We start from the raw sequence: 72,089 nt of genomic DNA, 5'->3' as shown, positions 1-72,089 counted from the left end.
GTTACCGGTGAGTATCTCATATTGAGTCTTGTTCAAGCCCTTGCGGAGGTAGAGCCGATTGGATGCATGACACGCGGTGTTGATGGCTTTGGCCCAAAAGTTGTACGGAGACTTGAACTCCGCCATCATGGTCCTTGCCGCATCCATCAATGTCTGGTTCTTCCTTTCCGCAACACCGTTTTGTTGAGGGGTGTATGGTGCGGAATATTGATGCTTGATTCCCTCATCACTAAGAAATTCATCCAAGGTGTAGTTCTTGAACTCGGTGCCGTTGTCACTTCTTATTGTCAAGATCTTTGCATTGTGTTGACGTTGTGCTTCATTTGCAAAGTCAATGATGGTTTGTTGGGTCTCGCTCTTCCTCTTGAAGAAATAAACCCACGTGTACCTTGAGTAGTCATCCACAATCACCAAGCAGTACTTCCTACCTCCAAGACTATCGAAGGATGGAGGCCCAAAGAGATCCATGTGAAGGAGCTTCAAAGGCCTCTTTGAATAAATGATAGTCGTGGGAGGGTGAGCCTTCTCATGTAGCTTTCCTTCGATACAGGCACTGCAAGCACGATCTTTAGCAAAACTAACATTCGTTAGTCCACGGACATGGTCCCCCTTGAGGAGACTTTGCAAAGATCTCATATTGACATGGGCTAAACGGCGATGCCAAAGCCATCCCACATCAACTTTAGCCATTAGGCATGTCGCGGTCTTAGTGGGTCGCTCCGAAAAGTTAATCACATATAGACCGTTCTCGACATGCCCAACAAAGGCTACTTTAAGAGTCTTGCTCCACAAGAGGGCCACGGTATCTATATCAAAGAAAGTGGCAAAGCCCATGATTGCAAGTCGACAAACGGAAAGTAAATTGTATGCAAGGGACTCAACAAGCATGACCTTCTCGATCGTGAGATCATGAGAGATGACCACCTTGCCAAGTCCCAATACCTTAGAAGATGAGGCGTCACCCCACTCGACATTGGTGGGCATAGATGGAACCTTGTGCACGTCCACCACCAAGTCCTTGCTTCCGGTCATATGATTTGTAGCTCCGCTATCAAGCAACCATGATCCACCACCGGAAGCAAACACCTATAAGAGATCAATGCTTGGTTTTAGGTACCCATTTTGTAATGGGTCCTTTGATGTTAGTAACAAGGGTCTTAGGAATCCAAATAGACCATTCAATGTATTCATGAAGAGAACCAACAAATTTGGCATAAACATGCCCATCACTAGCACGGCATAACACATAAGAAGGATTAAAATCGCCGGCTTTGTTGGGAGGGGTGACATTGCCCTTCTTGACATTATTCTTCTTCTTCTCCTCGGGGGCACTCTCTCCCTCCCTCACAAAGGTTTGCATGAGAGGAGGAGGCCGTTTGGTCTTGTCATTCTTCTTCTTGTTCTTGGAGTCGGGGACGTACCCAACCCCTTCCTTGGCCACACCTCCCTTTTGGTTGGTCAAGAGATCGTTGAGGTTCTTCTTGCCTTGTATGCAAGTTGCAAGACCTCTCTCAAGTTGCTCCTTCAACTTAGCATTTTCCTCAACAAGATGTATATGCTCACAACACGGGTTAGTAGCATTTGCATTATCAATTAAAACCATATGAGGAAAAGTTGCTTTCTCCTTAGTTAGCTTCACTTGGAGTTGATCATGAGACTCCTTGAGACTAGCGTGAATACCCTTCAAGGCCTTGTGGGCCTTGTCAAGTATATCAAACTCCTCTTTGAGTCTAGCAAGATCAACCCCGAGTTTGGCCTTCTCAGAATTTAGCACACGAGAAACAACAAGGGCATGATCATAATCTTTCTCTAACTTAGCATGATCTACGTTGTGTGACTCCTCAAGACCCAAATGAAGACCACGCTCTTTCTCAAGAGCATTGGAGGGATCCGAAATCTCATCGGCATAGTCACGACTATGTCCTTCCATCTTAGAGATGGTGTCTTCATGAGCCTCGATCATGTCATTGGCCTCACCAAGTTGTTCCAAGAGAGCAATAAAGTGCTTCTTGGATTTTCCCTTAAGTTTGCCCATAAAGGCCTCAAACTCGTTAGCCTCCACATTAGCTCCCTCAAATTCATTAATGCTATCCGTTTGGGAAGGATGATTAATGATGGTAGTTTTGATGTTGGAGGTTACCTTGTTGGTGGATTTAGCCATGAGGCACTTGGCGGTGATGCTCTCGTTGGGTGAGTTGAAGAGAGACACCCGTGACGTTGTTGCAATGGCAACGGAGGCCATGGCTACCGACTCATCATCTTCATCATCGTCATCGTCCTCATTATACTCTTCTTGCACAACCAAGGCCTTGGGATGAGTCTTCTTGGTGAAGTTGTTCTTGTTGGGGAACGACTTGGCCTTGTCCTTTCGGATGAGTTTGCCACCATTGTCTTCCCTCTTCTCATACGGGCATTCCGCAACGAAATGACTCACGTTGTCGCAATTGTAGCAAGTCCTTACACGTTGCTTGCCCCTTGTACCACTCGAGTTGTTTTTGCTAAAGTTTGGCCTTGAGTTTTTCTTGCTCCAAAATTGCCTTGAAGCAAGTGCCATGTGTTCATGATATGCATACTTCGTATCTTCGGGGTTGCTCTCCTCTTCTTCCTCTTCTTCGTCTTCCACTATGAGCTTGGCCTTCAATGCAAGGTTAGGGTTCTTTGCCCGTTGAGAATGGAGCACCGCATTGTCGGCGGTCTTGTCCAAAATGTTCATGGCCACAAACTCATCCAACACTTCGCTCGAGGTCAAAGTGTGGAAGTCCGGTCTTTGACGAATGATGGAGGACATGGCCTTGTGATAGGGCATCATTGCCTTGAGGAATTTGCGCTTGATCCAATTGTCATCCGTGTCCTTACTCCCGTGATCTCGTAGTGAGACCGCGAGTTTGGTTACTCTCCGATAGAGCTCACGAGGTTCTTCATCTTCCTTCATTGCAAACTCATCGGCCTCATCTTGTACCACTTCATAGTTGGAGCGTTGAATGCTTGCGCTTCCCCGGTAGAGAGACACGACACAATGCCATGCATCTTTGGCCAAGGCGAAAGAACGAAGATGAGGTAGGTCTTCGGGTGGAATAGCATCTTGAATGATGAAGAGAGCATTCTCATTGAATTGATTGTCCGCGGCTTCTCGAGGAGTGAAGTTGCTTGGATCATGTGGATAGAAACCTTCTTCAATGATTCTCCAAAGGTTAGTGTTCACATGATTTAAATGACGTTTAAAGCGGTAAACCCAAGAATCAAAATCCTCATTTTTCACAATCTTAGGGGGAGGACCGGCATGATTCAAATGAGTGGAAGGAACCGGTCCACCATAAACAAGTGGTGATTCCACATGGGCAAAGATGCCGGTGCCATTCTTGCCACTAGAAGAAGGAGCCTTTTCACTACTAGCTTCCCCCTTGTCGGGGATAGCATCCGTCACCTTGTTAGCGGGATCACCCACTTTCAACGGTGCGGTGGATAGTTTAAGCCCCTCAAGAAATTTAGTAAACATACTTTCGACTTCGATCGTCATGGAGGTTTTCAATGTCTCCAAGGCCACATTGAACTCCTCACGAGAGACCGAAGTTCCCCCATCTCCCGTAGACGAGATCGGATTCACACCGGAGTGTTCCTCCACACCGTTTACGGTATCAACCATACTTTTTGGACGGTAAAGTCCTTAATAAAGAGACGAGGCTCTGATACCAATTGAAAGGATCGATATGGTTGACTAGAGGGGGGTGAATAGGCAACTAACAATTTTTTAGCTTTTCTTTAACAAGTTAAAGTTTGCATCAAAATAGGTTGTCTAGAAATGCAACTAGGTGAACAACCTATATGATGCAACGAGGATAGGTACACAAGCAAGCAAGAGATATAAAACAAGTAAGCTAGCTTAAATAAAGGCACGAGATAACCAAGAGTGGAGACGGTGGAGACGAGGATGTGTTGCCGAAGTTCCTTCCCTTTGAGAGGAAGTACGTCTCCGTTGGAGCGGTGTGGAGGCACAATGCTCCCCAAGAAGCCACTAAGGGCCACCGTATTCTCCTCACGCCCTCACACAATGCGAGATGCCGTAATTCCACTATTGGTGCCCTGTGAAGGCGGCTACCGAACCTTTACAAACAAGGATTGGGGCTCTCTCCACAACTTAATTGGAGGCTCCCAACGAAACCACGAAGCGTCACCACAATGGAATATGGCTCCGAGGTGACCTCAACCGTCTAGGGTGCTCAAACACCCAAGAGTAACAAAATCCACACAAGAAAGTATGGGGGAACCAAATATCCTTTGGTGGAAGTGTAGATCTAGGTCTCCTCCTTCAATCCCTAGCAAATCAACAAGTTTGAGTGGCTAGAGAGAGAGATCGGGCAAGAGAGCTTGAAGGGCATCAATGGTGGAGTGAGAGAGGTCAAAGGTGGGTGTGGTAGGTGGGAGAAGCTCCCTTATATAGTCACCCTCAATTTCCAACCATTACTGTGATTTTAGCACTGCAGCGGTACAACCGGTCCTCGTCCCGGTACAACCGGGACTCACGGTGTATCAGTAGAACCCTACCAAGCGGTACAACCGGACCAGGGGGCGGTAGTACCGGCTAAGAAAAATAACCGGACTAACCGCCTGGCCACCGCACAAACACCACATCAAAACAGGAGCTTGACCGGTACTTGGGCAGTGCCTGGCCGGAACAACCGTATGGCCTTGAGCTCTTGGGTGGCTAAGTCCTGAGCGGAAGAACCGCTCGGACCACCGGTGGTACCGGTCATCGTGGAACGACCGGACCAACCGGGCCACTACCGCCCAAGAACCGCATCAAACCAGAAGCGAGAGCGGTACTGGAGCGGTGCATGGACGGAACCACCGCCCCAACTGTTGCAGAGCATGGTGGCGGTACCGCCGCCCGGAGGCAGCGGTACAACCGCTCGAGCACAGCTGGTGAGCGACAAGACCCAGCGGTACAACCGCTCCAGAGAGCGGTACAACCGCTGGGCAGAAACAATGAGCATAAAAGAAAAGAGGGGAAGAGGCAAGGAAAACTCTCTCTCTCACACACACCTGAGGAAGGCAAAGAGAGGGTGAGAAAAGTGTACGTGAACTGATTCCCCCAGAGCTTCCTAATGAGGATTCCCTCTTGATAGTACGGGTACTCTACGACCAAAGAAAATAAAACCGTAGAGGACACGTCTTCGATCTTTTCCTTCGAGAGGTAATAGCAATCCGATGTAAGCCTAAGCATCGAGAACCTGAAACATAAAGCACACGTTTAGACCATCAAGAGTTGTCATCATCATCCAAAACATAAAGTCGAGAAATGCCGTTTCACAAGTGAGATATGATGATTGGGGTGAGTACTCAACACGAATACAGATCAAAGAGTGCTATAGGCTACATTTAACATTAAGATGGCTTTTCAAAATTATTTGATTAATGGACTAGTAACATAATGATACATTTAAGTTGGCTTTCCCTTTTTTTTTGCGAATATAAGATGGCTTTCCAATAGTACAGTTCTTGAATTCTTGTTTGCACTTCTAGCACACACTTGTACATGCCTCCAAATATTGGCATCGATAGTAAATTTTGATGCAACCTGTGTTGTATGGAGTGTACGTTATCCAAATAGTTCGAACTTCGAATGTTCAGTTAGCCAAGCGCTTTGGTTCTGAAGAATCCTGCATTTGATGGCAGAGTAAGACCATCATCTCTTTATGGATTGCATGAGAGTCGATGTTGCTAGTAGGTCCATCCTGTTTTCTCTTCACGCGACGATGACACCATTGTTATCATTGGAACCCAGTGCGTTTTTCTGTTTTCTGTCAAGGATCCTTTTCAGCATATTTTGAGTCTGCCACATGATCTATCCGTTTTAACTTTAATCATGATATCTTTCATCCGAAAATAAAAATAAAATGTACTACTACATGCTAGTATACCAGATTTGATTACAAGAAGGCATGAATGAATATGATAAAATAGCAGCAGACATAAGGTAGCTGCAACTGAACAATTTCAGGCTAACTGAAGAGTTTGCACATACAGCAACTTCACTACGGTTGTGAGAGTGTAGAACCCGTCGTCCCGTTGGGTTATGATGAGCATGAACCATCACGCTCATGAATCCAAAGTGTTTAATCAAGCATTGTGCTACACACATGCTTTTGCCGGTTAGTTTGTCTTGGGCCTACCGAAACAATTTGAAGCAAATGATTTGTATTCCATTCATGAGAAATTCATTACAGTACATCATAGGAGTGCATGATCTAGGACTCCCGAGATTTACATTCAGACGGTGGTACGTCTTGACTGGCTAGCTACATCTTGACACTGACAGTGCCTTCCATGACCAAAAAACTTGCAAGAAGACATCTTCAGGTCCCTAATTCCTTCGTGTATACAAGGAAACTACTGGGTACTGGCATCCGCTCCTAGAACTTCTTCAGTAGCGGAAGACTTCGCGGCCGTCTTGTCCTCACTGGGTGAGCGGCATGATCTTGACGTCGCCCACGGCGACGCGCACGGCTCGAGATGGATCGTCGGGAGGGTAGTTGCCGTTGTACAGCACATCGATGTAGCCATCCTCTGCGTCGGAGACGGCGACGGCGTTGAGCGAGAAGACGAGGCGCTCCCCCGTCGGCAGGTTCGCCAGCAGGGTGCGCACCTTCACTGGCGTGCCCTTCTTCACCGAGATGGACGAACGGCGCGGCGGGATCGGTGCGGATGACGTCTTCTTGGTGTACTCTGCTTCCGATGTGCTCGAACTCGAACTGGGTGGCTTCATGGCGGCAGCCGGCGCGCGCGGGATCGGCGCGGACTGGCATGGTGACGGAGGAGGGGCAGAGGGCTTCTTGGGAATTGCTCCGGTTGCAACCTTCACGGCGGACGCGGTCGGGATCAGCGGGTCTCGGCGCGGCGGGGCAGTGCGCCTCTCCTCAGCCTCTCCGATGTCCATGTAGTCGATCTTCTTGGAGGCCGGCTTGGGTGTTGCGAGCGGGGACAGCGCAGGCCGGTGCGGCGGCAGCGGCCGGGTGGAGCACTTCTTTGCAACTTCGTCCCTTGTCGGGCTGGCGAGCTCCATGGTGGCGGCGCCTGGCGACACGGACGGGATCAGCACCACCGATCTACGAGGCGGCGGCTGCACGGCAGGGGGCTTCATTGCAACTCTCCCTTTCGCGGCCACGGCGAGCTTCCGGCGTCGCTCGAGCTCGCGGCGGACCTCAAGCATGCCGGAAGACGGGCGCTTCTTCCACATAGACGTCGACATGGCGATGGGGCTGTGGAGGAAGGGGAGGAGGCGAGGGGCGAGAAGGAAACGCCGGAAAGAGGGGCGGGGCTAGGGTTATGTCAAGCGCGTGGCGGTGGGAGGTCGCCGTGTTGGCGTCGGAGCCGGATTGCCGGAAGCGTGGGAACCAAGCAGTGCCAATGTACTAATCAGTTGGCGGGGAAGATGGATTGACAGATTAGATATTTGAAATCTGGATCGGACGGTGTAGGTCGCTTCTTGGCCTGATTAGCAGCGTGATTAAATCATCCAGGTCGTCGGAAGTGGAAATCCCACCGCGTTGAAGTCCCGAATCCGGAATCCGACGCGAGGTAGGAGCCCAGGTGGCCAGGTGAACTAGGAAGCTGGAAAACCAGAGGAAAGCTCCCGATCTCGCCGACGGACGACAGGGCTGTTTCTCGCCCAATGCGAGACTTAACTCGGTCTGTGTGGTAATGAGCCGGCCCAGTATTTTAGCAATTTGCGTGAGTTTTTTAATATGTGATTTCCATTATCGATTTTTCAATGTTTGCATTGGTTTTCCTCAGGTTTTTTCTCTTTCTTTCTTTTTCTTCATCTTTCATTGTTTCTTTCTTCGGCTTCCACCAGTTTTTTTTTCAGCACAGGATATTTCATGTATACATCAGGAATATTTTTATGCATGTTTAATTATGTTTAAATACATGATTAATCTTTTCTCAAATACTACCACCGTAAAGAAATAGTATATAACAGCATTTAGATCACTAAAGTAGTGATCTTAATGCTCTTAGATTTCTTTACGGAGGGAGTATATATTTTGATGCCTACCTTTTTAATACACATTATACATTTTCGTATACATCTGAAACATTATTTATATAGTCCGTACATGTTTAACATATTTTTTAGAATTCATTTTTTTGAATATATTTTTTAATATGTGTTAACCATTTTTTAAATACAGGATGAAACATTTTTCTGAATGGTACGAAATATTTTTCTGAATGGTACAAACATTTTCCTTAAACTATGTGAACATTTTTGTACATTGTATAAACATTTTTGTTAATTTCATGAACATATTTTTAAAATGTTTGAAGTTTTTAATGGTAGAAAATAATTTATTAATCACACTAACAATTTGTACAAACTATAAGATTCTTTAAGTTTTAAATTACATTTTTATGAAATGTATGAACATTTTTTAAATGTCACAATGTTTTTTCAAATGATATCATATTTTTTAGTTATGCTAAAAATACATTGCATTAACACTTTTCAAATTCATGGTTTTTAATTTATTTTAAGTAAATCTAAGTTTTGAAATATATGTAATCTTAATGTTCTTAAAAATATGAAAAAAAAACAAAAAACACATAAAAAACAAATGAAAAAACAGAGAAGAAAAATAAACTAGGCTGTCGGAAGCTACTTCGACCGGCCCATTAGTAGTGACTCCTAAGGCGAGACAAGCTTGTGTATCGCCATAAGCGAGACAAAGTCGGGCTCGCCGACGTGTTGGGTCCAAGGTTTTGGATTTCGGTCAGTCCTATTTGAATTTTTGGTTCGTTCTAGCCTTCGGCCTAGTCTACACTTCCCATCAGATGGTGTAAAAGGCCCATACAAAGCTCCCATACCTTATTTTCAGTTTCACCTATGTTTCCTCCTTGAGTGGAGGTGTCTTCCACGTGCTAGATGTGCTCGCGCCACCACGGCGAGGGGCACCAGGACGACCACAGGGTCAAAGGCCTGGGGACGCAGCCTGCGAGGCAAAAAGGCTCAATGGCCCTTGTGTGTCCTCTCCGCTAGTTGGGCCATGCTTGTTCGGGCGGCCAAAACGAGACCTTACGTGCCTAGCGGGGCGATTGATGATTCGGAGATGAGTACTGGCGTGAGAATTCTGCTAATTGAACTATTTGGAATTTGTAATGTATTTTCTCTATGAATGGTAGATTTTTATTAATTCAAAATATAGCATTAAGTGAATGCAAATACACAGTCAATACCAAAGCACCCACACACACAAAACTACACCGGCAACTAGCATAGTCATACATGATCGAAGTTATGCCATGGTGAATTAAAAAGAAAAGAATCGATCAAAACAATGATCAACAAGCTACAATAGTGACCATATCCGTGCCAACCATATCTTAAAATCACAATTACAATTCTTCAACAGCAATGCGTTCGGGAAGGGAACGACGCTCAAGCACCACTGTCGCCTAATCCAACCACCGAATGCGAGATCATGGGTTTTCACCGTGAAAAACAAGTTCGAGCAAATCTGAGCAATGCATTCAACAAAATAATGACACAAAAAACATCGTCATTGCCAGATATAATCAAATAGGGTCAGATATTGGATTTTCACCCTGTAGCTCGAGGCCAGTACTTGAGAAGTACCAACAAATCAAAGTCATCATGTACTAAACCGAGTTACTGATTGGAGTTTAAGCAACTTCGGATTCCTGATTCCGTGCATTTCTAGATTGCTCTATTGCCAAAATTGTGTCTCTTCGTGTAGTCTGCTTAATTGGAGTTATTTCTGTGTGTATAAGCAACTAATGGGTCATTTTCCTTTCAATTTCATTGTGCTATATTTCATTGTTGCTTGAGTTCAAAATTTGCATGTTTCTGTTCAAATTTTTCTCATTTTTTGTTTAAAAAAATATCTAATTCTTGATTGTGCTTTTTGTTCGAGATTTTCTGAGAAAATCCCAAGAGGCCGAATTTCACCCATTTCATGGGTCAGTAAAATTTGCAAAGCGACTAGAAACAAACAAACATCTATTCTTTGATTGCAACTTCGGTGTGAGCAGTTGGAACTCAATCAATATCCATTGGGACAATGCATTAGGCTAGTCATATTGGGAGTAACTGTAAGTGCATCTAGTGCCACCCCTAGTTGGTTTTGGAGTATTGACGACAAACCTAGTTGAGGGACTAATGTGTTTGTGAGAATTGCAGGAAAACACAGGTAGAAGTCCCTCATTGATTCGGTTTACTACCAGAGATGACCCCTAAAAATGTATGAAGACATTGAAGACAAAGGTGGTATATGAAGATATTCACATTGAAGACTATGACAAAAGAAGACACGTTATGAAGCCTATGGAGCTCGAAGACTTAGATCTTTCGTAGTTCCTTTTATTTTGTGTTGAGTCATAGGAACCACCGTACTGTTAAGTGGGGTCCAGGAGAACCAGTCAGAATGACTTAAGTGATGCCTAAATCAAAAACCTATGTCTTCGAGCGAAGACAATGAGAGCAAATCTTGCCCAGAGCCGGACAAGTCAGCTTTGCTTGTAGCCCAAGTAAAGTTGCCATGAGAGTTCGAAATCTGACCGTTGAGACACGTGTCGGTTCCTTAGTGACCCAGGGTCATTTCGGACAAATCAGGTCGGGTTGCCAAGTGGCTATAAATAGCCCACCCCCACAACCATAAACGGTTGGCTGCTCAGATTTCAGTGCACGGCTTTTGTAGTTTGAGAGCAACCCACCTCGAAGCCTTTGAGAGAAAATTCCTAGTGAGGAGAAAAGCCCTAACCAACCAGTGCCAGAGTAAATTGGGCATCACTTAAGTCTTCGTGTCTGAGTGATCTGAAGACTTATTACACTTGAGGACTGTGCATCCTCCAGACGGTTAGGCGTCGCGTTCTGAGCATCCAAGAGACATTGTGGATTGCCAGTGAACGAAGTCTGTGAAGGTTTGGAAGTTGCCTGAAGACTTACCGCGAGTGATTGGACGAGGTCTGTGTGACCTTAGTTCAAGGAGAATACGGTGAGGACTGGGTGTCCTGGACTAAGTGTCCTTGACTGGGTGTCCGGGACTGTGTGTCCTAAGGTTTAAATACCTAGCCGCTCCAACCAGACGTACAGTTGTCACATCAACTGGAACTGGTCCAACATATCATTGTCTTCAACGAGTCACTGGTTTCATCTTCACTTCCTTTGACTTACTGTTATTCATTGTGAAGTCATTGCATGCTTTCTTTATCATTTGTCTTCACAACGTGAATCCATGATCTGTTTGGCTTCATAACTTCTTCCTACTTGATCCTTATTACACTGAAGCTGTTTGTCACTGTGCTTTCACTCTATTGAATACATGACTATGGCTGGCCTAGTGTAATCTAACTTCCGCTGCATAGTAATAGGCATAATCTTCACTGTTTGTCTTCATAACTCCCAAGTTTTGAAGACTTTCTTAAAAATCGCCTATTCACCCCCCCTCTAGTCGATATAACGCACTTTCAATTGGTATCAGAGCAAGGTGCTCCCTTGTTCTGTGTGATTCGATTTAACCACCTGGAGTTTTAGCTATGTCGACTGCAGGGATAATCAAAGTCTCCGCTGCTTGCCCCGTCTTCGATGGAACTGAATATCCCTACTGGAAGAATAAGATGCGCATGCATCTTGAAGCCATTGATGTCGACCTATGGTATGTCGTCGAGAACGGCGTTCCCAAGGCTGGAGAAGGTGTCACTGCTGCTGATGTCAAGAAATTCATTCAACTGGACTCTACTACCAAGAATATCATCTGTGGTCATCTGACCAAAGGACAGTATGGCCGTGTGAGTGCCTTGAAGACATCCAAACTAGTCTGGGACTGGCTCTCCAAAGTTAATGAAGGCATCTCAACCCAGAGAGATCAAAGAATCAGTGTCCTTCGCAATCTCTTCAACCGCTTCAAGCGAAATGACAATGAGAATGTCCAGCACACATTTGACAGACTCACTGACATCAACAACGAGCTTTAAGCCCTCGGCGCCACTGAGATCACCAAACATGAAATCGTCAAGACGCTGCTGAGATCACTTGATAGTTCGTTTGACATCCTGGCCCTGATGATTCAAGAACGTCCTGATTTCAAGACACTCGATCCGTCTGACATACTTGAGAGGCTCAGCACACATGAGTTTCAGCTTTTTGAGAAAAGAGATATCTACGGTCCAAACTATGGGCGAACTCGCGCCTTGAAGGCAAAAGCTGTCTCCTCATCTGAAGAAGAATCTGACTGCAGTTCTGATGATCCTGAAGACATTGGAAGAGAACTTGCAATGCTAGTGAAGAAGTTCCAAAAATTCACCAAGAAGAAAGGCTTCAGAAAATCTTCACGATCAAGCTCAAGGAATGATGAAGCTTCTGCTCATGACTACAAGAAGAAAACATGTCACAAGTGCAAGAAAACTGGGCACTTCATCTCTGAGTGTCCACAGTGGGACATTGAGAACAGAAGGAAGAAGAAGAGCAAGGAATATGATTCTGACGACAAGAAGAAGAAGAAATACTCAAAGTCTTCTTCCAAGTCTTCATCAAAGTCTTCATCACACAAGAAGAGCTCATCTGGCAAGGCACGTGCGTTTGTTGGAAAGGAGATGGATTTAGAGGAGGAGTCCGCATCTGAAGAGGCAGAGGTGGAGTCTGAGGAGGAGTCTGATTCTGGCATTGCGAGTCTGGCTACAGCATACGTCGCCAAGTCCATCTTCAACACTGAAGATAATGACTGCATCACCGACACCGACGCAAATGACAAGAACGACTTCACTCCTACCTACTGCTTCATGGCACGCGGTGCCAAGGTAAACACACGCACTACTCGCTATGAAACATCTAGTGACGATGACTCTGAATGTGATTCAAAACCTAGCTACAAAACACTTGCTAAAATTGCAACTGAACAACAGAAAGCTATGGAACATATTCAAAAACTGTTAGACAGAAGCGATGATCTGTTGGGTGCTGAAATGACTCGATCTGAATCCTTAATTGAAGACATAAAAAACCTTCACGTTAAGTATCAGGAACTTGAAGATCGTCATGATACTCTCTCAACAACTCATGAAAAGCTTTCCTATGATTATCTTCAAAGGAAGCAAGAACTTGAGAAATTGAGGGTGGCTCATGAAGATCTTCAAAAGGAAAACGAGTCACTTCGCTCTGAACAGACCAGTCCCGCTCAGGAAGGATTTGAACCACCATGTCTTAAATGCATTGAGCGTGATAATGCTAATTCTGTTGCTGAATGTTCCACTGCTACTGCTGTTGCAATATCTTCAACTGTTGACGTGGTAACTAACCCCTCTGCTGAGGATACCACTGCTATTGCTAATGAGAATGCTATGTTGAAGACATTGCTTGAAACAGGGATGTACAAAAGTCTCAAAGGACATCAGACACTATGTGATGTCCTCAAGAAGCAGATCCTGAATCGAAACCCTAGGAAAGAGGGTGTTGGATTTGTGAGGAAAATCAATGCAGATGGCTCTTACTGGAAACCTGAGCAGTACCCCAAAACCACATGGGTTGCTGCAAAGGAACTTTCAGCAGATCCATCCAACTTATCTGGCTTCACTTGTGCTAACCCCATTATCATTGATGAATCCTTTGATGCAAACTATAAACTGTTTAAGAATCAAAATGGTGAAGTGTTTGCCAGGTACATTGGTACTAACTGCAGGAATGGACCGCCTATGAAGAAGATCTGGGTTCCGAAAAGGTGTCTGAAAAATCTTCCTGTGAATGTCTTCATAACACCTCACTTAAAGAAGACAAACCTCAGACCGAAGGCTTCATATGGTCCAAAGGCTTCATACAAACAGAGGACTCACCTGAGTCGCACTAACGCAAATATTTTGCAGGGAAACTATACTCAGGCATATGAATATGAGAGCGGTTCATCGAATCGTGTTTATGTGACCAAAAATTATTCTGCTTATTCCTATGAGTATTATTGTCCACCTGCTAGACTGTTTGCTAAGGCTTCAAAGCCAAAATTCTCAGATGCTGCACTTAGACTTATTGCTTCTAAGCCACCCTTGAAGATGTGGGTGGTTAAGAAAGCTTAACTCTCTTTTGCAGGGAAAGGTCTCCAGTAGAAAAAACAAAATCTTCTGAGCTATTGCTGGGGACCTTAAAAATCTTGTAGGGCGCAAGATAAAATGCCCGAATGGCATCATTATGTACTTTGCTCCTGAATCGCATGCTACTCTCCCTATTAGTCCTAATCTGGATCTAAGTTTTCATAACCCACTGGTTCGTCAAATGTTTATGCTTCACAATTCTCTTCGTGAAGCCTATCCCCCTAACTACACTGTAGGGTACGACACCAGCGACTTCAAAGTCTTCAGAATGGATTATTGACAGTGGGTGTACAAATCACATGACTGGCAGAAGAAGCCTTCTTATGGACTCAACTTTACGTCCATCCGACAAGAGCCACATCACATTTGCTGACACTGGTAAAAGTAAGGTATTGGGTCTAGGTAGAGTTGCAATCTCAAAGGATCAACACATGGATAAAGTCATGCTTGTTGAATCCCTTGGCTTCAACTTAATGTCTGTCTCAATGCTTTGCGATTTGAATATGATTGTAAGTTGGGTAACGCCAGGGTTTTCCCAGTCACGACGTTGTAAAACGACGGCCAGTGAATTGTAATACGACTCACTATAGGGCGAATTCGAGCTCGGTACCCGGGGATCCTCTAGAGTCGACCTGCAGGCATGCAAGCTTCAGAATGCTGGTTTTGGCATCGAAGGCTTGGGCATGCTGGCATGAGGAACCTCCACACCCTTGCGAAGAAAAAGCACGTCATAGGCATCGAGGGCGTCAAGTTCAAGAAAGATCATTTATGCGGTGCCTGTGAAGCAGGGAAGATGACAAGGGCAAAACATCCTTCGAAGACAATCATGACTACTACACAACCGTTCGAACTGCTCCACATGGATCTTTTCGGTCCCACTCACTACTCAACTTTTACTACTACTGCTTGCCTCTATGGCTTCGTCATTGTTGATGATTACTCTAGATATACTTGGGTACACATAATCCTTTACAAGACTGAAGTGCAGGATGTCTTCAGACGCTTCGCAAATCGAGCTATGAACAATTTTGGCGCCAAGATAAAGCACATCAGAAGTGACAATGCCACTGAATTCAAGAACACTGGCCTTGATACATATCTGGATACCTTGGGCATCACACATGAATTCTCAGCTCCATACACGCCACAGCAGAATGGCGTCGTCGAACGCAAGAACAGAACACTCATTGAGATGGCCAGAACAATGCTAGATGAATACAAGACTCCAATAAAGTTCTGGACTGAAGCCATTGATACTGCATGCCATACAATCAATCGTGTTTATCTTCACAAGCTTCTGAACAAGACATCTTATGAACTCCTAACAGGCAAGAAGCCAAATGTCAGTTACTTCAGAGTATTTGGCGCAAAATGCTGGATCAAGGACCCACACCACACCTCAAAGTTTGCACCAAAAGCACATGAGGGCTTCATGCTTGGATATGGAAAGGATTCACACTCCTACAGAGTCTTCAATCTCTTCCATCACAAAGTGGTCGAAACAATGGATGTATGGTTTGATGAAACAAATGGTTCACAAAGAGAGCAATTGCCAAATGTGCTAGATGAAGTCCCAGCTAGTGAATCAATCAAGCTTATGGGAACTGGAGAGATTATGCTTCTGAAGCTCATCCTGAAGAAGAACTCATCATCTCAGCACCTGATCAACATGAAGACAATGCTCAGCATGAAGACATTCCTCCAAACAACAACGCAGATCAGCAAGAGCAAAGTCTTCGCCTTATACATCCTCGTGTTGCAAATGAAGTACAGATTGACAGAATACTGGATAGCATCAATGCACCTGGTCCACTCACTCGTTCAAGGGCAACTCAGCTAGCAAACTTCTGTGGGCATTTCGCATTCGTCTCAATATCAGAACCCAAGAAAGTTGAAGAAGCCTTCATGGAATCTGAATGGATTCAAGCTATGCAAGAAGAGCTTCAACAGTTTGAGCTGAATAATGTATGGGAACTGATTAAGCGTCCTGATCCACGGAAGCACAACATAATAGGCACCAAATGGATATACCGCAACAAGCAAGATGAGCATGGTCAAGTTATCAGAAACAAAGCTCGGCTCGTTGCTCAAGGATATACTCAAGTGGAGGGCATTAACTTCGATGAAACATTTGCTCCTGTGGCTAGGCTTGAAGCCATACGCATACTGCTGGCCTATGCAAATCATCATAACATACTTCTATATCAAATGGATGTGAAAAGTGCCTTTCTCAATGGCAATATTGAAGAAGAAGTGTATGTTGCACAACCACCTGGCTTTGAAAATCCAAAACATCCTGATATGGTATACAAGCTCAACAAGGCACTGTATGGCCTCAAAGAAGCCCCGAGGGCCTGGTATGATACACTCAAGTACTTTCTGAAGAGCAAAGGCTTCATACCTGGTTCCCTGGATCCCACTCTTTTCACGAAGACATACGATGGTGAACTGTTTGTGTGCCAAATATATGTGGATGACATTATCTTCGGCTGCACCAATCAGAAGTATAGTGAAGAGTTTGATATATGATGCAAGAGCAATATCAGATGTCCATGATGGGGGAGCTGAAGTTCTTTCTTGGTCTTCAAATCCGACAACAGCGCAATGGCATCTTCATATCTCAAGAGAAGTATCTCAAAGATTGCCTGAAGAAATTCGGTATGCAAGACTGCAAAGGCTTCACAACACCGATGCCAGCCAAACATCATCTAGGTCCTGACGACAATGGTAAAGAGTTCGATCAAAAGGTATACCGCTCCATGATTGGGTCTTTGCTTTATTTATGTGCATCTAGGCCAGATATCATGCTTAGTGTTTGCATGTGTGCTCGATTTCAAGCGGCACCAAAGGAGTCGCATCACTTAGCTGTGAAGCGAATTCTTCGATATTTGGCTCACACCCCAACTCTAGGATTATGGTATCCAAAGGGCTCAGAGTTTGATTTGGTTGGATTTTCGGATGCTGATTATGCTGGTGACAAAGTTGATCGCAAGTCTACATCAGGCACATGTCACTTTCTGGGACGATCACTTGTATGTTGGTCTTCAAAGAAGCAGAACTGTGTATCTCTATCCACTGCTGAATCTGAATACATTACTGCTGGATCTTGCTGCGCTCAGCTTCTGTGGATGAAGCAAACACTCAAGGATTATGGCATTCATCTGAAGCAAGTGCCACTTTACTGCGACAACGAAAGCGCCATCAAGATTGCCAACAACCCAGTTCAGCACTCGAAGACAAAGCACATTGAAATTCGTCATCACTTTCTCAGAGATCATGTTGTGAAGGAAGACATTGATATCATACACGTCAACACTGAAGAGCAATTGGCAGATATCTTCACCAAGCCCTTGGATGAGAAGAGGTTTTGCAAGTTACGGTGTGAGCTAAATATCTTGGAATCCTCAAATGTCCTGTGATCAGGCACACATCCTAACACTTATGCATATTGATGATTTAGATGTGCAACACACGAAGTAACGTATATCTTCAATCAATGAAGACATACATTCTAAGTGTGAATACATTAATGTGGAATTTGACTTCAGAGCGCCATGATAATTGTGCGCCGTATCTGGGTCTAATACTTCCTATACGGTGGGTAACGCCACCACCAAACGTTCTATTTTGAAGTGTTTCACTCATGGCGTTACCTCGTAATGTCTTCACATTTGGTTTGGCTTCAATCTCAATATGTCTTCATGATTATCTTCATTGCGTTGATTATATAGATATATATATATGTACTGGTGTTCTGTCCTCTACAGCATTCACTTATAGCTATGTCTTCTTATTTGAATATTTTGAACTAAGTGAATGTGATCGGACCCTTACCTCTCTATGCTTTCTATCTCAAACTCTATCTCTCCAAGTCATATGCATTCTGTTGAAACTGTCGAATGTCTTCACTGTGTCCTTGTCAGCTGAAGACACAGAGACAACCATAAAAGTCCGTTTTTAATGCTCATTCCTCCACATAAGATCCGGAGAAGTAGGAACGACCGCCCGACAATTTAGGCGAGCGTGGGACGCGGAACTGCCCCCAAAATACCGCATGATGGCCACGTGCTGTTCAGATGCGAATCGCCAGGGGCACCTGAGTAATAGCACAATGCCGCCTCTGAGTCTATAAATTCACACTTACCGCAGTCATTATCTCCTTCTTCCACCCTCGCACGAACCCTAGCGCCACCGCTAGCTCTCGACGACGAAGCGCTTCACTGCCGCAACCTCTCCGACGCCGTTTTTCACGCCGACAGCGGACATCGCTCTCTCCGCCGTCACCGTAGGTGTCTTCCGTCGCCAAGTTAGGGCACAAAGGATCGAACTTCTCGGCCTCAACTCCCACTTCGTCTAGCAGTTCCAAGTGTGGTAAATAAAACCTCTTTTTACAGCCTCTCTTGATCCTATAGTTCAGTCACTTTCTGCCATAAGAAGTTTCTGCTCTCACAAGTTACATCTCTCTCAGTCTGCATCTCATAACCTACCTAGATATTCACTTGTGCATTACGAAGTAGTTCGATTCCTCACTTGTACTGATCTGTGGGTTCGTACAAATCTGGAACCAACTTCTTATCTATGAGTGAATGTCTTCGCACGATGAGGTCAATGTCTTCTAAACCAATTTATCTTCAAAACCTTCTGAGAATGCATATGACCTCTTCCCCTTCCCTCGCACCTTAATGCTGTCACAGGTACTTGTCCGTGGGAGAATCCTTTGGTTCTCATAGTCTGCATTCATTTGCAGAGTACTTGCAGCATCACATCAACTCTCCTGAAGCCAGTTCTTGTTGGTCAAGCAAAAGGAAGCCTTTGAAGACTTTGAACATCTTGAAGCCTTCCAAGTTAAGATTCATGGCTTCAGAAATAGCAGCAAGGAAGGGAGGCAGACAGAGACGTGGTGAAACGTCCAAAGATCTGCCTGATGAATTGGCAGAGATGTACAAAACTGATCCTGAAGAAAGCTATGGTCAGCGCAAGATACGAATCCAATGGATTCGAAGATATTGGGCAGAGCAATGGTTTCAATACCGCTTCGTCACTCAGGAGTATGCCGAAAAGTGCGCCATCAAGAGACCGTGGGGAGACGTATTATACAAAAATCTCGTACCCAGGTCCAGAGACGAAGCCATTGCTCAAGGCTTCTATCCATGCATGGTGAGAGGACCACAGCCAGCTGAAGCACATCCGTCATCACTTCTCTGGTGTCGCGATGACAATCTGTTCAAGCGCAACTTCCAATTTGCTCAGAACTCTGCAAAGCAAAACAAGAAGAAGCTGGGATTAGACTTCAACCCTGGTCCCTCTGAACCAAGGGCAGATGGCACACGCGACGCCGATCTCAATATCATCGGGCCGTATGCCAATCTTGCAGGCCTCATCACCCGCATCCTAGTCCAAGGGACTGCCGTGAATGACCCTCTAGCAGATACTGAGTCTGATGACGCCCCTGCTGCGCCGAAGCCAAAGCAGAAGAAGCCAAAAGCTTCAAAGCCAGCCGCTTCTCCCAAAATCTCAAGAGCGAAGCCATTGGCAACTGCACCTCCTGAAGCCAGTGTGCAGTCTGAAGACTTATCACGAGTCTCCAAGCCCCAAGAAGCCAAGAAGCCTCAGCCACACACAGGCAAAGAGCTCACAGCTGCTGCCATTCTGCGCTGCGAAACCATTGATCTATCAAGCGATGAAGATCTTGGAGATGACGCTCTTGAGCAGCTCATCAAGAGCAAGGAGGAGGCTGAAATCTTCAACAATCTGCCTCTGTTTGATGTCGCCATCATCCACAACTTCATCGATGAATGGTTTGCCTCACCGGACATCAGCTTCGACGATCTGCAGCTGCCCATAGGCCTCAGCGTTGCCTTTCAAGGCGCAATTGCTTCAGAACTTGCAATAGCCTAGCGCATTGTTGAACTGAAGCAGAAAATTGATTTTGAAAAGGCTCAGTTCAAGAAGCACGTGGCCAAGCTCAGCGTGCAAGAAGTGAAAAACTTCAAGATCATGTTGCATGAGCTGAAAGAGAACTTTCTGAAGATGCGTGCCGAAGCTCAAGGCTCGCGAGAGCGCATGAAGACTCTGGCTGATCGCTGCGTGCAGTCCTACAATGAGGCCGAAAAGCGCAAGGCACTTGGGCGTCCCGGCATTGACCCCAGGGTGGCCGCGAAGAAGAAAAAGAAGCCTGCTGTGCCTGAACCAGAGGCGCCAAGGTCAGAAACTGCTCCGATTGTCTTCCCCGCTGCAACGACTGGCTCGAAGCCAAAGAGTCGATCAACCGCCTCAGAACTCAAGAAGACACGGACTGCAGAGGCTGAAGCTAGGAAGAGGAAACACTCTGAAGCCTCTCCTTCTGACCCCACCATCAAGAAGCGTAAGACCAAGAAATCTCGGGCTGCTCCCACAGAGCCCTTGATAGTTGAACCCCTCTCCGTCCGCTATCCTGACGCAGATCGTCAGTTAACAGTGCATGAGCCTGCTTTCATAGAGGCTCCGCACGCTGAAGACATTCTAGCAGCCGACCCCAACGCTGCTGAAGACATTGGTCTCCAAGACAATGTCCAAGGTGATGCAGCCCTTCCTAAGCTTGAGACAAGCGAACTGATCAGCATTGGTTGTCCATTGACGCCAATCACACAAGATGCATCGTGGGCAGATCGCCCACAGGAGGAAGATAATGAGCCACAGCCCACTGCAACTCCACAGGCGTCGCCTACATTCCGTAGGATTCGCAAAGGGCCAAGGGCTCAGGCTGCTGACGACATTCCGGCTGCATCAGCCGAAGAGCATGCAGAAATACCACAAGCTCCAACTCCCCCGCACCAACAAGAAGCAGTTCTCCAGGAGAACGTGCCTGAGTTCATCCCTCCCACTACACGTGTGGAGGCTGCAAATGTTGAGGCTGCCACAAACAACGCCGAAGCAAATGTGGAGCCCTCCCCAACAACAGCTTCAGAAGACAATGAAGCTACTGCTCCTGAATCTTCTGTGCCTGAGTCTGCTGCCGGTCCCCAATTCAATTATCATGTTGCGCACAGGCCCCAGGTCCAGAAGCCGATCCCGCGACTGCCAAGGTTCCCAGGTCCTGCATCAGCTCCTGGATCCTTCAACATCAACAGCTTCAGGGCAGACAACACGTTTTTCAACAGCTCCAAGAACCCTTATTCAAGGGAACGGATTGTATCAGATAGGTTCTGGAGCTATCAACAACGCAGCTATTATTCATGCATCCTATACAACCAAGGCCGCATCTTTCCTCACAAGCGCCTTGAGGTTGAAGCTGTTGCTGGCCTGCCTAGCCTGGAAGACGCACTGGATTGCTTCAAGCAAGTGGGTCTGCTGCCGTTTATCACCGATGAAGAGCACTGGAATGAAGAGCTTCTGCTCCAGTTCTATGCCACCCTGCATATCAAAGGCTACAACAGAGATCCGAAGACTTGGGTCCTGGAGTGGATGACCGGCAATGTCCATCATGAAGCCAATGCTTTCGATATCATTGAGCTTACCGGCCTTCCCACTCCTGGCGAATTCTTTGAAGAAGGCTGCCAACCCCATGCTGAAGCAATTGAGAGCATATTTCAGTGTCCTGAGCCAAATATGAGTCAGATGCTCTCAATGATGAAGCCATTGCCTCAGGATGCACCCTATCCAACTGAGTTTTTCATTGAAGACTTAGAGTACCTGCCCAGAACCATATATCACATCGTCAGGCGGACTCTATGGCCCATTAAGGGGCACTCTCCATATGCCAAGGTTGAAGGTGCAATGAAGACTCTCATCTTCTGTATTCTGCATGGCAAATGCTTCAACGCACAGGATCTCTTTATACGCCAACTTGCAGCATCCGGCTCAGATCTCTTTGGTTTGAAGTTTTATGCTCCTTGGGTTATGAGGCTGATCAAGATTCACTCTGCAACTTCACATCAGCCCTCAGCCCGCAACTATCGGATCTTCTTGCCAGATGTGGACACCTCTGCTGAAGCAATATACCCTGAGCCTGCCAAGTAACCAATAAGTCTTCAAAATGCCGAACACCAGAGCTTCACTCAGAATGTCGAAGGTGTTGAAGCCATCTCAAGAGTCTATCCGATGGCTGGCACTACACGTGCACCAGCATCAACTGAAGCCACAGATAGCACAAACGCTCCAAGACCCAAGAAGCGTGCTCGTGTCCTCACTGACCGAGAGCTTCTTGTGGCCCTTCACCAAAAGCAAGATAGGCATCACGACTGGCTGAAACGTCAGATGAAGAGCCTCTTGGTGGATGTCAATCGTCTTCGAAACCTGGCCACCAAGAATGCCTTCGTTACGCATGAGACTTGCTGTCGTACGTGGAAAGGGCTCTCAATGATCTGCACTAAAGCTGAACTTGAAGAGGATGGCTTCACAGAGCGCTTCAAATTTGACACCACACCTCCTAGGAGGGCTGTGATGTGCAATACACCGTCACTTGAAGACTCTGAGTATTCCTCATCTGCTGCCACCGTCACTGCGAGGATCATTGATCACGATGATGATGCTACTTCACCACCACCCGCTTCAGCACCTCAAAGCTCAGCACCGCCAAACAACTCCACCGACCCTGCTGCGTCTGGGAACGCGTAGAAAACTCTATGTCTTCAAACCTTTTTGGTCATTCCTGACAAAAGGGGGAGAAGCATATGATGTTTATAGTCTTCAAGCGGGTCAATATGGGCGGGTGCCTTATTTTGTTATACTTGCTTCGTGTTTGCAACTCTCGTTTTACTTCATTTGGTTCTTTTGAGTTGTAAACACTAAAACTCGATGGTCGTCTGCTACTTGTTTTACCACTCCTTTTGCGAAGATAAATTCCGCATGTGCGACGATAAATTCCGCACTCATCTCATTCTGCAGACGTCCATTTTCCATTATGCATGTTATTATCTTCATATACTTTCACATGCATAGTAGATTGTCATCATAAGCTGAAGCTGATCTCCACAAGTACAACTTGCCATGTGCATTTGCATTCCAAAAGCAAATTAACTTATATGCACATCTTCAGGGAGAGCACTTGCAACTTATGATGACAATTCCTTTACAGACTTCACACTTTATATTCCCCGTTGAAAACTTCAACTAGTTTGTCATCAATCACCAAAAAGGGGGAGATTGTAAGTGCATCTAGTGCCACCCCTAGTTGGTTTTGGAGTATTGACGACAAACCTAGTTGAGGGACTAATGTGTTTGTGAGAATTGTAGGAAAACACAGGTAGAAGTCCCTCATTGATTCGGTTTACTACCAGAGATGACCCCTAAAAATGTATGAAGACATTGAAGACAAAGGTGGTATATGAAGATATTCACATTGAAGACTATGACAAAAGAAGACACGTTATGAAGCCTATGGAGCTCGAAGACTTAGATCTTTCGTAGTTCCTTTTATTTTGTGTTGAGTCATAGGAACCACCGTACTGTTAAGTGGGGTCCAGGAGAACCAGTCAGAATGACTTAAGTGATGCCTAAATCAAAAACCTATGTCTTCGAGCGAAGACAATGAGAGCAAATCTTGCCCAGAGCCGGACAAGTCAGCTTTGCTTGTAGCCCAAGTAAAGTTGCCATGAGAGTTCGAAATCTGACCGTTGAGACACGTGTCGGTTCCTTAGTGACCCAGGGTCATTTCGGACAAATCAGGTCGGGTTGCCAAGTGGCTATAAATAGCCCACCCCCACAACCATAAACGGTTGGCTGCTCAGATTTCAGTGCACGGCTTTTGTAGTTTGAGAGCAACCCACCTCGAAGCCTTTGAGAGAAAATTCCTAGTGAGGAGAAAAGCCCTAACCAACCAGTGCCAGAGTAAATTGGGCATCACTTAAGTCTTCGTGTCTGAGTGATCTGAAGACTTATTACACTTGAGGACTGTGCATCCTCCAGACGGTTAGGCGTCGCGTTCTGAGCATCCAAGAGACATTGTGGATTGCCAGTGAACGAAGTCTGTGAAGGTTTGGAAGTTGCCTGAAGACTTACCGCGAGTGATTGGACGAGGTCTGTGTGACCTTAGTTCAAGGAGAATACGGTGAGGACTGGGTGTCCTGGACTAAGTGTCCTTGACTGGGTGTCCGGGACTGTGTGTCCTAAGGTTTAAATACCTAGCCGCTCCAACCAGACGTACAGTTGTCACAGCAACTGGAACTGGTCCAACATATCATTGTCTTCAACGAGTCACTGGTTTCATCTTCACTTCCTTTGACTTACTGTTATTCATTGTGAAGTCATTGCGTGCTTGCTTTATCATTTGTCTTCACAACGTGAATGCATGATCTGTTTGGCTTCATAACTTCTTCCTACTTGATCCTTATTACACTGAAGCTGTTTGTCACTGTGCTTTCACTCTATTGAATACATGACTATGGCTGGCCTAGTGTAATCTAACTTCTGCTGCATAGTAATAGGCATAATCTTCGCTGTTTGTCTTCATAACTCCCAAGTTTTGAAGACTTTCTTAAAAATCGCCTATTCACCCCCCCTCTAGTCGATATAACGCACTTTCAGTAACTTAGGTAGTAACATAGCGCATTTCAAGAAAATTTTGCTTATGTGGCATGTAGTTAATGAGGAGAGAGGTGCTTAGAGTAACATAATATGTTACTGTAATATAGTGCTTCCTGAGAAAGGTGAGTCTACAAGATAAAAAATGAAGTCATCTATGACACTACTGCTATGTTACTTTGCACTACGAAGGTAGTAACTTAGACTAGTGTCATATGCACGACACCAGTATAAGTTATTCCCCACTATGATCAGCCTTAGAACTCCATCAATATGCTAGTCTGGCGAGTCCTCCGCCGAGATACCGCGTCGCGAAGGCCTGGCTGATTGGCCCGATCTGCTCCTCTGTGGACCGAAGGCCCGACGGAGGCCTGGATTGCGGCTAGTTGTTTTGGCCATGTCTGGAAAAATGGATCGGCGACCGCACCAATCACCGGAAAAATCCCTATGCACAGCCTCCCCTGGTGGCAATGACAACTAGCACCGGCGGAGCGTCACTGCCACCCAATGGTGCAGAGCTGCAGAACGTGGCCAGTTTGGCTGTTGGCGCTCATGGCTGGCATGGGGCATGCATCGGGCTCTCTACGGTCCACGACTTGGTGGTGGTGATTCAGATCTGGTCGGCCGAATGGTGATGGCTGCAAACTATGTTGCAGCGACCTCCTACGGCTCCACGACGGCGGTGGTCATTGAAAGATCTTCGGGAGTCTTCGGCTCAATATTCGGTGGTTGACTTCGGCGGTGAGATACAAATTATGGACGACGACTTTGACACATAGGGATGGTTGTGCAGCGGCGCCAGTCGCATCACATGTAGCTTCTAAGATCGCACAGAAGTGGCGGTGGCAACACTTGATGACTTTGATGGTGGTGCTACTCGAGCATTAGGTCGCGAGCTCCAAGGTGAAAGCCTAGGTCTGGCTCGAGTTGGTTATACCTGGCAATGGTGATGTTTTTACATTGTTACCTTGCTGAAGGCATTGCTTGGATATGCCCGGATTGATTCTTCAGGGTGAAAACCTAGATTCTAGCCTTGGTGGTTGGATCCGGTGACGGTGACGTTTGAGTGTCGCTCCCTTCTGAAGACGTTGTTGTTGAAGAACTTCGTCATCTGTGTGGTGCCATGAGATCGTTGGTGTGGTTATGGTGATTGTTGTAGTTTGTCTATAACGGATCTTATCACTTTGGATTTTTTTTCTTTTTCCTTGCCAGACGTATTTTTTGTGTGCGTGCATTGGTGTTGGCTATGTGCATTCTAGCTATGCAGGGGCCGGGGTGTGTGCTCTTAGGGTTTGTTCCTCTTGATGGTCCTTTTTGAGCCAATAAAATCCACCCTTTATCGAAAAAATACACTTGTGATGACAAGTTGTAGTATTTTGTCTTCCAAACCTTTCTTAGTACTAACTTTGAAGTCTTGAACCTTTGTTTTTCTTTTACAAGACTGTGTGCTTTATGGAGATGGATATTGCAGTTGTAATTGAATTTCAGTATGTGGATTTGTGCTTTATGGAGCTGCTTCTTATATGAAATATTGTGTGCCGCAACTTGATACATCTCATTTTTGAAGCCAAACTATGTGTGGGTTTATCAACAATTCTTGCCAAAATGACAGCCAAACATCATGATATGGGAGTCATTGCAATTTACAAATCCTTGTAGCAGCCAAACAAGTTTTTTGCAATTGGATTTTCATTTCAACCAAATGAAATCCTAACATAGATTTCATTTCGTTTCTACCACATGAAATGAGGAGTGTCAAACGAGTTGTAAAGAAAGTACAGTCCTATGTCATGCATCTCCAAATCCAAGCTTCTTCGATCTCACAGTAGAATTGGATCGGGCTGGTACTTGAATTCAGGCAAATCCTGGAGCCTGCAAGGAAAATAAATGCCACCCATTTAATCTTGTCTGTTTGGTTAAGGATTGCACCACATAACAATGAAAATACAGTGCCGTCCAAAACAGGTTAAGAACAATAAAATAGTAATTAAATTTAGACAGGTGTTCTTTTGCAACAGAGAGTTGAGGGCAATACATTACACGTACCTTTGCCTGACTTTGAGGATACCAGTGCCGAGTTGCATGGGTATGCCCATGATGATGCATTCACTAACTCCCTCTATCTGATCCTCGCGACCAGCGTACAAAGCGTTGAAGAGATGCTCCGAAGCTCTCTCGAATGAAGACAGCATCAGCACGCTGCTTTTCATCTTCGCGATGCCGCCAGCCGTGATGCCCAAAATTTCGCCCTGCGAAACCGGCAGCATATGCACAGTTATTAATCATCCTTGAGGCAGATGGATGGATGATTAAAATGGTGATCAGTGTAAGATGATTCTACAAACCTTGTATGTCATCAGGTCTGCCAGAAGCATCATATGTCTCAGATCAATCATCATGTTGTTATTTTCAAAGGTATACCGAATTTCATCAATGATAGATCTCCTTGCAGCTTCAATTCCAAGTGTTTTGTTCACTTCCAAAATGTGGTTACTTTTTGTTCTCTTAGCATCAACTCCAGGAGTACCCAAAACTTTCATGAGGTTTGTTCTGCAATAAAAAATTGTTTGGTTGGCATATTATCATCTCAGACTAGCATTGAAGAAGTCACAGTGATTCTTATAAACAACTTACAGAAGCAATAAATAAGAATCCTTACCCTTCAACCAACAGGTTGTATCTGTCGAAAGTTCCATCGCGTCTTAAAACAGGGTTGACAACAGCTCTTTCAACACTTGAAATGCCCTGCATTGATCAATAGGAAGGTCAGCTACATCATCATAATGGAAGAAAATTTACGTCATACTTCGTTTACCTTTACAATCAGTTTTGGAAGCATCGATTTGAGATTGTGCAGCTCAAGCTGAAGTTTGGACTTATCTTTTCCAGTTGGATATATTCTCAACTTGGCTTCATCGATGACACGAACATGCTGTAAATATGATATATCATAAATACAATTGCAGAGAAAATATTGGGCACATTACGCAACCACAGAGCTTTGTTTACCTCAGACTTTAACTTTATTTTTGGATCATTTAGTATTGAAAACTGCACAGTGTCAGAAGAGATTCCCATGTACCCTTCTGTGCGCTGCATATCGAGTTCAACAACCAAATATGGCTGGTTTGATTTTAAGACAATCTTTATGGCTGCTGCCACCTGTTGAACATAACAAGGTTTGTCGTCAAGTTGAGTGCTTCCTTACAAAAGTTATCTGTTATGCCGGGGTTTCAACCTCCTTTTCGAAGAAAAAAATGCACAGGGCATATAGCATGCGCAGATCTTTTTCTTCATTTTGAGTTCATGCAAAAGCACATGACTAGACAAACTAAAACATTCAACAATCTCGGCTCAAACCAACATATGCAAATTCACACATAATAATGCAAGACTTGTTATATTAAACTAACAAATTGTAAACATTATCTATACATAGCTCATAAAACACATACATGAATATTTTTATAATATATTTGCTAGACAGCCAAACAACAAATCGAAGATTTTGCATCCATAGCAAAGCCCAAAGATTGATGAAGTGCATGTATATTTAATGCCTGGGAGAATGTCAAATGACAATTCTTTGTAACTATGAATGCACTAAATTTATGTGACATGTTTAACAATACCCAGAGCAAAATGCAAGCACACAAACTTCCTTTAAGTGCATATACAAATTCAAAAGAATATAATTATCTGAATAACTTACCTCACCCAGCACTACTTTCTCAATTGAACGTTTCACTTTGGCTGCAAACAACTCATCCTGCTCAGACAAAAGTTCTGTGGTGATAATTGGTGTGCTTATCTTTTTAACAGCATTGATGATTTCCTTAATGCGGGGAACTCCAAGAGTAACATCTTTGTTGTTCTTAAGGAAACAAATCTTTGAAGGATATTGAACTGTAGTAGATTCAACGTCCTATATTTATATTTCTGCATTTTGTATGCCATAGAGCCCTACCATATCAACAGTAACCATAAAACTTCTTTGTATGTATTGTTGAAATTTTTTATCATACTCATTAGATAATAAATCATAGTAGCCCCCTAATGATAAGTTTCAGAAAATAAACTTCCGCATCATTAACATGCCACAATGACTATACCATTTTATTTAAATACAAAGTAAAGGAAGGATACTCATGCTAGCTACTCCTGCAAAATGGAAGGTTTTCAATGTCATTTGGGTCCCAGGCTCTCCAATACTCTGTGCCCCAATTGCCCCAATTGATGCTCCTGCTTCGATTATTTTTGAGTGATAACGAGATAAGCAAGTGTCCAAGAAAACCTGTGCCAGGAAAAAGGATATAATAATCATATAGCAGAACCACAGAAGAACAAAATGCACAAACAAACTGATAAAAAAATCCTTGTACCCTGGTTATTTAAAATTGTTCGTCACAAGAATGCCACTGTTTCTACCCACAGGCCGACTTTTATAGGGCTCTCATTGGTCAGCATTTGGTGGACTAGAATGAGATAGTCCTAAAGGTTGCAGATGTGCAGATAACTATAGACCATGACCTTAATAAAATGCCACTGTTTCTACCCACAGGCCGACTTTCGAAGGGCTTTGATGTTTTTAGAAATGCAGTCACTTAATAACCACAACAATATAACGTTACCAAAACGATCTACTTGATGGAACATTTTACTGCACAAAATCTAGTTTCATCTTGCAGATACACAATCATAGGCGACGTGCTTAAGATTACAGTAGTTTGGTAAAATAATGATGATTTAGTACATGCAAGATTTTATACACACCTGCAGTTGTTTCGCGGATATGCCAGAAATATCAGCAGCAACGCGTTCTTCAATGCTAGAGTCCCTCTTTCCCACACGATCTTCATCTAGTTGAAGCGCTCTCCTTGTGCTTCTAAGCATTTTGATGCGGTCCTCAAAGAATTTTGTTAACATCTCCTTGAACTTATCGCTACAACCACCAGATGAGGCATCTTGTCTGGAGAGCTTATCATTAAACATTTGCAAGATTAACTCTGGAGATAACGTGTCATGTCCCCTTTGCGGACATGTGGCCTACAAAGTTAAATCGTCACCGATCAATGCTCAGAGCACAAGGAACCCTTATCTTCGTCAACCTAAGAAAGTATTCATGCATGTTAAAACTAACCATGACTTTCATAAACAATTGGTCCAAATTTAAGGGACGACCACCTTTTCCTTCCATCTTTACAGGATCCATACCATCATCTCCATAGACAAACTGAACAATACCGCCGCTAGCGTTACGGACAGTCTGATCATAGAAAACTGAGAGATCTTCAAGACCCTTCATTAGTCTGCGGGACATATATCCAGTTTCTGCTGTTTTTACCTATGATTACAAATTTAAGCAACCATAACAAAAGAAGCTGAGATAGAGTACAAATTTGGAGACATGCAAGTATGGAACCAAAAGATGGTCTAAGTTTAGACATACCGCTGTGTCAACAAGACCTTCTCGTCCACCCATCGTATGGAAGAAAAACTCAGTAGCAGTCAAACCCGTATAGAAGGAATTAGCAACAAAACCTTTCGCCTGCCAATGAATGACATAATAATAACTTACCCGAAGAGAACATACATTTGCACTGTAAAAATATGCTGATTTCATGCACTGAATACAAATAAAATGGCAGTTGCCACGAGTAGAAGGTAAAAAGTTGCTGCAACAGAGATAAATATACATGTAGAATAATTCAGACTAAAAATTTCCTATCATGTAATAGCGTATGGAAAATACTACCGCTACTGCAAAACAAATGGCAACATTTATCAATATCATCGAGAGAACACAATGTTCGAAAATATCATCCAATGTACACGCCGTACAAGTCATCCTCAAAGTCAATGGGATATTTAAATTTATGCATCTTAGTGATGGTACTGAGCTAATCTTGACCTGAAAGTCCCCTTTCTACAAGATATCACGCAATAGAATTGACGGACCATCCTCAACAAGCAAACTTTTGCCTCACCATTCAGCAAAGTTTTAGGTGTCGTAGTATATGGCATATGAAAAGGAGCTGATATCAATTAAGGAGTGCTCAGTTAGGAAGTTACATAAGAACATAAGATGGCAGTGTGTGGTTTCAGTATGTTCATAACATTTGCAGAACTTCTTTTATTGGAACAGAATTAGGGATAGCCAACACAAGAAATGGTTGCCTGAGCAAATCATATTTTTAAGACCTGTTCTTACCGCAGGGGTCTTTGAATTAATAGGAAAGTGGGGAAGTGTTCGATCTATAAAACCGTTTGGGGCACGGCGTCCTCCAACTGATTGTTGTCCAACACATACAACCATCTGACTAATATTGATTGGAGAACCTTTAGATCCACACTGAGACATAATCAATGGGCTGTTCCTCCAGTGAAGCGTACTCATACAATCCTGAAAAATAAGTTCCAACTCAAGTCACTCAATACACAAGTATGGTGAAGTCAAAATGGACATACTGGGTTAGTCACTGGACTGAATTAATGCATCCATCAATTTTTTCACTAAAGCCTCACTTAAAATTAGGCTAGTGATGAGAACATCCATACAAGAGAATTTAACTCAGTAACACTGCATAGTTGTGATGATTTACCTCTAAAACGCACCTAAAGTGTGTTACCTTGTATTAGAGAAACCGCTAAATAAGGCGACAAGTACACAAAGCCACCAAGTGACTGCAACCTAACATAGAAGCTAAAAAGCAAGCAAGGAAAAACAAAACTGCCTAGCTAATAAAAACAGAGAAACAGAGAAGAGGTTTTCACATAAAAAAAAGGAAGGTTTGAATTTCAGGAGGTCTGGCATGTGCAAAGTTGTGATAATTTCCAAAATTTCTTTAACAAATATAATACTGAAAGGCGGTCATCCTTCACTGACACTATATTTTGAACTTGTATACTATATGCAATACAACAAGAAGGATCAGATTCAGATTAGAGATAATTCACAAGCTAATTAGTTAACTTACATCTCCGGCCGTTTCTCTTAAATTATTTAGAACACAAGATATCTGAGACTCCAGTGTTTGAGCTCTGTTGCAACCAGGTTGCGGTATGAGGTCACCTTTGGAATATAGGGTAATAAGCTCATGGCATTTTTCATACCCTTCATCTATTGTTATTTTCTTTTTCTGATTTAAACTTTCTCCTGGTTGGACATCATCCACACCAATTGAGAAACCATGATTCTCTATAAATCTTGCACTGCAGGTGAAAAGTATGCAACATGGATCAGAACAATATTTCATGCACTTCTTTTAGCGGAAAAAATTTCACATACTAATTTCACACAACAATTTGGCAACATGATGCGAGTGAGCAACTATAATTCAGAACCTGAAAAAATCCAATGAGACAGACAGATATATGAAGAAATTGGGCAAAGTTTTCACCAAGCATGATCTCTGAAACCTAAATGAGAGATATAAAATGGATAGACAACTTAAACCTAGACAGACGCCACCGCCCTAGTCCCAATCTCATCTTCCTCCCGTGATCCTCCTCTTTCCGTGACCCTAGCCGGCCACCGCCACCCTCCTCCCGATCTCTCTCTCCTCGCCACTCCCGGAGGCCACTGCCGGACAAGGCCGCGCAGCGCCCATGATGGGGGCGGCGGGGATTTGATCCCCAGCGGTCTCATGGGCCACCTATGGGAGATCCTCTCCGGGGAGGCGGGTGGTCGTCGCTGGACCATCGAGCGCGGCAGCCAGGATGGAGTCCCCTGGTCGGGCGGCGGCAGCGGTCGCCTCCATGGCCGGAGGGTCAATAGGGATCGGTCTCCGGCGTGCTCTCAAGCGATGGTTGGTGGTCATGGATCTGATCCCCGTTCAGATCCGTCGTGGTGTGGCCCTTGGCCAGCCAGCGGCGTGTGGAGGGTCGGTGAGGTGCGGCTGGAGGTCCTCTACCGACGTTTCGGCAGCTGCGTGCATCTTCACGGCGTGGCTCCACGCGGATGCAGTCAGCTGCGGAGTCAGGGTAGCACGGATGCCGGTGAAAATCATCCCAACTTCGGCCATGGCGGAGGATAGCGCCGTCTTTGACGTCGTTTCCTTGTCGAGGCGTCATCGTTGCAGTCCGTGTCAGCTTGCTCGGGCTGCTTCAGGGGAAAGTCTAGATCTGGGTCTCGCGGATCAGATGATATCACCGCTTTTGATGCCGTTTTCCTTTCTGGGGGCATCGTTTTGGAGGAGGTGCTGGCTGGAGGGGCCAAAAGGTGGAGTGGCGTTGCATGTACCGCATCGACCATAGTGGGTCTTGGCGGCGTGGCGCTGTTGAGTCCCGGCGATGGATGCATGTGGCTGTATGCACGCAGGGTGGTGACGTTGTCTGGCGTCGACGGCAGTTGGGCCTCGCAAGGTCAATGCATTGATCCCCTCCTGAAGATGGGACGGCGGAAGATGGTGGTGGCGGATTCTAGAGAGTGTGCATGTGGTGCATGCTAAGGGTCTGCTAGACTGGTTGGTGCTCTCAGCTCTCTGTGGGATGGCTTGGCGAGGCCATCGGGTTGGATGGTGTATGTTGGTGCCAGGTCAAGGCACATCATCAAGCTTGTAGGGGTGTAGCAACAAAGGTCGCCAGAAAGATGGCATGTATTTGTTCTGTCAGGTTCTATTGAATGGATAGAGTAGGTTACAATAGATAGATATCAACTAACTACCTAGCCTATCTCCTGGTGGACTCCTAGACTCCTGGTGCGGCGCATGAGAGAGAGGCCAACGTGACAGGTTGATAAGTTGTTTGACACCCTTTCTTAATCACAACTTCATCAAGTTGAGATTATGTTTGAAATCTTCAAAGCTTCTAGTAGGCAAAGGTTTTGTGAACCCATCTGCAATTTGATCTCTGGAGTGCACAAAACGAATCTCAAGTTGCTTCTTGGCAACCCTTTCTCTCACAAAGTGAAAGTCTATCTCAATGTGCTTTGTCCTGGCATGAAAAACTGGATTAGCAGAGAGATAGGTAGCACCTAGATTGTCACACCATAAACATGAAGGTTGAGTGCCTCTAACACCAAGTTTCCTCAAAATGGATTGTAGCCAGATAATCTCTGCTGTTGCATTTGCCAGTGCCTTATATTCTGCCTCTGTACTGGATCTAGAGACAGTAGCTTGCTTTCTTGCACACCACGATATTAAGTTGGGACCAAAAAATACTGCAAAACCACCAGTAGACCGCCTATCATCCAGGCAACCTGCCCAATCAGAGTCTGAAAAGGCACTGACAAGTGTAGATGGTGACTTACTAAAATTGAGACCAACATTAAGAGTGTTCTTGACATATCTAACAATCCGTTTTGCAGCAGTCAAATGAACTGTGGTGGGTGCATGGAGGAATTGGCAAACTTTGTTGACAGCAAAAGAAATATCAGGCCTAGTAAGTGTTAAATATTAAAGTGCACCTACCAGGCTTCTGTACCTTGTACTATCATCTGGACTTAGAGGCTGCCCTTCTGTAAGTGACAATTTTTCTGAACTTGACAAAGGAGTGGGTGAGGGTTTACAACCTTGCAGACTAGCTTTCTTTACCAGATCTGCTGCATACTTTTCCTGAGAGAGATGAAGTCCATCCTCATGTCTCTTTACCTCAATCCCTAGGAAATAGTGCAAGTCTCCAAGATCCTTAAGAGCAAACTCAGTGCTGAGATTCTTTAACAGTCCTGTAATGGCCTCATCTGATGAACTCGTGACAATAATATCATCAACGTATATGAGTACAAATATATATGTACTGTACTTGTTGTAAATAAACAGTGAGGTGTCAGACTTAGAAGGAGCAAAGCCAAGTGTTTGCATTTTGTGATTGAGGCGTGAGTACCATGTTCTTGGAGCTTGTTTCAACCCATACAGTGACTTGTCAAGTTTGCACACATAAGAAGGTTTATTTTTGTTCACAAACCCAGGAGGTTGCTTCATGTACACTTCCTCTTCCAGAACACCATGGAGGAACGCGTTCTACACGTCTAGCTGTCTCAGACTCCAGCCCCTGGAAACGACAATGGACAAAACAAGACGAATAGTGGCAGCTTTCACAACAGGACTAAACGTGTCCTCATAGTCTATGTCATATCGTTGTTTAAAGCCCTTTGCAACGAGTCTAGCTTTGTAACGATCAATTGTTCCATCAGATTTTCTCTTAATTCTGAATACCCATTTGCAATCAATAAAATTTTTACCTTGTCTTGGAGGAACCAAATGCCACGTTTTATTTTTCTGCAATGCTACAAATTCTTCATTCATAGCCTTCTTCCACTTTTTCATCTTTTAGTGCTGCTTCAAACATGTGCGGCTCACCTGGCTCACCTGTAGAACACACCATGCCATATTTTGTCACATGTTTATAATCAATAGACTATATTACTCCTTTTTGCAAACGTGTACGGCGAGGAGATGGTGCAGCAGCAGTTGGTGGCACAGACGATCCCACAGCAGATCCTGAGACAGCAGCAGCAGCGGGATCTGTGCGTGCTGGATCTTCTGCGGCGGGTGGTGAAGACGCAGACGTTGCTGCAGTCACAGAAGATCCCGCCCCGCGGAGCTCATCATGGGCGCATGATGGCAGGAGCGGGCCATCGACGCGGGGTCTCGCGCCTGTCGGGGCAGCGCCTGTCGGACGGCGCAAGTCGCGCCTTTTGTAGCAGATCGGCTGGGTCGGGAACCGAGACCCAGCCGCAGGACGCCGCGTGTCAACGTCTGGTTGGCACGGGGCGGGGAAGGCCGCCTCCCCAGCCGCGGGACGCCGCGTGGTTGGCTCGAAGGAGTCGCGCGCTGGATCTCGTCCGACCGCACCTGGCGAGGCCGTTGGCGTGGATTCTGGTGCAGATCCACCTGGCCAGTCTGGCGACTCTGGTGTTACGGCATATTTCTCTCAAGATAGTTTTGGTGATTGATGACAACATGTTTGCGGACTAATCTTGTGCTTTGTATAATTCACAGATTCTCCCCTGGCACGAGACGCTTTCTTCCCCTCAGAGTGTATTTCAAGACGGTGTAGCTCTTTCGTTTCTTTCTCGGTGGACTAGTTGCATAGAGGGCACCGTACTATCAAGAGGGGGTCCGCTGGGGTTTTGCTTGGGTGAAATCATCACGTACACATCAGCTTCTCACCCTCTGTGCATCTCCATTCCATTGAAGAGATCTCTCCTCTCTTCCTTGTCTTGTCTGGGTCCAAGCGGTAGTACCGCACACCCAGCGGTAGTACCGCTGAGGAGCCAAGCGGTAGTACCGCTCCACAGCGGTAGTACCGTCCGCGGCTCCACAACAGTAGTACCGCCGGGGGCCTAGCACCTCCGCCTTGTCCTCAGCATCTTTGAGAGATTCTCTCTCTCTCGCGTCGCCCTAGTGGTAGTACCGCACTGCCTGCGGTAGTACGGCCGAAGGGTCACAAGCGGCAGTACCGCTCCACAGCGATAGTACCGCCCGTGACCCCGCTGCCATAGTACCGCTGGTCAGTCTGGCTCCTACCGCCTCGATTCGAGAGGTCTTTTTCTCGTGTCGGGTTTTGCGGCACTAGTTGCGGCTGTAGAGGCGGTAGTACCGTTCCAGGAGCGGTAGTACCGCCCCTACCACCGCGGCAGTACCGCCCCTACCACCGCAGTAGTACCGCGTTTGGGTCTTTTCCCTACTAGTCTCCTCAGCGTGGCAGTACCGCTGGATGACGCGGCAGTACCGCTGTCCTGGCGGTAGTACCGCCCCCTCTCAGCGGTAGTACCGCCCTGTGTGGGGCTGGTTGGTGGGGGGCAACGGGATTGTTGCCCCCACTATAAAAGGGAGTCCCCTTCTTCTCTCTCACTTACCTCTTCCTCCCCCAAGCTACATTTATTGCTCAAACTCCATTAAATGCTCCAAGCTCCATTTTCGCCCGATCTATCTCTCTAGCCAATCAAACTTGTTGATTTGCTCGGGAGTGGTTGAGAAGGCCCCGATCTACACTTCCACCAAGGGATTTTCGATTCCCCCACTCATCCCTAGCGGATCTTGTTACTCTTGGGTGTTTGAGCACCCTAGACGGTTGAGGTCACCACGGAGCCATAGTCCATTGTGGTGAAGCTTCGTGGTCTTGTTGGGAGCCTCCGATTAAGTTGTGGAGATTGCCCCAACCTTGTTTGTAAAGGTTCGGTCGTCGCCTTTGTAACGCCCCGAGACCGATGTGCCAGGTGTCTTTCAGTTATTCGCTGTCGTTGCCATGCCATTTGCTTGCGTGTTGCATCTTGCCATGTCATCATATACATTGCATCATCATGTTTTTCAAAACTTGCATCCGTCCTGGTCTCCTCGTTCCTTCCGTTGTCCGTTCTGAGCCCAGACACACTTGCACGCGCCCGCGGCATGTCCGAAATATTATTTATAAGTGGCCGGAAAATGTTCTCGGAATGGGATGAGAGTTGGCGTGCGGTCTTGTTATAGTGTAGGTAGACCGCCTGCCAAGTTTCATCACAATCGGAGTTCGTTTGACGCCCCAACGATTAACTATAGCGACATTATAGTCGGTCTAACGTCGGACGTTTTCGGTCTCCGGAAACAGATGCCGGGCCCTCTCTCTCTCTTCTCCCCCTCACAGTCTCGCCACAGCCCCCCTAATCCATCCTCCTTCCCCTCTTCGCTTCCGGAGTTGTCCGATGCGACCGCACGGTCCGAAACCCTCTCTGCTCAGTGCATCAAACCCCCTCGCGCGCGCGTCTGAAAAGTTGTCCCGGACCCGACTCGGGCAGTCGTCACCGTTGGATCCAGAACATCCCCAAACATCTACAAAACGTCTCTGTTTTCTTATTTGGACTCCCTAGCTATTTTATCCGCGATCGTCCGTTTGCGATCGTAGGGTCGAGATAGCCCCTAACCTAATATCCACCTGCTATATATGTATCAGTCCAACCCTAAAATCAAGGAAAGCTGTCCCATCCTTCCTCCTCGCGCCGCCACTTGCCAACTCCCACATCGGGATCCTCCCTGATCCCCTCGTCCACCTTGTTTTCCCCGTCGCTCCAATCAGGGCCTCCCCTGCCTTTCCGATCCATCCATCCTTCCAACCATCAGACAGCGCTCGATCCAGGTTGGATCGATCCAGGTTGGATCGATCCAGGTTGGATCGAGGCCTCGACCTCGCAGGCCGCGCCCTCCGTCGACTCGGCTGCCGGCGACCATGTCCAGGACCAGGTCGCCCCTCTCCCTGCTCTCCCACTCTCCGTTTCCTTCCCTGGCTTCTCTCCTCTCTACCTCACCCCTCGTTCTCTCCTTGTACCAGGTACAGGAGTTCACCTGCAACCCCGCCAGCGTCAAGGAGAAGCTTCGTTGCCGGAGCACTGCCGCCGGTGGCCACCTCCATCAGAGATGCCATGGACGCCCGCCCTGCAGGAGCTTCGTCCGTTCCTCTGCCTCGCTGCAGTCGCCCTCTTCTGCGACGAGCACCACGCGCCGCCGTGTTTCTTCTGCAAGGCCAGCTCCACCGAGCCGAAGAACATCCTCGCGCCGCTGGAGCTCCATCCCCGCACCCAGACCCGCCAGATCCCGCCGTCCCAGCACCTCCTTGCCGTCCCCTCGCCTGAAGTTGCCGCGCCATGGCCCTCTGCCTCGCCTCTGTTCCTTTCGAAGGAGGTAGACGACGCGTCCGGCCGGCTTCGTTGACCCGGCCTCGTTCGGCCTCCCGTGCCAGATCGCTCGGCCTGCATACATCCGGGTGGGCCTCCAGCCTGCTGCGTCCTGCATTGGCCTCTTCCACCGGACCCTGGGCCATTAGCCCATGGGTGAGAAATCCCCCTCCCAGCGCCTGTTCCTGTTAAGGCCCGCTGACTGGATTCGGCCCAGCGTGTTTTTATTTCCCTGTTGCGATTTTAGCTTTTTATTCCTGAAGACTGCAGTTTTACAGAAAAGACCCTCATGTTCATGCATATAATAACTCACAATTCGTGCATCGGTTTAAAATGATTTATATATGAAACTTGCTCAGAATTTTGTCTAGTTTAATAATATGTCATTTTCATCCATGTTTAAAATGTTTAAAATGCTGTTTGTTTAAATTTGCCCCTATGCCATGCTAAAATGGTTTAATTCATAACTAAATAACCGTAACTCGGAATTTAATAAACTTTATATGTAAATGGGGTAGAAAAATGCCTAGTTTAACATGGTGACCTTTATTTGCATGTTAAACAACTCTAAAATTGTGTTTAGGGCAGAACAGTACCAAATCTATAATATGCTCATGAGGAGTTTCCGGAATTGTTGTTCGTTGCTTCCGGCCTCATTTAACCTTGACTAGATAGGTAGTTTTCATTTGCTTCACCTCTTGCCATGCTAACAACATTTAATCTTGTTGGGTACATAAATGAGAGAGAACTAAATAAGTCACATGGTGTTTCGTCAATATGCAACGGAGTTGCATATTGAGCTTCACTTAATTTGTAGTATTGCTTGTGCATTTTTCCATGCCATGCTTCATTAAACCGGACATGCATCATGCTTGATTGTGCATCATGCCATGTTTATGTGGTGGTTGTTTTACTATGTTGTTTGCTTCTTTCCGGTGTTACTTCTTCCGGTTGGTTCCGTTAACGTCGCGTTTGTGAGGACCCGTTCATCTACGTCCGTTTGTCTTCTTCATGGACTCGTTCTTCTTCCTTGCGGGATTTCAGGCAAGATGATCATACCCTCGAAATCACTTCTATCTTTGCTTGCTAGTTGCTCGCTCTTTTGCTATGCCTATGCTGCGATACCTACCACTTGCTTATCATGCCTCCTATATTGTTGAACCAAGCCTCTAACCCACCTTGTCCTAGCAAACCATTGTTTGGCTATGTTACCGCTTTGCTCAGCCCCTCTTATAGCGTTGTTAGTTGCAGGTGAAGATTGAAGTTTGTTCCTTGTTGGAACATGTTTACTTGTTGGGATATCACAATATATCTTATTTAATTAGTGCATCTATATACTTGGTAAAAGGTGGAAGGCTCGGCCTTATGCCTGGTGTGTTGTTCCACTCTTGCCGCCCTAGTTTCCGTCATATCGGTGTTATGTTCCCGGATTTTGCGTTCCTTACGCGGTTGGGTAATAATGGGAACCCCTTGACAGTTCGCCTTAAGTAAAGCTCTTCCAGCAATACCCAACATTGGTTTTACCATTTTGCCACCTAGCCTTTTCTTTTCCCTTGGGAGTCGCGCTCCTGAGGGTCATCATTATTTTACCCCCCCGGGCCAGTGCTCCTCTGAGTGTTGGTCCGAACTAGAGTCATGTGCAGCGCCCCCTCGGGGAAACTCGAGGTTTGGTTTTAGTTGTATGGAGCGCTCATCTGAGTGTGCCCTGAGAAAGAGATATGTGCAGCTTCTATCGGGATTTGTCGGCACATTCGGGCGGTGTTGCCGGTTTAGTTTTACCCTGTCGAAATGTCTTGTTGTACCGGGATACCGAGCCTGATCGGAATGTCTTGGGAGGAGGTCTATTCCTTCGTTGACCGTGAGAGCTTGTGATGGGCTAAGTTGGGACACCCCTGCAGGGATTTGAACTTTCGAAAGCCGTACCCGCGGTTATGGGCAGATGGGAATTTGTTAATGTCCGGTTGTAGATAACTTGAACCTTAACCTAATTAAAATGAGTCAACCGCGTGTGTAACCGTGATGGTCTCTTTCCGGCGGAGTCCGGGAAGTGAACACGGTTGTTGGAGTTATGCTTGACGTAGGTTGTTCTAGGATCACTTCTTGATCATACTTTTATCGACCGTGCTTTGCCTTCTCTTCTCGCTCTCATTTGCGTATGTTAGCCACCATATATGCTAGTCGCTTGCTGCAGCTCCACCTCATACCTTTACCTTTCCCATAAGCTTAAATAGTCTTGATCGCGAGGGTGCGAGATTGCTGAGTCCCTGTGGCTCACAGATACTTCCAAAATCAGTTTGCAGGTGCCGATGAGTCCGTGCAGATGACGCAATCAAGCTCAGGAGGAGCTCATTGAAGATCTTGTCCTTTGTGTTGTTTCGTTCTAGTTGATCAGTAGTGGATCCCAGTTGGGGTCGATCGGGGACCATTGTCGCATTTGGGGTTCTTCTTTTATTTTGGTTCCGTAGTCGGACCTTGATTGTATTTGGATGTTGTAATGCTTTATTCATGTAATTGTGTGAAGTGGCGATTGTAAGCCAACTATGTATCTCTTTCCCTTATGTATTACATGGGTTGTGTGAAGATTACCTCACTTGCGACATTGCTTTCAATGCGGTTATGCCTCTAAGTCGTGCTTCGACACGTGGGAGATATAGCCGCATCGAGGGCGTTACAAGTTGGTAATCAGAGCCTTCCCCGACCTTAGGAGCCCCATTGCTTGATCGTTATTAGCGACTGAGTTGTGTCTAGAAAAATATTTTGAGTCATTTAGGAATTATATATCGGAGAGTTTAGGAATTCTTTTTACTTCCCAGTCTCCTCATCGCTCTGGTAAGGCATCCTGACGTAGAGTTTTGACTCATCTCTTCTCAAATTTCACTAAAAAAAATTTAGGATCACGCGGGTATCTTGAAATCGTTCCGATGGTTTTATGATGAGAACATTGTATTGCTGCCTCCTGTCAGGGGTTTTTGTGGAAGTGTCCCGGGGAGTTGAGCTCTGAGGTGTTGTCGTCATAATTTTATCGTTGCAATTCTGGAATACTTGAGTTTAGTACGCCGACATCGAAAATCTCTTTTATGCAGTTCGTTGGTGAGATAACCTCGACGCCACCCAGTACTGGGGCGGGAGTTCGGGAGTATTGCCATAACTTGTATAACGGATGCTTTTCGAGAGTTGAGGTAGATGATTTCCGAAGGTTTCTTGGTTATGTGTTGAAGGATGGATACAGCTGGATGTAGGATTTGTTAGTTTGGGTGAGATATTATGCTTCCCCTGTATCCCCAACACCTGATTGCATAACCGGAAAGGTTTGGGAGTTTCATAAGTGGGAATTCAAGTAGCTCTTAGGATATCTTTCCGACAGATGTATGATATGAAATTGGGGTTCGACGTCTAGTGGTCCGCCTATCCACGGTCGGTTTTACAGTGGTCTCATTGTGTCTTAAAGAGTCCTTGGCTATGCCGACTCGGGGACGCTTCGTATGTCATATGCACTGCCTTGTACATGATGGTGTTGTACGATCGAGCCCGTGTAGGCCCCACCACGAAAACTTTGGACGAAACCTCTATCATATGTTTGTTCCGGCTTATTTTGTAAGCCAATCCTTTGTTTTGTTTTGAGTTGTGGTATTCGAGTTGCTTCAATGTCAAGTGTTGATTTCATACCTTCCCCAAATGGTGTTCTCATACTCCGATGTGAATACTAATCCTTCTCGATAATCGAGATTGTTATGCCAATCTTATTCTACCGGGGTGTCTCTCTTCAAGTGGATCCGATCACTTCAACATTCACAAGATCAATTATCAGTTCTTCTCAATGTTGTTTGTTTCATCCGTCCCAAGCTGCCTTTGTTTTTTCCCACCCACCCAATCCATTTTCTTTAAGGATTCAGATTTCTTAATCAAGTATCCATCTTATTGATGCGAGGCCTTTTCATTCCTTTTCTGTCAATATCCTTATCCGATGATTCTCATGAAGATCCTAACGGAGCTTCAAGTTCGTCACTCTTCACTCGTTTTCCTCTCCGGTGGAACAAATTCAAGCTTTTGGCGTTGATCATACCCTTTTTCCTCGTTTTAAATACCTTCTCATGCCGGTGCACCTCTTAATCATCCACTCCTTGCTATTCTTTTGTTCCAGAGTGCTCAAGATATCTCGAAGATTCATGTTTCTACTCTGCTTTCGTTCAAGATCTTTTGAGGATGTTTATCTCATTCAAGCTATTTAACTCAACCGGTGCAACCTCTCTTTCAAATCATTCAACGGTGTTTTATTTGAGTGGGCCCTAACCCACAGGTCTTTTCCCAGGATCTTACCTGACTCTTCCTATTTTCCCGGAGCTATCCTCAAAATTTCCTTTCGAAGTTTGACGTAAGTATGATTTATCATCAGTTAAATGTCTTTCTCCAAGATCTTTCAAATTCATTTCATTGTTGATTCAACTTTTATATTCTTCTTTATTCCGAAGTACTCAATAATTCTTGGTGGTGTTCCTCGTCGTCATTCTCGGATTTGAAGACCGAAGAAGAATTTCTCTCAATCTTGTTCTTGCCTCTTCAGGATTCATGGTGCTAGCTTTATACCATTCTCTCATAATTATTTTTGGTTGTGAGAATTCTTTTCACCTATCCGGAGCAATTCAGGAGCCTTTTCAGTTTGTTCATCCAGAGCCCATCATCTAAGATTTATTCATTCTCAGCTTTCAGCTATCATTCTCCAAATTTTACCGGTGTTTCGTTCAAGTGATCTTTAATCGGCTCGTGATCTCTTCGTTCTCATGTATCTAAATCCTCTCAAGTATACTCGTTCATTTCATAATTCTTCCCGGTGTTCCTCTATCTTTCCTTTGGTCATTTTAATTCTAACGGTGGTTCATTCAAGATTTCTCTTCCTTGTTTATCATATCAATTCATTCGTTGTTCCAAATCCCACCGGCGGTTCCATCAAGTCCTTATCAAGTTATCGATATCTCTCTTAATCTTTTCTACGAGAATAAGTAGTGTGCCAAATCCGTTGATTGTCATCAATTTAATTGGTGAAGGATAAGCATAATGTAATTCTTATTCTTGATTCACCTATATGGTTAATTCCTTTTTCCGGAGTGGTTCATCATACATATTATGGGTTTCAATAGCTCATCTTTCTTTCCCGGAGTTCCAAGCTCTCGCAATTATGTTATCACGGAGATCTATCTAAATCTTTACAAGGTTTCACCTTGTGCTTTCAACTTCTCTTTTTTTTCGTTGGATCATACTTTTGTTACCGGAGTTCTTCATGGGGGTTCTACATGATGGTTCTTCAAGGATTTAACTCCTTCTCGAAGGGTTCATCAAGATTCTTTTCAGAGGAGCTCAAGCATTCTTCTTCTTGTAATCCGGACTTCTATTCTTTCAACCGTATCATTGGAGATGGTATTATGTCATTCTTGATAATTTGAATTCATGTTTCTTGATTCACATGTTGTCATGAATGAGATATTTCAAATCCATCAATCTCGTCATTGGAGTTATCTTGGGTTATATTTCACCTAAAGCCTTCCCTAAGGATTGTTGCTATCTATGGTGTTTAGAAATGACCCAAGTTATTCATTTATCCTCCCGGTGAAATAAGTTTCTCGTCTCCTCGTTCATATCAATCCAATTCCTTTTTCCGTGAGTGGCAGGTTGTCACCTCATAATTTGAGTTGTATTCCATAAGACCATATCAACCTTATCATTTTCGTTGTTGGTTTTCCAACAACTCCGTTCAACCCTTCTCCTAAAGATGCCTTTTCAGGCTCTTTTGTAACAGAAGTTGGCATTGTCTTCTACATTCGTTTGTCTCAATTATCTTTACTCTACTCTTTCGTTCCGGAGGCATTGTGATGTTGCTCTCTGCAACCCATCTTCTTGTTTTGTCAGGATCGTGTTCTTTTCGCCCTTATCCTTTTAACCGGAGTGTCGTGCCTGCTTTTTGAATTTTTCCCATTCTGCCAAGTTTTGCCTCCCTCCTCAGACGGAGTGCTGCTCAAATTATATATCATTCTTAATCCTTCTCTATCTTGTTTTAACCGGAGTGGTTTCAATAGACATCTTGCCCTTCAACCTCAAGGTTTTCCGCAATATTCTTTGTCCCTCTTTTCTAACGGAGTGTTTTCAAATTTGTCATCTTCGTTATTCTTTTTCTCGAAATGGCTTAACCTTTTCAAGGTTTTTTGATCTCACTCGTTTGTCAAAGAAGCAACTTAGTTTTACCTCTTCTCTTTCTCTTCCGTTTTCCCTCCGGTGCCATTCTAGATCTCGGGACGAGATCCTCTCGTAGTGGTGGAGTGTTGTAACGCCCCGAGACCGATGTGCCAGGTGTCTTTCAGTTATTCGCTGTCGTTGTCATGTCATTTGCTTGCGTGTTGCATCTTGCCATGTCATCATGTGCATTGCATCATCATGTTTTTCAAAACTTGCATCCGTCCTGGTCTCCTCGTTCCTTCCGTTGTCCGTTCTGAGCCCAGACACACTTGCACGCGCCCGCGGCATGTCCGAAATATTATTTTATAAGTGGCCGGAAAATGTTCTCGGAATGGGATGAGAGTTGGCGTGCGGTCTTGTTATAGTGTAGGTAGACCGCCTGCCAAGTTTCATCACAATCGGAGTTCGTTTGACGCCCCAACGATTAACTATAGCGACATTATAGTCGGTCTAACGTCGGACGTTTTCGGTCTTCGGAAACAGATGCCGGGCCCTCTCTCTCTTCTCCCCCTCGCAGTCTCGCCACAGCCCCCCCTAATCCATCCTCCTTCCCCTCTTCGCTTCCGGAGTTGTCTGATGCGACCGCACGGTCCGAAACCCTCTCTGCTCAGTGCATCAAACCCCCTCGCGCGCGCGTCCGAAAAGTTGTCCCGGACCCGACCCGGGCAATTGTCACCGTTGGATCCAGAACATCCCCAAACATCTACAAAACGTCTCCGTTTTCTTATTTGGACTCCCTAGCTATTTTATCCGCGATCGTCCGTTTGCGATCGTAGGGTCGAGATAGCCCCTAACCTAATATCCACCTGCTATATATGTATCAGTCCAACCCTAAAATCAAGGAAAGCTGTCCCATCCTTCCTCCTCGCGCCGCCACTTGCCAACTCCCACATCGGGATCCTCCCTGATCCCCTCGTCCACCTCGTTTTCCCCGTCGCTCCAATTAGGGCCTCCCCTGCCTTCCCGATCCATCCATCCTTCCAACCACCAGACAGCGCTCGATCCAGGTTGGATCGATCCAGGTTGGATCGAGGCCTCGACCTCGCAGGCCGCCGCAGGCCGCGCCCTCCGTCGACTCGGCTGCCGGCGACCATGTCCAGGACCAGGTTGCCCCTCTCCCTGCTCTCCCACTCTCCGTTTCCTTCCCTGGCTTCTCTCCTCTCTACCTCACCCCTCGTTCTCTCCCTGTACCAGGTACAGGAGTTCACCTGCAACCCCGCCGGCGTCAGGGAGAAGCTTCGTTGCCGGAGCGCTGCCGCCGGTGGCCACCTCCATCAGGGATGCCATGGACGCCCGCCCTGCAGGAGCTTCGTCCGTTCCTCTGCCTCGCTGCAGTCGCCCTCTTCTGCGACGAGCACCACGCGCCGCCGTGTTTCTTCTGCAAGGCCAGCTCCACCGAGCCGAAGAACATCCTCGCGCCGCTGGAGCTCCATCCCCGCACCCAGACACGCCAGATCCCGCCGTCCCAGCACCTCCTTGCCGTCCCCTCGCCTGAAGTCGCCGCGCCATGGCCCTCTGCCTCGCCTCTGTTCCTTTCGAAGGAGGTAGACGACGCGTCCGGCCGGCTTCGTTGACCCGGCCTCGTTCGGCCTCCCGTGCCAGATCGCTCGGCCTGCATACATCCGGGTGGGCCTCAGCCTGCTGCGTCCTGCATTGGCCTCTTCCACCGACCTGGGCCATAGCCCATGGTGAGAAATCCCCCTCCCAGCGCATGTTCCTGCTAGGCCCGCGACTGGATTCGGCCCAGCGTGTTTTTATTTCCCTGTTGCGATTTTAGCTTTTTATTCCTGAGACTGCAGTTTTACAGAAAAGACCCTCATGTTCATGCATATAATAACTCACAATTCGTGCATCGGTTTAAAATGATTTATATATGAAACTTGCTCAGAATTTTGTCTAGTTTAATAATATGTCATTTTCATCCATGTTTAAAATGTTTAAAATGCTGTTTGTTTAAATTTGCCCCTATGCCATGCTAAAATGGTTTAATTCATAACTAAATAACCGTAACTCGGAATTTAATAAACTTTATATGTAAATGGGGTAGAAAAATGCCTAGTTTAACATGGTGACCTTTATTTGCATGTTAAACAACTCTAAAATTGTGTTTAGGGCAGAACAGTACCAAATCTATAATATGCTCATGAGGAGTTTCCGGAATTGTTGTTCGTTGCTTCCGGCCTCATTTAACCTTGACTAGATAGGTAGTTTTCATTTGCTTCACCTCTTGCCATGCTAACAACATTTAATCTTGTTGGGTACATAAATGAGAGAGAACTAAATAAGTCACATGGTGTTTCGTCAATATGCAACGGAGTTGCATATTGAGCTTCACTTAATTTGTAGTATTGCTTGTGCATTTTGCCATGCCATGCTTCATTAAACCGGACATGCATCATGCTTGATTGTGCATCATGCCATGTTTATGTGGTGGTTGTTTTACTATGTTGTTTGCTTCTTTCCGGTGTTACTTCTTCCGGTTGGTTCCGTTAACGTCGCGTTTGTGAGGACCCGTTCATCTACGTCCGTTTGTCTTCTTCATGGACTCGTTCTTCTTCCTTGCGGGATTTCAGGCAAGATGATCATACCCTCGAAATCACTTCTATCTTTGCTTGCTAGTTGCTCGCTCTTTTGCTATGCCTATGTTGCGATACCTACCACTTGCTTATCATGCCTCCTATATTGTTGAACCAAGCCTCTAACCCACCTTGTCCTAGCAAACCATTGTTTGGCTATGTTACCGCTTTGCTCAGCCCCTCTTATAGTGTTGTTAGTTGCAGGTGAAGATTGAAGTTTGTTCCTTGTTGAAACATGGAGATGTTGCTCCTTGTTGGAACATGTTTACTTGTTGGGATATCACAATATATCTTATTTAATTAATGCATCTATATACTTGGTAAAGGGTGGAAGGCTCGGCCTTATGCCTGGTGTGTTGTTCCACTCTTGTCGCCCTAGTTTCCGTCATATCGGTGTTATGTTCCCGGATTTTGCGTTCCTTACGCGGTTGGGTAATAATGGGAACCCCTTGACAGTTCACCTTAAGTAAAGCTCTTCCAGCAATGCCCAACATTGGTTTTACCATTTTGCCACCTAGCCTTTTCTTTTCCCTTGGGAGTCGCGCTCCTGAGGGTCATCATTATTTTACCCCCCCCCCGGGCCAGTGCTCCTCTGAGTGTTGGTCCGAACTAGAGTCCTGTGCAGCGCCCCCTCGGGGAAACTCGAGGTTTGGTTTTAGTTGTATGGAGCGCTCATCTGAGTGTGCCCTGAGAAAGAGATATGTGCAGCTTCTATCGGGATTTGTCGGCACATTCGGGCGGTGTTGCTGGTTTAGTTTTACCCTGTCGAAATGTCTTGTTGTACCGGGATTCCGAGCCTGATCGGAATGTCTCGGAAGGAGGTCTATTCCTTCGTTGACCGTGAGAGGTTGTGATGGGCTAAGTTCCACCTCATACCTTTCCCTTTCCCATAAGCTTAAATAGTCTTGATCGCGAGGGTGCGAGATTGCTGAGTCCCTGTGGCTCACAGATACTTCCAAAACCAGTTTGCAGGTGCCGATGAGTCCGTGCAGATGACGCAACCAAGCTCAGGAGGAGCTCGTTGAAGATCTTGTCCTTTGTGTTGTTTCGTTCTAGTTGATCAGTAGTGGATCCCAGTTGGGGTCGATCGGGGACCTTTGTCGCATTTGGGGTTCTTCTTTTATTTTGGTTCCGTAGTCGGACCTTGATTGTATTTGGATGTTGTAATGCTTTATTCATGTAATTGTGTGAAGTGGCGATTGTAAGCCAACTATGTATCTCTTTCCCTTATGTATTACATGGGTTGTGTGAAGATTACCTCACTTGCGACATTGCTTTCAATGCGGTTATGCCTCTAAGTCGTGCTTCGACACGTGGGAGATATAGCCGCATCGAGGGCGTTACAATTCAAGGGCACCAATAGTGGAATCACGGCATCTCGCATTGTGTGAGGGTGTGAGCAGAATACGGTGGCCCTAGTGGCTTCTTGGGGAGCATTGTGCCTCCACACCGCTCCAACGGAGACGTACTTCCCCTCAAAAGGAAGGAACTTCGGTAACACATCCTCGTCTTCACCGGATCCACTCTTGGTTATCTCTTACCTTTACTTGTGCAAACTCTTTAGTGTTTCTTCCCGTGCTTGCTTGTATGCTTGTTGTTATTGCATCATATAGGTTACTCACCTAGTTGCACATCTAGACAACCTACTTTGATGCAAAGTTTAATTTGGTAAAGAAAAGTAAAAATTGGTAGTTGCCTATTCACCCCCCCTCTAGTCAACCATATCGATCATTTCAATTGGTATCAGAGCCTCGTCTCTTTATTAAGGACTTTACCGTTCAAAGAGTATGGTTGATACCGTAGACGGTATGGAGGAACACTCCGGTGTGAATCCGATCTCGTCTACGGGAGATGGGGGAACGTTGGTCTCTCGTGAGGAGTTCAATGTGGCCTTGGAGACATTGAAAACCTCCATGACGACCGAAGTTGAAAGCATGTTTACTAAATTTCTTGAGGGGCTTAAACTATCCACCGCACCGTTGAAAGTGGGTAACCCCGCCAACAAGGTGACGGATGCTATCCCCGACAAGGGGGAAGCTAGTAGTGAAAAGGCTCCTTCTTCTAGTGGTAAGAATGGCACCGGCATCTTTGCCCATGTGGAACCACCACTTGTTTATGGTGGACCGGTTCCTTCTACTCATTTGAATCATGCCGGTCCTCCCCCTAAGATTGTGAAAAATGAGGATTTTGATTCTTGGGTTTACCGCTTTAAATGTCATTTAAATCATGTGAACACTAACCTTTGGAGAATCATTGAAGAAGGGTTCTATCCACATGATCCAAGCAACTTCACTCCTCGGGAAGCCGCGGACAATCAATTCAATGAGAATGCTCTCTTCATCATTCAATATGCAATTCCACCCGAAGACCTACCTCATCTTCGTCCCTTCGCCTTGGCCAAAGATGCATGGCATTGTGTTGTCTCTCTCTACCGGGGAAGCGCAAGCATTCAACGCTCCAATTATGAAGTGATACAAGATGAGGCCGATGAGTTTGCAATGAAAGAAGATGAAGAACCTCGTGAGCTTTATCGGAGAGTAACCAAACTCGCGGTCTCACTACGAGATCACGGGAGCAAGGACACGGATGACAATTGGATCAAGTGCAAATTCCTCAAGGCAATGATGCCCTATCACAAGGCCATGTCCTCCGTCATCCGTCAAAGACCGGACTTCCACACTTTGACCTCAAGCGAAGTGTTGGATGATTTTGTGGCCATGAACATTTTGGACAAGACCGCCGACAATGCGGTGCTCCGTTCTCAACGGGCAAAGAAGCCTAACCTTGCATCGAAGGCCAAGCTCACCGTGGAAGAAGAAGAAGAGGAAGAAGAGGAGAGCAACCCCGGAGATACGAAGTATGCATATCATAAACACATGGCACTTGCTTCAAGGCAATTTTGGAGCAAGAAAAACTCGAGGCCAAACTTTAGCAAAAATAACTCGAGTGGCACAAGGGGCAAGCAACGTGTAAGGACTTGCTACAATTGCGGCAACGTGAGTCATTTCGTTGCAGAATGCCCGTATGAGAAGAGGGAAGACAATGGTGGCAAACTCATCCGAAAGGACAAGGCCAAGTCGTTCCCCAACAAGAACTTCATCAAGAAGACTCCTCCCAAGGCCTTGGTTGTGCAAGAAGAGTACAATGAGGATGATGAAGATGATGAGTCGGTTGCCATGGCCTCCGTTGCCATTGCAACAACGTCACGGGTGTCTCTCTTCGACTCACCCAATGAGAGCATCACCGCCAAGTGCCTCATGGCTAAAGCCACCAACAAGGTAACCCCTAACATCAAAACTACCTTCATTAATCATCCTTCCCCGACAGATAGCATTAATGAACTTGAGGGAGCTAATGCGGAGGCTAACGAGTTTGAGGCCTTTATGGGAAAACTCAAGGGAAAATCCAAGAAGCACTTTGTTGCTCTCTTGGAACAACTTGGTGAAGCCAATGACATGATTGAGGCTCACGAAGACACCATCTCTAAGATGGAAGGGCATAGTCGTGACTATGCCGATGAGATTTCGGATCTTTCCAATGCTCTTGAGGAAGAGCGTGGTCTTCGTTTGGCTCTTGAGGAGTCACACAACGTTGATCATGCTAAGTTAAAGAAAGATTATGATCATGTCCTCATTGTTTCTCGTGTGCTAAATTCCGAGAAGGCCAAACTCGGGGTTGATCTTGCTAGACTCAAAGAGGAGTTTGATATACTTGACAAGGCCCACAAGGCCTTGAAGGGTATTCACGCTAGTCTCAAGGAGTCTCATGATCAACTCCAAGTGAAGCTAACTAAGGAGAAAGCAACTTTTCCTCATATGGTTTTAATTGATAATGCAAATGCTACTAACCCGTGTTGTGAGCATATACATCTTGTTGAGGAAAATGCTAAGTTGAAGGAGCAACTTGAGAGAGGTCTTGCAACTTGCATACAAGGCAAAAAGAATCTCAACGATCTCTTGATCAACCAAAAGGGAGGTGTGGCCAAGGAAGGGGTTGGGTACGTGCCCGACTCCAAGAATAAGAAGAAGAATGACAAGACCAAACGACCTCCTCCCCTCATGCAAACCTTTGTGAGGGAGGGAGAGAGTGCCCCCGAGGAGAAGAAGAAGAACAATGTCAAGAAGGGCAATGTCACCCCTCTCAACAAAGCCGGCGATTTTAACCCTTCTTATGTGTTATGCCGTGCTAGTGATGGGCATGTTTATGCCAAATTTGTTGGTTCTCTTCATGAGTACATTGAATGGTCTATTTGGGTTCCCAAGACCCTTGTTACTAACATCAAAGGACCCATTACAAAATGAGTACCTAAAACCAAGCATTGATCTCTTGTAGGTGTTTGCTTCCGGTGGTGGATCATGGTTGCTCGATAGTGGAGCTACAAATCATATGACCGGAAGTAAGGACTTGGCGGTGGACGTGCACAAAGTTCCATCTATGCCCACCAATGTCGAGTGGGGTGACGCCTCATCTTCTAAGGTATTGGGACCTGGCAAGGTGGTCATCTCTCATGATCTCACGATCGAGAAGGTCATGCTTGTTGAGTCCCTTACATACAATTTACTTTCCGTTCGTCAACTTGCAATCATGGGCTTTGCCACTTTCTTTGATATTGATACCGTGGCCCTCTTGTGGAGCAAGACTCTTAAAGTAGTCTTTATTGGGAACGTCGAGAACGGTCTATATGTGATTAACTTTTCGGAGCGACCCACTAAGACCGCGACGTGCCTAATGGCTAAAGTTGACGTGGGATGGCTTTGGCATCGCCATTTAGTCCATGTCAATATGAGATATTTGTAAAGTCTTCTCAAGGGGGACCATGTCCGTGTACTAACGAATGTTAGTTTTGTAAAGATCATGCTTGCAGTGCCTGTATCGAAGGAAAGCTACATTAGAAGGCTCACCCTCCCACGACTATCATTTATTCAAAGAGGCCCTTGGAGCTCCTTCACATGGATCTCTTTGGGCCCCCATCCTTCGATAGTCTTGGAGGTAGGAAGTATTGCTTGGTGATTGTGGATGACTACTCAAGGTACACGTGGGTGTATTTCTTCAAGAGGAAGAGCGAGACCCAACAAACCGTTATTGACTTTGCAAATGAAGCACAACGTCAACACAATGCAAAGATCTTGACAATAAAAAATGACAACGGCACCGAATTCAAGAACTACACCTTGGATGAATTTCTTAGTGATGAGGGAATCAAGCATCAATATTCTGCACCATACACCCCTCAACAAAACGGTGTTGCGGAGAGGAAGAACCGGACGTTGATGGATGCGGCAAGGACCATGATGGCAGAGTTCAAGTCTCCGTACAACTTTTGGGCCGAAGCCATCAACACCACGTGTCATGCATCCAATCGGCTCTACCTCCGCAAGGGCTTGAACAAGACTCCATACGAGATACTCACCGGTAATAAGCCCAACCTCAAGTACTTCCGGGTATTCGGGTGTAAGTGTTTCATTCTCAAGAAAGGTGTTCGGTTGTCTAAATTTGAGGCTAGAGCTTATGAGGGCATATATGTTGGCTATGCTACAAACTCTCATGCTTACCATGTCCTCAATAAATCCACGGGACTTATTGAGGAGACGTGTAACGTGGAGTTTGATGAGAATAACGGCTCCCAAGTTGAGCAAAGTGGCACTTGTGATGTAGGTGATGAAATTCCTCCCCAAGCTAGAAGAAGAATGGGTGTTGGCTTTATCCTACCCATTGAGAAACCCCTTATGGCCGAAGGAGAAGGACAAAGCTCCACGCAAGTGGAGCCATCACCAACCCAAGGCCCACACGCTTCCGAAGAACAACATGAAGGCTCTCATCCTCAAGAACATGACCAAGGGCAAGATCACGCTCAAGACGATGTTGACACATCAAGTGATGTCCAAGGTCAAGTTCTCTCCTCCGAGCAAGTTCAAGAACAAGAACAAGCCCATGACGACGCTCAAGATGATCAAGTGACCACTCCTCGTCTCACCCCCGAGGAGGAATTAGAGCGTCGTGCCGCCAAGGTTGCTTCCAAGCTCTCCACCAAGGATCATCTCATGACAAATGTGCTTGGAAACTTAAGAAAGGGGGTAAGCACTCGTAGACAATTAGCTAATTATTGTGAGCATCACGCGTTTGTCTCTTGTGTGGAACCCCACAAGGTCTATGAAGCGCTAGAAGATCCGGATTGGCTCAATGCCATGCATGAAGAACTCAACAACTTCGAGCGCAACAAAGTGTGGAGATTGGTGCCAAGACCAACCGGGAATCACAATGTCATAGGAACCAAGTGGATATTTAAGAACAAGCAAGATGCCCATGGGATTATCATTCGCAACAAGGCTCGTTTGGTAGCACAAGGCTACTCCCAGGTCGAGGGTATCGACTATGGTGAAACCTTTGCTCCCGTTGCTCGTCTTGAATCCATTCGCATGTTGATTGCATATACTTCTCATCATAACTTTAAGTTACAACAAATGGATGTGAAGAGTGTTTTTCTTAATGGTCCTATTAATGAATTGGTTTACGTCAAGCAACCCCCCGGGTTCGAGGATCCCTACTTTCCCGATCATGTGTATCAACTCGATAAGGCGCTCTATGGCCTTAAACAAGCCCCACGTGCGTGGTATGACCACCTTACTGAGTTGTTACAAGACCGTGGTTTTGAAGTTGGGCTAATCGACCCCACTCTTTTTACTAAGAAGGTCAAAGGGGAGTTGTTTGTGTGCCAATTATATGTTGATGATATTATCTTTGGTTCTCCTAACAGAGCTTTCAATGAGGAATTTGCCGCTCTCATGACCTCAAAGTTCGAGATGTCCTTCATGGGAGAGTTGAAGTTCTTTCTAGGGTTCGAAGTGAAGCAAAGAAGAGAAGGAACCTTCATCAATCAATCCAAATACACTCAAGACATGCTCAAGAGATTCAAGCTAAGTGACGTCAAGCCGGCCTCCACTCCAATGCCCACCAAGTGCCAACTTGACTTAGATCCCAATGGTAAAGTGGTGGATCAAAAGGTATATCATTCCATGATTGGATCCTTGCTTTACCTTTGTGCATCTAGACCGGACATCATGTTGAGTGTGGGAATTTGTGCACGGTTTCAAGACGCACCTAAGGAAAGTCACTTTGTGGCGGTCAAATGTATCTTTCGATATTTGGCTCATACCCCAAACTTTGGCTTATGGTACCCAAGAGGATCAAACTTCAAGCTTGTAGGGTACTCGGATTCCGATTGGGCGGGAGACAAAGTGGATAGGAAGTCCACTTCCGGAGGGTGTCAATTCCTTGGTTGCTCTTTGGTAAGTTGGTCTTCCAAAAAGCAAAGTTGTGTGTCTCTCTCGTCCACTGAGGCGGAGTATGTTGCCGCCGGTAGTTGTTGTGCACAACTTCTATGGATGAGGCAAACTTTAAAGGATTATGGTGTCACTTGTGACAAAGTGCCTCTTTGGTGTGACAATGAAAGTGCCATCAAGATTTCTCTCAACCCGGTGCAACACTTCAAGACGAAGCATATTGAGATTCGGTATCACTTCATCCGGGATCACATTAGGCGAGGAGAGATCGAGCTCAACTATGTCAACACTCATGACAACCTTGCAGATATTTTCACGAAGCCCTTGGATGAAGCAAGATTTCGCGAGTTAAGGCATGAGCTAAATATCATTGATTCGAGCAATGTGGCTTGAACCCTTGCACACTCTACCACGCTCAATTTGTTGTCTAGTTTAGGTGTAGGCATGGAAATAGGGGGAGTGTTGTTCTCTCAATGAACTCTCCCTCCCCCCATTGTGCATAAATTCGATCAAGTCTTTTACTTTAGCCATTGTTGATGGTACTTGTGCTTCAAAGACGAGTTTTGTTCATGGGCCCAAGGTTAAAATCTTCGCGGCGCCATACCTTTTGACTCAAACATAAGTGGCCTCGGCCACCGCCCTCGTTTGAAGAGGTGTGTCTTGGTCTTTTTGCTGGCTCTTCTTTTCTCTTGCCGCTTTTGTCGTTTCTACGAGCAAAAGCCTTGTTGGTTTGGTTGCCATGGCGTGATGGGCGGTACTACCGCTGGTGGTGCGCGGTACTACCGCTCATGAGCGGTACTACCGCCCCCCAGCACGGTGCTACCGCTGAGGGACGGGACCAGGGGGTTAAGTCGGGGCAGGGGAGGTTTCTTCTCCCCCATACCCATTCACTTCGCCCCCTCTTTTCTCTTCCTCTCTCCAGCCTCCACTCGCCGCGGGAGGGCTCCGGCGGATCTCCGTCTCCGGGGCGTTCCTCTCCATTTCCTTTGGTGGAGTCGATCCTCACCCCGTTCTCTTGCCATGGATGCCGGTATTGCCCCGGTTCCTTCTTTCTTTTTGTCTCGTTTTGAGATCTTGTTTCTTAGGGGCAATGGTGGTTGCATCTCTAGATTTTGGGCTAAATCTAGGCTTGAGTTGGTTGGAGAAGGCAACTAGACTATCTCGATTAGAGTTTGGTAGGATTATTTTTGAATTTGGTAGGTCGGTAGTGCCGGATTTGACCACGGTAGTAGAAAACCGTTGTTTCACCGCCTCGTGCTGTAGGAAACTGCTGTTTCTCCGCCTCGAGCAGTACTACCGCTCTTTTTGGAGCGGTACTACCGCTTGACCTAGAGTGGTACTACTGCTCCCTTTGGGGCGGTACTACCGCAGGCATGTCACGGTATTACCGCTGCATGCCAAAATCCATCATTTTCCTGCCTTACCTTGATCTTTTTTGTTGAGTTTGTTGGCTTATGCTCGTTCTTTCTGATTGTTTTGCGTGTTCTTGTGTTTGGCTCCAGGTGATGACCATTCCAAGCAGCAAGGTCGCTGTATCAACCCCGGACGTACTACATCAAAACGCTACCGCACCTCAGAGCCAGCCGGTGGTTCCTTGAGCACCCAACCGCCTCCAGCAAGTGCATCTGCAAGTATTCCTCCACCTCCTCAGCAATCCAAGCGATCCGCCAACAAGCCAAAGGGGAAGACTGTGACTGAGATGACCAACAAGGAGTTTTGGGAGAAGCGTCGCCGCAACCCCTATGCGGTGGACCAAGAACCCACTTTGGTCAACCGCCCGTTCTGGAACCGTTTTCAATTTGCCATCTACTTTGATGTGATCAAGGCCAAGAAGAATCTTTTTGTTGATGTTCGCTCCACTGACACTGATGCTATGGAGAAGGAACCAGAGTACTTTGGCGAAGCCCTTCAGATGTGCACTCAGTTGAACATTCTCAGGATCATGCAATTCAACAAGGACTTCGATGCGGATTTGGTGGCTCAATTCTATGCCACCGTCCATCTTGGGACGGATGTCGACAGGTGTAACACCCCGGATGTAACTTTTCCAATTTGTACTCCAACTCTTGCCGTTTCCGGTGTTAAGTTATTTTATTTTCTCGGGTTCGGGTTTTTGTCTCCGTGTGTTGTTATCGTTGTCATGCATCTCATCTCATGTCATCATGTGCATTGCATTTGCACACATGTTTGTCTCATGCATTCGAGCATTTTCCCCGTTGTCCGTTTTGCATTCCGGCGCTTCGTTCTCCTCCGGCGGTCATTTCTAGCTTTCTTCCGTATGTGGGGATTAAACATTTCCGGATTGTACCGAGACTTGTCATGCGGCCTTGGTTTACTACCGGTAGACCGTCTGTCAAGTTTCGTATCATTTGGACTTCGTTTGATACTCCAACGGTTAACCGAGGGACCGAGAAGGCCTCGTGTGTGTTGCAGCCCAACACCCCTCCAATTTGGCCCAAAACCCACCTAAGCCTTCTCCATCATCTAGATCGTTCGATCACGATCGCGTGGCCGCAAACCGCACCTCATTTGGACTCTCCTAGCTCCCTCTATGCCTATTTAAAGAACCCCTCCGAATCCGGATCTCCCTCTTCCCCGAAACCCTAATTTTTTCCTCTCCGCGCCGGCCGGACACGTCCGATCCGCCGCCGACCAATCGTCGAGCGCCACCTGTCCCGCGCCCATCATCGCCGTCCCGCGCGCCGCCAGGCCCGCCGGGGCCCGAGGCCGGCCCCCACGGCCCAGCGCGCCGCCGCCCGCACCGCTCCCCGCCGCCCGAGCGCACCGCCTCCTCCTCCGAGCCGCCGCCGCCGGAGCAAGCCGGCCCGAGCCGCCGTGCGCCGCCACCACTGCCCGCCGCCTTCGCGCCTCGCCGCGCGCGAGCTCGCCGCCGCCATCCGCCCTTGCTAGGCCGGCCCGAGTACCTCTCCTCGCCGGCGTGCCCCGCTCCTCTTGCCTGAGCCCATCGTCGCCGGAGCCGCCGCCTCGCCGGAGTTCTCCTCCCTCACCGGCCGGATCTGGTGGTTGGACCAGATCCACCGGTCCCCGATCCAAACGCCCGCGCTGTTCCCCGGATCTCCTCATCCCGGGTCCTCCTCGTCCCATTTCCCGCGAGGTCTAATTTCTTCTAAGTCCCGAAATTCTCAGATCCAAGTGCTCCTGTTCATGGCCTCGTAACTTTGCATCCGTAGCTTCGATTCATGCATATAGCATATCAAAATGTTCATCCCAGAGAGTACATCATTTCATTCCATTGCATCATTTTCATTTGAGTTCATCTTGATGCCTGAAATGCTGTTAGAAGAGGGCTACTTGAGATAATTGTCAGATCTGCTACTCCATTTAGCTTTTTGTCATTTTTGCCATGATTATTGTGTGCATGATATGCCCTGATGTTCTACATATGTTTTGTTAAGGGTTTTGTCATCTTTTCAGAGGTGCAACCCATGTATTTTTGTGATGTGTGTGGTGACTAGCACAAGCTTGCAAAGTGGTGCACTTGTTAATTCTGTTTTCAGGGACTTAGCAATTCCACTAAGTCCTTGAGCTGTTTATCTCATGTTGCCATATGTTCATGTTGTTTCCTAGTGATCCATGCCTCTTTTGAGGATGATCAGTAAAGATGTTTTGTTAATCTTGTAGTGCTCTATCCATCCATGTCTTTGTTGGCAATTATGGAGCACCCTAGCTTGAGTCAATCGAGTTCTACTTTTACTACTTTGTGAATCTGGGCAGATTGTCAACTTTTTTGCAATTTTGTCGATGATGTTGTGGTTGATCCGTGCATGCTATGCTATTGTTCTTGCCATGTCTAGCTTGCATTTTGTGCCTTCTTGATGGATGTATGCTTAGCTTGTCATGACTTGCACCGTAGTGAGTGCATCGAGCTCGTAAACATGCCTACTTGATATCTGTTTTCAGCATGCTCCAGTTTTCAAGTCTGAAAACTGATTATGTTTTTGCTATGTTCACATGCTTGCAATTGTATTTTCTGATCCCTTTTGGCTCAAGGTCACTAAGGGACTTTTGTTAAGCTCTTTGAGTAGCTTCATGCCATGCTTTACTTTGCCATATTCAGGTCCTGTAGCATATAGTTTTGTTGCTCCGAAGAGTGCTACCTGATCTGAAATTCCAGACAAGTGTTAATTTCACTAAGTCTAAGATCTGTTTGTCATATGCATTTTTGCCATGCTTGTTTGAACCTGTTAATGGATGAATTGACCGTAGCTCAGTGCTAGACTTTTGTTAAGCATCTTGAATGCATCCCTACCATGTATTTTGTTGTCATGTTTGGGTGCTGTAGCATGTTCATCTCATTGCATTTAGATGGCTACTTGCTGTAAATCGCAGACCGGTGTCATTTTTGAATCGCTTGCCATTTCCAAACCGTAACTCCGATTCCAGCGTTCTTTATATCGTTTTCAAGCGATTTCATCTCATCTTTCCAGTGGCACCCTTGGATTTCCAAGTTGAGGCCAGGTTCATGCATTCTCTGTCACATCTTGCATTTTGCATCCCGCACCGCATCCCGCATAGCATATCATCTTTGCATCATCTTGTTTGGTCCTTGCACGTGGTTGATTGTGTCCTTGTTGCTTGTTTGTCTTGTTTGGGTAGAGCCGGGAGACGAGTTCGCTAACGAGGATCCCGTTGAGTTTGCTTTCGAGGATCCAGTCAACTCTAACAACTGTGCAGGCAAGATGATCATACCCTCGAAATCACTACTATCTTTGCTATGCTAGTTTGCTCGCTCTTTTGCTATGCCAATGCTACGATGCCTACCATTTGCTTTCAAGCCTCCCAAATTGCCATGTCAAACCTCTAACCCACCTTGTCCTAGCAAACCGTTGATTGGCTATGTTACCGCTTTGCTCAGCCCCTCTTATAGCGTTGCTAGTTGCAGGTGAAGATTGGAGGCCGTTCCTTGTTGGAACATTTATTTACTTGTTGGGATATCATTATATAATCTTGTTATCTTAATGCATCTATATACTTGGTAAAGGGTGGAAGGCTCGGCCTTATGCCTGGTGTTTTGTTCCACTCTTGCCGCCCTAGTTTCCGTCATATCGGTGTTATGTTCCCGGATTTTACGTTCCTTACGCGGTTGGGTTATAATGGGAACCCCTTGATAGTTCGCCTTGATTAAAGCTTTTCCAGCAATGCCCAACCTTGGTTTTACCATTTGCCACCTAGCCTCTTTTTCCCTTGGGTTTCCGGAGCTCGAGGGTCATCTTATTTTAACCCCCCCCCCCCGGGCCAGTGCTCCTCTGAGTGTTGGTCCAACCTAGAGTCCTGTGCAGCGCCCCCTCGGGGAAACTCGAGGTTTGGTTTTAGTTGCACGGAGCGCTCATCTGAGTGTGCCCTGAGAAAGAGATATGTGTAGCTCCTATCGGGATTTGTCGGCACATTCGAGCGGTGTTGCTGGTCTTGTTTTAACCTGTCGAAGTGTCTTGAATAACCGAGATACCGAGTCTGATCGGAACGTCTTGGGAGGAGGTCTATTCCTTCGTTGACCGTGAGAGCTTGTCATGGGCTAAGTTGGGACTCCCCTGCAGGGATTTGAACTTTCGAAAGCCGTGCCCGCGGTTATGGGCAGATGGGAATTTGTTAATGTCCGGTTGTAGATAACTTGAACCTTAACTTAATTAAAATGAATCAACTGAGTGTGTTACCGTGATGGCCTCTTCTCGGCGGAGTCCGGGAAGTGGACACGGTGTTGGAGTAATGTTTGTGCAGGTTGTTCTCTAGTTTCTCGCTCGCGCTTTGCCTCCTCCTCTCGCTCTCTTTTGTGAACCGGATAGCCACCATATTTTGCTAGTCGCTTGCTGCAGCTCCACATATATTTACCTTGCCGTACCCATAAGCTTAAATAGTCTTGATCGCGAGGGTGCGAGATTGCTGAGTCCCTGTGGCTCACAGATTACTATTACACCAGATGCAGGGCCTGATGATTCCGCTCCAGGAGACGCGCTTGAGCTCAAGTGGGAGTTCGACGAGGACTCTCAACGTTACTATGTTTCCTTTCCTGATGATCAGTAGTGGTGCCTAGTTGGGGGTGATTGGGACCGTGTCGCTTGTTGGGTTATCTTTTATTTTGGCGCCGTAGTCGGGCCATGAGTGTTTGGTTGATGTAATGTTATTTATATACTTGATTGACGTGGCGAGTGTAAGCCAACTATGTTTCTCCCCTTTATGATTTATATTACATGGGATGTTGTGAAGATTGCCTAACTTGCGACATATGCCTTCAATGCGATTATGCCTCTAAGTCGTGCCTCGACACGTGGGAGACACGGGTCGCGGCGTTGGCAGAAGATTTGAAGCCGCCCGACCCTTGGTACATGGCCACCCGTTGATCGAAGTTACTCAACATAGAGAAGAGTTCATCGAGAGATACCGGGGTGGTGCGGACATCGAGGGCAGAGACCAAGGGCTGGTACTCCATGTCGAGGCCGTGAAGGATGTAGCTGATGAGTTCGTCGTCCTGCAGAGGCTTGCCGGCGGCCGCCAGCTCATCGGCGAGGCCACGCATGTGGGCGAAGAAGGTGGCGACCGATTGGGTGCCCTTCTGCGCGCTGAGCAGGGCCGTGCGTATGTTATTGACACGGCTCAAAGACTGCGAGGAGAACATACCTGCGAGCGTCGTCCAGAGCATGCTCGCCGTGGTGATCGTGGTCACCTGCAGCAGGACCTCTTTGGTGAGGGTGCTGAGGAGATAGCCCAGCACCTGCTGGTCCTCCCGGACCCAGAGATGGTGGAGAGGGTTGGGCTCAGAGGTTTCCTTCCCATCCTTATCTTTGGTGGTGAGGAACTTGGCCGGCTCCGGTGTTGTGCCTTCGGCGTAGCCAAAGACTCCCGCGCCCCTGAGCTGCGGCGTCACCTGCGCGCGCCAGAGGACATAGTTGGTGCGGGTCAGCTTCTCCGTGACTTGGCCGCTGAGGTTGGTCTGGGAAGCGCCGGAGGAAGACATGGCTGGAGATTGGATCGCTAGATGGCTTTGGAGAGGATCGCTCTGATTACCATGTGCGATATGCGGAAACGCCTTGTCCTCGGTGCGAGGGGGCGTGGTACGTGTTATAGGCAGGGGCGCAACAACCCTGTAGCGCATACATGAGATCTTACAGGAGACTTGGAGAGGAAGGGATAGAGTAGGTTACAATAGATAGATATCAACTAACTACCTAGCCTATCTCCTGGTGGACTCCTAGACTCCTGGTGCGGCGCATGAGAAAGAGGCCAACGTGACAGGTTGATAAGTTGTTTGACAAGCTGCATGCATCCTTGGATGCAGAGGCCAGGGGTTTCAACCTCCTTTTCAAAAAAAGAAGACAAGTTTACATGCTAAAAGGGAATAAAGAGGATGTCCTTCCATTCTCATTCTCCAATTGAGCAAGCACACAGGAGCAAATTACCGATACGGCACCAAATTACTAATAACCAAGAAAGATAACGTGAATTGTACAAATCATAAAACAAGCCTCACCTAAACTTTGCCAAACGATTCATACAGCTCGCTGCAGCATGAGAATTATAATCTCTTATAAGAACAGAGAACATGCCCTCGTTATTCCCATTACCTGCAGATAAAAATCCAATAAAACTTTGTTTGCTTCGAAATATGTCAAGAAATATGAAAATTCAAAAATTAGCACAGGCGAACAGTGATTTTTACAAACATGGATGACAAAAGGCACATCATTTATTATATGTGGTTTATGGAGTGCTTCATGAGACTAAAACATGTCAGAGTTATGGCTGAGTAACAAAATCCTAAAGAAGAAGGAAACATTCAAAGAACGCAGTACACATTGTTCTAGAATCTAGAATGACCTGGATACAGGATACCCATAATAAAATCGGTGCTCAGATACAATCATGCAATACTTTGTTTCAGACAGCAGATAACTTGGAACGTTCAAGGACCCATCCTAAGCTTTCTCAAATTACATCCTAAACTTTGCATAGAATTTCCCAATTTAATTTGTAATAGGCAAAAGATTATCATTGCAGAGTTAAGTTAAACTTTCTACAGAAGTGGAGCACGGTAAGGTGGACTAATCACAGGTTCGCTTCTTTAGCTGCTCAGGTGGGACGTGCATAGCTCATTTTATGAGTCAAGATGAAATAGTACCATTCCAACATCAAATAAACAATTTTCATTACTCAGGAATGTAAAACAATACGAAGCATTATAATGAAAAAGAAAAATACTGCTGTACAAACAGAACAGTTTATTAGGAAGATGCATACAAAACTACAATAGCAGTTCAGCCTTCTAACCCCAAGCAATGGTTCTTGAGATGAATCATGAAATCAGAAATCAAAATAATCTTATTAAAGGCATTTTTAGCAAAGCCATCACTAGTTTTCTCACCCAAAGTTTTCTTGCCAACTTGCCCACATAAAAGCTCACTGTTTCGGAAGTAGACAAAACCATCATTCGGACACATTGTCTCTTCCAAAACTGTAATTGCCTTTTTGTCACGTTCTTTAAGTTTCATGTAAATTTTCTCTTCAACGGTAAGATTCAGAAACACCTTTGTACACGCGTTAGGACGTACTAACACACTGAATAACTGCTTGCCCGTCCAAAGCTCAATAGGCTGCAAAAAAAGAACATGGTCAATATTCATACATGGGTCAAAACTTTAGTAAGAAGGCTAACATGGACAAACATGCATACGGAAAAAAAAGGATTTCACAGAGGAAAATAAAAATGATGCTTTATTTTGTTGTCTTTTGTTATGCATAGAAAAAGGCATTAGTAATAACTCGTCTAATAGACCAAACTAGTTATTATACGTAGAGAGCACACGAGCAAGGATGTCTCATTTCCTATATTAGTTTTCAACAATATTCTACTAGCTCATTTACCATGCATCTCCTCTTAACTACACCAGTAGAAGCACAAACAACACAATTTTTTACAGAACCAAATTTATATTTGCAATGAACATTAAATCGAGGATAACATGTAGCCACAGAAAACTAGTTGAAAAATATTACCTTAATTAAGGCTGGTGTTGGGAGATCAATATATTCCATTGCATCACCAAGATATGAACACAAGAGAGTAAAATAAGACCTGTCATAGAAGGTATCTTTCCTTGTGACTAGAAAAGACGAGGTCAAAAAGTCTTGTGTGGAAGCAACCAGTATTTCTCCATTCTTAGGGGTACATAGATTATTCTGAACCTGCAAAAAATAAATATTTGTTACCAAATCAGTTTTGTGCATCAAAAAGCATAACAAAAACGTTAAACTGTAGCAAAGAAGAGTTAGCAAGTGCTACCCCCATAAGCATAAATGCTTCAGTACGAGCTTCCTCTGTCTGTGGGACATGCAAATTCATCTCATCTCCATCAAAATCAGCATTATAAGGGTTACAAACAGACTCATTAAATCTTAATGTTCTCCAGGGCATTATCCTTGCCTGTATTTAAATACAAATGTAATGAAACGTTAGACAAATTATTTAGTACAACAAGTAATGGTGTGGTATGGAGCAATTTGTACCCTGTGTGACATAATTGACATTCTATGCAAGCTTGGTTGTCTGTTGAAGAGGACAATGTCTCCATCTTCTAAATGCCTTTCGACTATACAGCCATACTTCAAATCCCGTGCGGCGATCCTTCTATCAGCATACTTTAAGTGCCTAAATGTAGTCCAGGGCAATATATGAGAGCTGCTTGAAAAGAAGCAGAATTTCAAAAAACAAATACAACTTACAGCTTTGTTCCATCAGATTGTATTATAAAATTTGCCCCTGGATGTTTATTTGGTCCATTTCGTATACATTGGCGCAGCTTCTCTATGTTATGATATGAAACTCGTTCAGGATAAGTCAAGACTCGAGCCATCAAAACAGGAATAGCCACCTGAAGTTCGAATTAATAATGACATGAAAAATCAATTGGAGGGTGAAAATAAATAGCATCGGTAACCTATGGACAAGTACCTCTGTTATTCTCAAATTTGGGTCAGGAGATATGACAGTCCTCCCAGTGTACTCAGTACGTTTCCCAGACAAGTTCCCACGAAATCGACCTGTCTTCCCTTTGAGTCTTTGCATAAGGCCACGATGTTGTGAATCAGAAAGAGAGGGGGCATCACTGTTGATATATTCAATAACTTGGAGTTGAAGGTCTTGCCAGGAATTCTTCAAAGAAACAAAGAAGAAAATTGTGTTAGAGTATCTCAACAGAAATGGCACTTTGATTAGTCGAATATAAGTACTACAACAACAACAAAGCCTTTAGTCCCAAACAAGTCGAATAGAAGTACTACCAGAGTGAAAATGATCACAATGCAAATTGTGCAGCATAAATACAACATCAAATTTATTTCTAAGTTTGTATAATCTAATTAAGAATGTGTAGAATAAATTATCAATTAAAATATCAGAATTACAGAACCCTTTGAATGGTGAAGTTGATGATGCACCAGCCACCAGCCAATACAGGAAGAACAATAGGAAGTCATAAGTCACAGTTGAAGTTATTAGTTCAAAATATTCAATTTTGTTGGCACAGTTTATCTATTTTCAACTCAGACCTTAAATCATTATATCCTGAACAGCACTTCCATAAAGCCAACAAAAATTTATACTGCGTCTGGAGCAGAACTCATCATCTTATCCAACGAAACAATCAGTTCTGGCCTTGGGAATTACATGAACATATAGAGGCAGACTAATTTCTAAAATGTAATGAAAAAGAAATCAGAGAACACAAAAGTCGCCCTCCACAGAGGTGAAAGAGAAATGGTACTAAATATAAGAGAATGTTGGAAAAACAAATGAAGTGCTCTGAGTTATCTTACAAAGCAATTCACGGGTGATTCGCCTTTTTTAAGGGCCTCTTTAATTATGTGATTTGCAGTAACAATATTCTTCAATATGCAAGTAATACTATCTTCATTGCTGCAAGAAGCAAAGACATTAGTGGCATTTCAATGGCACGTGGCTATGCTGAAACACCATTACAGAGAACAAACCTCATTTTATTACCACCAACAAAAACAGAAGGACGGATGGGCACAGGTGGCACTGCAATCTCTGTAATGATAAGTTTCTCGGGTCTGTCACCAAGGTTCAGCAGTTCACAGTCCTGAAGTATGACAAAACCAATCAAGCAAGAGAACCTATGTTTGATAAATTGTGGTACTCTACCGAAAGTAACAAGTACTCCTGTAACATGACAAACGACATCTACCTCATCAGTCATTCTTGTGAAAAGAGCGAGGACGGTTTGAGGGTCTAACAGGTGAACAGAAGGAAAGGATAGTTTTTCTTTCTTGTGTGATAAAGCAGACCGAAGTTCTTCTGTAGTTCTGTCCAAAGTTTTGCTACAGTCATGAACAATTGCCAAGCCTCCTCTGTCCTTTGGCCCCTTCTTAGTTACACCTGTACATGCAACCCAAAATAGAAGGTTAAGTTCTAAAAGCTGTCAGGTCAGGTGTTTATTACTACGTACTAGTATTTTTCAAGTGATGAGCAACATAAGAAAGATAAAAGAAGCATTAGAAGTAAGCTTGCCATTCATGTATCCACACCAGTGGCAACGGCATGGCCTGCATTTGTCCCTGACTTTACTCAGGATGACGCTTTTGTGCAGTACTTCTGCTCTCGGATTCCTCATCCTCTTCAAAAACTCTTGGCGGTCTTTCTCCGAAAGAAGAACCCTGCTGCAGCGCTGCAAAGGCATCGCATCGTGAGGAGTGGTTAAGGAAAGGAAAAACTAAAACATGATCAGACATATAAGGAAAAAAACATTGCCTTGCAGATGCACTTCAACACATTGACGGTACTGTTGAAGAATCCGATGTTGAAAACCGGAAGCGCAAGCTTGATGTAACCGAAATGGCCCGGGCACTCGGTGTATGAACCGTGGCAAGTTGTGCACTCCCCAAACTTGTTTGCAGCTCCCTGAAATTTGTCACGATATATCACAGAAATCTTCCATTGGCTCATTTATTTCACAAGGAAGACTTTTATTCATCGGCTGGCAAAAATTTGTTGAAATGTCATAACAAGAGCCCAGCCCTCTAATTACAACTATATGCCACACAAGTATTGTTCAGTAAGACAATGCATTGCACACACACACACACACACACACACACACACACACACACACACACAAGACAGTGGCATTCCTTTTACAGGAAGCAGTATATATAATTCTGAATTGTTCATAAACCCCTCACAGTGGCACTCCCCATATATATACTCTGTTTGCAGCTCCCTGAAATTTCTCAGGGTGAATCTCGCGAGCATTTCGTTTAATTTATTTCGAAAAATGACGACCTTTTATTGCAAAATATTGCGTGAAATGTCCCAACAAGAGCTGGTCCTCGGATTACAGCTATACCATATATGCCACGGATTGATCAATTAGTAAAGCATCTACTACATCTTACACGGACACAAAAGGTGGCATGCCCTTCATCGTGCGAAGCAACATAAATACACACACACACGCACACAGACAGACAGCCTCAAGTAGCGGAAAGAGCAGCAGCATACCATCCGCGTGTCGAGCAAACCGCCGGGAGCGGGCTTGCGGTTCTCGTCGTAGATCCAGCCGTTATAGACCTGCGCCTCCGCGGACTTGCGGACCTCGCCGCCGGACAAGGTGCTGAACCGCATGCTCTTTCTGAAGAGACGCAAATCATCCGAGCAAACAGCGGCAGAAGCGAAGACAAAAAAAATCCGTCAGTGAAATAGACTTGGGCGGCGGGAGCGAAATTGAAGCGAGCAATCAAGCAGCGGAAGCATCGATGCTTTTGGTTTGAGCGCATACGTACATCCTGTGAGTGCCGTCGTCATCCACGTACGGCTCCTTGGTGCACCGCAGCTTCTGCGCCTCCCCCTGCTGCTGCCACCGCGCCGCCGCCATCGGTCCGGCCTCGCCTCGCTTTTCGCTGGAATTCGTTGCCGCCGGCGGGGTGTGGGAACGGGATGGGTGGCGCTAGGAGGGAGAGGCAACGGCGCTCGCCTGCAGGAGACTTAAATAGGCAGGGAAGAAATGTGCGTATGTTTAAAGTTACGTTTTCTAGATACGAAACCGGAGCGCCGCCACCGCTCGATCTGAGGATTAGAGTTTTCTCCGAAGCCGCACGATGGACGATGAGAGCCGCGACGACGCCTTTAAAAAAGAAACGAGCTTCGCCGTCGCCCGTCCGAACGAAGATAGAGCAGGTTTTTACCCCGGCCAACACTCACCGCCATCGAACACTACACCCCGGCAACCACGCCGCCAACACGGCCATGGTCACCGGGCAGCGCCAAGACACGGGCTCTGCCCAAGAGCACCGTGCATCACCACCAGGACCGCCTGTTAGAAATATGCCATAAAGACAATAATAAAATGGTTATTATTATATTTCCTTGTTCATGATAATTGTCTATTGTTCATGTTATAATTCTGTTATCCGGAAATCGTAATACATGTGTGAATACATAGACCACAACATGTCCCTAGTGAGCCTCTAGTTGACTAGCTCGTTGATCAATAGATGGTCACGGTTTCCTGACCATGAACATTGGATGTCATTAATAACGGGATCACATCATTAGGAGAATGATGTGACGGACAAGACACAATCCTAAGCATAGCGCAAGATCGTGTAGTTCGTCTGCTAAAGCTTTTCTAATGTCAAGTATCTTTTCCTTAGACCATGAGATTGTGCAACTCCTGGATACTGTAGAGATACTTTGGGTGTGCCAAACATCACAACGTAACTGGGTGACTATAAAGGTGCGCTACGGGTATCTCCGAAAGTGTCTGTTGGGTTGGCACGAATCGAGACTAGGATTTGTCACTCCGTATGACGGAGAGGTATCTCTGGGCCCACTCGGTAAGACATCATCGTAATGAGCTCAATGTGACTAAGGGTTGGTCATGGGATGATGTGTTACGGAACGAGTAAAGTGACTTGCCGGTAACAAGATTGAACGAGGTATTGGGATACCGACGATCGAATCTCGGGCAAGTAACGTACCGATTGACACAGGGAATTGTATACGGGATTGCTTGAATCCTCGATATCGTGGTTCATCCGATGAGATAATCGTGGAACATGTGGGAGCCAACATGGGTATTCAGATCCCGCTGTTGGTTATTGGCCGGAGAGTTGTCTCGGTCATGTCTGTATGGTTCCCGAACCCGTAGGGTCTACACACTTAAGGTTCGATGACGCTAGGGTTATTAGGAAGACTTGTATGTGATTACCGAATGTTGTTCGGAGTCCCGGATGAGATCCCGAACGTCACGAGGAGTTCCGGAATGGTCCGGAGGTGAAGATTTATATATAGAAAGTTGTCATACGATCACCGAAAAGGTTCGGGGGCATATCGGTATTGTACCGGGGCCAGCCACCCCCTTGGCCGCCGCCCCCCTCTAGATCTCATCTAGAGGGGGCCGGCCCCCTTCCTACTTCCCCTATAAATAGAGGGGCAAGGGGAGGGCTGCACAACACATCATAGGCGCAGCCCCTCCCCTTCCCAACACCTCTCCTCCTCCGTTAAGAGCTTGGCGAAGCCCTGCCGGAATACTGCCGCTCCACCACCACCACACCGTCGTGCTGCTATTGGAGCTCTCTTCCTCAACCTCTCCCTCCTCGTTGATGGATCAGGCGCAGGAGACGTCTCCGCTCCGTACGTGTGTTGAACGCGGAGGTGCCGTCCGTTCGGCGCTAGGATCATCAGTGATTTGGATCACGTCGAGTACGACTCCATCAACCCCATTCTCTTGAACGCTTCCGCTCGCGATCTACAAGGGTATGTAGATGCACTCCGCTCCCTCTCGTTGCTAGATGACTCCATAGATTGATCTTGGTGATGCGTAGAAAATTTTAAATTCTGCTACGATCCCCAACAGTGGCATCATGAGCTAGGTCTATGCGTAGTTTCTATGCACGAGTAGAACACAAGTTGTTGTGGGCGTCGATTTTGTCAATTTACTTGCCATTACTAGTCTTATCTTGATTCGGCAGCATCGTGGGATGAAGCGGCCCGGACCGACCTTACACGTACGCTTACGTTAGACTGGTTCCACCAACTGACATGCACTAGTTGCATAAGGTGGCTAGCGGGTGTCTGTCTCTCCCACTTTAGTCGGGTCGGATTCGATGAAAAGGGTCCTTATGAAGGGTAAATAGAAATTGGCATATCACGTTGTGGTTTTGACGTAGGTAAGAAACGTTCTTGCTAGAAACCTATAGCAGCCACGTAAAACTTGCAACAACAATTAGAGGACGTCTAACTTGTTTTTGCAGCATATGCCGTGTGATGTGATATGGTCAAAAGGATGTGATGAATGATATATGTGATATATGAGATAGATCATGTTCTTGTAATAGGAATCATGACTTGCATGTCGATGAGTATGACAACCGGCAGGAGCCATAGGAGTTGTCTTAATTTATTTATGACCTGCGTGTCAACATAAACGTCATGTAATTACTTTACTTTATCGCTAACCGTTAGCCATAGTAGTAGAAGTAATAGTTGGCGAGACAACTTCATGAAGACACGATGATGGAGATCATGATGATGGAGGTCATGGTGTCATGCCGGTGACGATGATGATCATGGCGCCCCGAAGATGGAGATCAAAAGGAGCAAAATTATATTGGCCATATCATGTCACTATTTGATTACATGTGATGTTTATCATGTTTTACATCTTATTTGCTTAGAATGACGGTAGCATAAATAAGATGATCCCTCACAATAATTTCAAGAAAGTGTTCCCTCTAACTGTGCACCGTTGCTAAGGTCCGTTGTTCCGAAGCATCACGTGATGATCGGGGGTGATAGGTTCTAACGTTCGCATACAACGGATGTAAGCCAGATTTACACACGCAATACACTTAGGTTGACTTGACGAGCTTAGCATGTACAGACACGGCCTCGGAACACAGAAGACCGAAAGGTCGAACATGAGTCGTATAGAAGATACGATCAACATGAAAATGTTCGCCGAAGATGACTAGTCCGTCTCACGTGATGATCGGACACGACCTAGTTGACTCGGATCATGTATCACTCAGATGACTAGAGGGATGTCTATCTGAGTGGGAGTTCATTAAATAATTTAATTAGATGAACTTAATTATCATGAACATAGTCTAAAAATCTTTGCAATATGTCTTGTAGATCAAATGGCCCACGCTAATCTTGCCCTCAACTTCAACGCGTTCCTAGAGAAAACCAAGCTGAAAGACGATGGCAGCAACTATACGGACTGGGTCCGTAACCTGAGGATTATCCTCATAGCCGCCAGGAAAGCATATGTCCTTGATGCACCGCTAGGTGAAGCACCTGCTTTCCCTGCAGAACAAGACGTTATGAACGCTTGGCAGACGCGTAGTGATGATTACTCCCTGGTTCAGTGCGGCATGCTTTACAGCTTAAAACCGGGGCTCCAAAAGCGTTTTGAGAAACACGGAGCATATGAGATGTTCCAAGAGCTGAAAATAGTTTTCCAAGCTCATGCCCGGGTCGAGAGATATGAAGTCTCCGACAAATTCTACAGTTGTAAGATGGAGGAGAATAGTTCTGTCAGCGAGCACATATTCAAAATGTCTGGGTTGCACAACCGCTTGTCTCAGCTGGGAGTTAATCTCCCGGATGATGCGGTCGTTGACTGAATCCTTCAGTCGCTCCCACCTAGCTACAAGAGCTTTGTGATGAACTTCAATATGCAGGGGATGGAAAAGACCATTCCCGAGGTATATTCAATGCTGAAATCAGCGGAGGTGGAAATCAAAAAGGAACATCAAGTGCTGATGGTGAATAAAACCACTAAGTTTAAGAAAGGCAAGGGCAAAAAAAACTTCAAGAAGGACGACAAGGGAGTTCCACGCCCGGTAAGCAAGCTGCCGGTAAGAAGCCAAAGAATGGACCCAAGCCTGAGACTGAGTGCTTTTATTGCAAGGGAAACGGTCAATGGAAGCGGAACTGCCCCAAGTACTTAGCGGATAAGAAGGCCGGGAATGCCAAAGGTATATGTGATATACATGTTATTGATGTGTACCTAACCAGCGCTCATAGTAGCTCCTGGGTATTTGATACCAGTGCAGTTGCTTATATTTGTAACTCAAAACAGGAACTGCGGAATAAACGGAGACTGGCGAAGGACGAGGTGACGATGCGCATCGGGAATGGTTCCAAGGTCGATGTGATCACCGTCGGCACGCTACCTCTACATTTACCTACGGGATTAGTTTTAAACCTTAATAATTGTTATTTAGTACCAGCTTTGAGCATGAACATTGTATCTGGATCTCGTTTAATGCGAGATGACTACTCATTTAAATCTGAGAATAATGGTTGTTCTATTTATATGAGAGACATGTTTTATGGTCATGCCCCGCTGGTCAATGGTTTATTCTTATTTAATCTCGAATGTGATGTTACACATATTCATAGTGTGAATGCCAAAAGGTGTAAGGTTGATAATGATAGTCCCACATACTTGTGGCACTGCCGCCTGGGTCACATTGGTGTCAAATGCATGAAGAAACTCCATGCAGATGGACTTTTGGAGTCTCTTGATTATGAATCATTTGACACGTGCGAACCATGCCTCATGGGCAAAATGACAAAGACTCCGTTCTCCGGAACAATGGAGCGAGCAACCAACTTATTGGAAATCATACATACTGATGTGTGCGGTCCAATGAGTGTAGAGGCTCGCGGTGCCTATCGTTATGTTCTCACCCTCACTGATGACTTGAGTAGATATGGGTATGTCTACTTAATGAAACACAAGTCTGAGACCTTTGAAAAGTTCAAGGAATTTCAGAGTGAGGTTGAGA

The 72,089-nt window shown here is 45.8% G+C and overlaps 1 protein-coding gene across 1 annotated transcript; it reads right to left on the bottom strand.

The window, feature by feature from the left end:
• Positions 1–26,197: 26,197 nt before the first annotated feature.
• Positions 26,198–67,290, bottom strand: LOC125553023 (DNA-directed RNA polymerase III subunit 1-like). The gene is made up of 27 exons (XM_048716763.1): positions 67,071–67,290; positions 66,790–66,919; positions 66,040–66,189; positions 65,800–65,956; positions 65,477–65,667; positions 65,259–65,371; positions 65,085–65,184; positions 64,222–64,422; positions 63,993–64,141; positions 63,777–63,918; positions 63,553–63,693; positions 63,267–63,455; positions 62,635–62,863; positions 61,744–61,837; positions 31,569–31,803; positions 30,803–30,994; positions 30,041–30,139; positions 29,732–29,935; positions 29,365–29,637; positions 28,738–28,885; positions 28,304–28,455; positions 27,601–27,753; positions 27,407–27,523; positions 27,251–27,336; positions 26,937–27,141; positions 26,638–26,840; positions 26,198–26,463 (listed from the first exon to the last, which is right to left on the bottom strand). Exons 1-27 carry the CDS (start codon positions 67,160–67,162, stop codon positions 26,412–26,414), a joined length of 4,197 nt encoding a protein of 1,398 aa, XP_048572720.1. The 5' UTR covers positions 67,163–67,290; the 3' UTR covers positions 26,198–26,411.
• Positions 67,291–72,089: the final 4,799 nt, after the last annotated feature.

The sequence above is a fragment of the Triticum urartu genome, chromosome 1 (genome assembly GCF_003073215.2).
Source record: "Triticum urartu cultivar G1812 chromosome 1, Tu2.1, whole genome shotgun sequence".
NCBI classification, from domain to species: domain Eukaryota; kingdom Viridiplantae; phylum Streptophyta; class Magnoliopsida; order Poales; family Poaceae; genus Triticum; species Triticum urartu.
This window is presented reverse-complemented; position numbering and strand designations above follow the sequence as displayed.

Bases quoted from the DNA above. Each gene is read 5' to 3' on its own strand.
- LOC125553023 (XM_048716763.1), bottom strand. From the start codon at position 67,162: ATGGCGGCGGCGCGGTGGCAGCAGCAGGGGGAGGCGCAGAAGCTGCGG. The intron at 63,919-63,992 runs GTAAGTTGTATT...GACTACATTTAG, and splicing joins CAATCTGATGGAACAAAGCT to GCACTTAAAGTATGCTGATA. The intron at 27,337-27,406 runs GTAAACGAAGTA...TGATCAATGCAG, and splicing joins TTCCAAAACTGATTGTAAAG to GGCATTTCAAGTGTTGAAAG.